Source organism: Chrysemys picta, chromosome 17 (assembly GCF_011386835.1).
Source record: "Chrysemys picta bellii isolate R12L10 chromosome 17, ASM1138683v2, whole genome shotgun sequence".
NCBI lineage: Eukaryota > Metazoa > Chordata > Testudines > Emydidae > Chrysemys > Chrysemys picta.
This window is the reverse complement of record NC_088807.1, coordinates 11794390-11866478: the sequence shown is the minus strand read 5'-3', so window position 1 is coordinate 11866478 and position 72089 is coordinate 11794390. Positions and strand designations below refer to the sequence as shown.

The following is a 72089-nucleotide window of genomic DNA, read 5'->3' as shown; positions in this document are numbered from 1 at the left end:
ATTGACAAACATATATAAGCTTGCAGCGTCTAGCGGGCATAACCGCACACTGCAAGACAGAGGTTCCTAGGGTTGTGACTGGGACCGTAGATATTGGCTAGTGTCATTTGGTTGCACAATCCAAGGAGCAGCTTACATGCTAGAGCAGGGGTTCTCAAACTGGGGGTCGGGACCCATCAGGGGGTTGCGAGGTTATTACAGGGGGGGTCGCGAGCTGTCAGCCTCCACCCCACTTTGCATCCAGCATTTACAATGGTGTTAAATAAATTAAAAACAGTTTTTAATATATACATTAAGGGGGGATGCACTCAGAGGCTTGCTATGTGAAAGGGGTCACCAGTACAAAAGTTTGAGAATCACTGTGCTAGAGGCTGTGGGAGAACAATCTGGGAGTGGGGGTTCTCACAGCAGAGCAGGGTAACGCTGGCTCCCAAAGTCAATGATTGGAGTGACCTAGCAGATCACTGGTCCAGATAACACTAGGAGAACATCACAGCATTATTATCCCCTTTTGTGTGGAAACTGAGGCACAGAATGAGAACGTGATTTGCCCAGTGCCACTAAGCGGGTCAGCAGCACACTGAGAAACAGAGCCCAGGCCTCCTGAATTTTAACCCAGTGTTCCATCTGCTAGGTCAGATAAACACTGGAAATTTATTTCTTACCACAAAAGGAGTGAAAAAAACTATACCCATCTCATTAACTAGGCAGCCTCTTTACTGATTCTACAGTCACTAACCCCAATGTGCACTCACCTGAAATCAGGACTCTGGACTCACTTGCTGCCTTTAGCATGTTTGGTGATTATTTCATCTGATCCTGGTTCTATGTTAATGGAACTTACAATAATGTAGATTCCAGCAGGTGTCTTTGTGTTGATGGTGGTCGGCTTTTCTTTTCTGTTTTTTCCTTTACTATCTAGCCAGAGCACCTGGGGCTCAGGAAACCATCCCTCCGACTTCCAGGTGAGGACAATCCCCTGGCTTGTATAGTCCTCCAGGAAAATGGAAGACTCACCACCCCTAGCTACAAAAACAGAGTTAAAAAAATAAAACTTTTCATGCATTTCACAAACAGCCCAGAGTCAGGGGGAATTGCCCCACAGACAGCACCTTGTGTACAAAAGCAGCTTGTGAGGTCCATCAGAATTTGGGAACTAAACTTTTCATTAGAGGAAAATTCCCAGTCTCTCTTTCCCACTGAGCTTTTTTACAGGTTTATTCCCTCATGTTGATCTGAGGAACTTTCATCATCAAGTTGTGCTTCAAAGTGCACTGCAGTCAGTAGTACCTCAAGAAAACTTATTTTCCTTGAGATCCTTTCAGAATCTATAAGAGAAGTGAAATCCTGTGTGGACACACTCTCTCCTCTACTCACTTGTGGCTAAGAGGTTAAGAGACCCAAATTGCTCAGTGAGTGGGTTCACTAGTCAATCTTACTAATAAGCATCTGAGGCCAAGTCTATAGTTTTTAAGGCCAGAAGAGATCATTATGTCTGACCCCCTGTATAATGCAGGACCTAGATTTCACCTGATTGTTTCTGGGTTGAGGCCAGAAGCTTGTGGTGGTATCTTTTGGAAAGATATCCAATTTTGATGTAAAAGGAATGGAGAATTGATCAAATACCTTGGTAATCTGTTCCAAAAGTTAATTACCCTCACTGTTAAACACTTGAATCATATTTCCAATTTGAACTTTGCTGACCTTAAATTTAAGGCACTGGATCTTGTTTTGCCTTTGTCTGTGTGATGAAAAAGCCTTCTAATATCTGACATCTCTTCCCCATGAAGGTAATTATAAACTGTGATCAACCTGCCTCTTAAACTTCTCTTTGTTAAATGAAATAGATTGAGCTTCTTTAGTCTCTCACTGTGAGGCAGGCTTTCTAGAGCATCAATATTTTTGTGTCTGTTCTCTGAAACCACAAATCATTCTCACAGCTCTTCTCATTCCTGGTGTAATTCTGTGGACTGAAAAAGAGCTGCAGAAAGACTTAATTGAGCTCCTTCTCCCTTTCCCCAAAAACCAAAATATCTGGTGTGGAGGTGGAGAAAGGGATAAAGGGAATTTGAATGCAGACATCTTAGTTACTAGGAATAGAGCAAGAGTCAGGCTAACACTAACTTTAATAACGTGAGCTTTTAAGGCAGGGCCTGGGCAAGTGGGAAAACTGTAAGAGATATTGTTTTGACCTTGTGTTAGATAAGAATGGAATGCAGACAGTAGCAGGAACTGCTGAGAAAAGTAAGATATCAGGAAGTAATATGTATAAACTAGATGTGGTTGTTGATCATTATTGTATGCAACAAAAGGTATAAATGCTTGCCCTAATTGTTTATCTGTGGGGGACCTGCCTAGGAAGGGGGAATCCCTGTCCATGTGCACTCTCCCCCTTTCAATTGCTCATAATAAAACTGTCTCTGGCTTGTTGCTAAGAAACGCAGAGTGAGGACTTTGTTTTCTTCCACAATTTGGTGCCATGACTCGGATGGCAATGCCTGGCTGGGACAACGGCAATTACTACAGACCGTTTACCTTTGAACCCCAAGGCACCAGACAAGAGGTAAGAGCCTTTTGAAATCTCTAGTGGGGTATCAGAGGAGGATTGCCTGTGGGGCTGTCTGTCTCTTTGGGGCTTATGCCATCTGAACTTATTGATTTTGCAACAAGATCAGATGCAGAGCGGTGCTGAGGAATTGTTGCTGCCCTCAAGTAAGGTTAGTTACTGTGGTTCTGAGGAATTGTTGCTGCCCTCAAGGAAGGTTAGTTAATGCGGTTCTGAGGAATTGTTTTGCTGGCCTCAATAAGGTTAATGCATCGGTGCTGAGAGGTTTTTGCTGCCTCAAATAAGGGAAAGGTTGTATTAAGTCTGGACATAAAGAATTAAGGTTATTGTTAAATGAGATGCATCTAGATATGGGGAATGAATGTGTGTATGAATGTATGAAAGGGGGGGTATGAGCCGCTGACCAGGTCTAAGGCTTAAGCTGACTCCAGCCACCCCAGAGCTACCCAATGTGGGAGTTCTGAAAGCAAGGTGGGTCAGCCGAACCTTGTGACCCAGTGGAGAGGTTTCCCCTTATTCACGAGCCGCTGACCAGGTCTGGATTTAAGCTGCTGGTTGGTGAAATCCATGATCCAGTGGACCCTTTTCCTAGGATGTGAGAGAGTGAGAATTTTCTCTAGCTTATGAGTCGCTGACCTAGCAGACAGGGTGCCCTCCCTGGAGTGTGCAGAAATCTTCCCTTCCTCATGAGCCATTGAGTGGACAGGGTACTCCCCTGTGTGATAGGAAAATGAGTGGGGGACAGTCTAAGGATTCCCCCACACCATCGAAGGGCACCCCTGCATACTATATATACGTGCATTATGGTCCTAGGACCTGCAGGTATTTAGAAAATTGGAATTTTTACACGCATGATAATCCATCTAAATAATTCCCACTAGAAGGTACCTGCAATCTAGATAAAATCATATACCTCAGAGGAACCCTTACATCACCAAAAGCCTCTGATATGCAGTGGGAACAATTTGTCTATTGGTGGGAGGAAGGGTGGTTGGATGCTTGTTGCACCCCCATAGCGGCCCTCATTAAGACTGAGGAGAGATCCAGTGGGTGAAGGTCATATGTACGTCACCTCCCCCCCCAACTACAAGGAAAGCACCCCGTGGGGTGATTACAAAAAGGAAAGGGACCACGATGGGTGGGGGCTAATTAAGGATCCTACCCTCCTTGCTAAATTGGTAGTAGAACAAAGTCTGTGCCCCCATGGAAAGGGACCGTACAGTAAGGAAAAAAGGATCAGGCCCAGACAAGCAGGCAGACAACAGATAAAGAAATTGGAAAACAGCTTTGAGGGCATAGTGGCAGGAGTGAAAAAAAGAAAAGCAAAAGGAATAAGTGCAGACATGGGGAATTTAAATCCCTGAAAAAGTACTTGAAATGGTAAAATCTGAGTTAATTAAGGTGTCATTTTGAGAGATAAGCAAGTGATTTAAGGAAAGAAAGTGAGAAGTTAATTCTGCAGAGACTGGAGGGAAAAAGCAGTGGAACATTGTAAAAGAGTTCCTTGGTTTCTTTGCAGCTATTTTCAAGGAAAATGGGACCTTTTCCAAAAGAATGTCTGTAAATAATGTGGGCAAAAAGGTTATCTAAGTTAAATCATTTTACTATGAACAAGTTAGTCAAATTTGCTAAAAGAACACTCCTGGTGTGTATAATCTCTGTGTTGTAGGTTTAAGAGAAATTGGTGTTTGTGTTAAATAATACCGCTAAAATCCATTTGAATCTTCCATTCAAAGTTGCAACACTGAAAAACACTTTTGCAGACACAGGTAACTAGTGTTGTTTAATTTTGGTATTCAGCATTTAACCCTTACGGTAACTCAATGTTTTACAAAATTCAAAATGTTTTTAAATAAAGACCAAAGTCGTGGCTGCAGCAGGGCAGTCAAAGCCAGGAGAATATATATATATATATATATATATATATATATATATATATATAAAAAAAAAAGAGCTGTAGTAAAAGAGAGAAAGACCGTGCCCCACACTGAGCCTTTAGGTGACTCTGTGTAATCAAACTGTCACTTTGCCGAAGGGAGCCACAAAAGGTTGTGTCTTCCTTTTCAAATCACTATGTGTTTTGGAAGCAGGGGTTAAAAGTTAGAAGTAATCAAAACTCGGGTAAAAGTTGATTGTGTCCTTTGTAAGACAGTCTCTAAGCTGCTGATAGCTTTAAATCCAAACGCAAGCTAGAACGCATCTGTGTTAATGCAAATTACCTAACTGATAAAGGTAAAAGCCATTGAGATCTGGCCTGCCTATAGAACAAACACAGGCCAATCCTAAAAATAAACGTCCCCTAATTGATTTTATTCAAATGTCTAAATGTTGCAATTATGAGTATGTGTTCATTTTAGTTGAAGTATTTTCAAACTGGGTTGAAGACTTCCCTTGCAGAAGGGCAGATGCCAAGACTGATGTGAAACTTTTGCTTAAGGATCTTGTACCAAGATTTGGCATATCTGTGAGTATCAACAGTGATCATGGAACTCAGTTTACTGGACAGATTGTAAAGGAGTTATGTGCAGCTTTGCAGATCCAACACAACCTCTACTGCCCCCACCACCCACAGTCTGCCGGGACAGTGGAACATAAAAATGGGATTTTGAAAAATAAACTGGCCAAGATCTGTGCTGAAACAAATTAAAGAGGCCACTCCCAATTGAAAGACTGGACTCAGCCCTTATGAGATTCTGACAGGATGCCCGCTGCAGCTTCCAGCAGCACCTCCGCTGACCCTTGCCCAGATGGACATTCATTTAATGGATGACACAATGCTTAATTATTGTCAGGCACTAATGAAATGTGTCAGGTCTCTTTATACACAGGTGAAAGAAGCACTACCCAAGGATCCTGAGCAACCTTGCCACTCGCTGGAACCAGGAGACTGGGTCTACATAAAGGTCCATCAGCGAAAGACCACCCTGACCCCGCGCTGGAAAGGCCCTTACAAAGTCCTGTTAATGACCAACACCGCTGTGACGTGCCAAGGACTGATTCCCTGGACCCATGCTTCTCACTGCAAAAAGGCCCCTCCACCTCGAGATGACTCTCCAACTGATGATCGGTCTATCTCTCCTTCTGGTGCTGCTGTTCCTTCTGGACAGCAGGAGAAAAGGACAAGGTGAAGTGCAAGTAACCTCTCCCTTGTCCACTGATAGAACTATCATGCATTTGGATTTCGCTAGAAGAACCAAACCATTACAGGGTGATGTGCTAGTAACCTTTCCCCTGTATAATGCTAAACTACGACTCTTCCAAGAGAGAAGAAGGAACACTTGCTCTGCTGAACCCACCAAGGTCCAGGAATTCCTGACTACAAAAGACATTAAGCATTGGCCCTGGTGGAGAAGAGGGAGTATCGTAAATTGGCAGGGAGGGACTTGCGGGGACCGCACTTGGGAATGTGGGGTTGAGTGGTGGTTTGGGTTTCTTCTGGGGGCTGGGATCTGTGCTTACGGACAAGTACCATCAAAATGCATCACTCTCCCTAATTGGATTCTGGGTGATGAATACCAAAGGCGCCTTGTTGCCACGAGCACTGCCCCCACCAGCTTCTCCACCACCACTGACACCCCTGTAATTTACCCAAATATCAACAACATCACATATTCTGATGAAACCCAATGGCCAAAACCTTCACACCTGAGTGATTTATTTAAATATTGTTTGGAAAACTTATTTTTTAAGGTTCAGAATATCTTATACAAGCAAATGATTGAGTGGAAAACAGATGGATCAGTAGAGATAGAAGTGCATGAGATCACTACAAATAAGTTTCAAGAATCCGTCATTGAGATTAGTGGGTTTCATAGTGAGGTGACATGATGGCCATTCCCAGAGCCTGCAATATGTTGGAAGGAAGGGGTCCTTACTGTTATTGGGTTACCCAATTAGTCAATAATCGAATTCATATCAAAGACAGATGTGCTAGGGTATCAATGGACAATAGTTAATGCCACTCTAGGGATTGTAAAATTCACACTGCCATTATCTAATTTTCAGGTTACCTCTTTATACCCAAATTGCTCAAAGGGGGCTGCCATTCGGTTAGCAGAGCATAGGGCATGGGTCTTCTCTGGAAGGAAAAAGGGACTCGAGTGAATGCCTATGGACGGTGCCAATAGCGCAGCAGCAATTTGGAATATTTACAAGAGCCAACAACATGAGGAAAAAACTAGGGCAGCTGAAAAAAGCCACAGGTCTTATTACTGGAGCACAGTTAACCCAGGTACAGGCTAGAGTTGGTGAATTGTGTTATCTCCGCCCTTAGTTCTATGACCCAGAAACTTCTGGCAACAATGGTGCTAAATATCACTGAGGCTGGGAAGGCACTGCAGTGGGATATGGCTTGTTCAGAAATTTAGGATTTCCTGAATGACCAGCTTATGGCCATTCAGAGTGATCTTGAGCATCAGGCTTGGCCCACTGCCCTTACAGACACTTCAGGAGTGTCATCTGATCTGTGGCCGTAAAGACATACTTAGAGGTTTCAGGGTGAAAATGCAGATGTTCACAGTGCTCCTTCCAAGCATATGGGCTGGTTGGAGGGGTGTGGGCTCCCACATACTGAATCCTGCCAGTTCTTTGGGGAGGATGCATGTGGGATTTGATAATTCACCGAGACATTTGGGAAATTAAACTACCTGCTATGCCTAACTGATTTATAGTCAGTGCTCCTGGAATAACACCGGATATTTGGATACGGATAGGGAGTCAATGGACACTCTGGCCATTAGAACCCCCACAGCTTCAGTGACTACGTAAACTGAAGCCCGGGGAAGTTGTCACTGTTCATGACAACGTTTGTTGGGAGGGTATGGGACAAGGAAGTACCCTGACAGGATACCTGCTTTTCCAAGCTAATGACAGCTATGTGTATGTTAAGGCCATCACTTTGGAAGACATACATTTTAATCTTACCACTGCTGCAGGCAATAATTTCATTTATTGGCCAGCGGATAGAATTCTACAATCAGCCCTTAGGTTTCAGATATCCTTTAACTGGACTGCCTTAGCACCTGATCGATTCCAAAATTTGCTTTCACTTCTACCAGATGTAGGGATGCATAGCTCCCGAATCGTCAGCCCACAGGCGCAGCAAACTGCTCCCATGGCTACGAGGCAGGAGTGACCTTCAATCCAGCGTTTGTGTTTGGGAAACTTATTTGGCTGATTTGATTGTACCCTCGCAGCTGGTGTTCACGCGCTCAAGAGATGGGTTCGTTATCTTATGTGCATGTATACTGCCTGGCTTTTCTATGCGCAAGATTTGTACCAATGAGAAGCGTTGTAAGCAGGGAAGTGTAAAGAATAAAAGCCCCAGGAAAAGTTCCTGGAGGTAGAGGGGCTTTTCGGCTACCACAGACCTGGTGTTCTGTTTCCTTTCCTGCGTTGTCACCACAGCTGGTGACCCCGACGTGACGACCCCATACTCACCGGCTGGATATGCCGAGCGCGCCCGCGGCTGTTTGCCGCCCCTTATTCGTGAGTATGGGGGTCGAACTTTCCAGTGCCCAGAAGGAGCACACAAGAGAGTTCAAGATTACACGGCAGCGATCATGCATCGTTGTCCCGGTCGCTCATATTGAGGACCCCCTAAGGGAAATAGACCGCCAGTGCCCCTGGTATCCGGACTGCAGGTCGGTATGGCTTCTTGACTGGAAAACAGGTTGGAAACTTTGAGGGCATAGAGGAAGGAAAGGAGTAAGTAATTATAGGCATGGGGATTTCAAATCCCCAGGATGATAACTGGAACGGTAAAATGTGTATGAGACAGAGTTTTTGTACCAAGATGCAAAAATTATATGTTAAGTAAATGGCCTTTACCCGGTGTTTAAAAAGAAATAGTTACACCTTGTGTAGAAATTTATGTGGCTAGTGTTGTGGAAATTGAATTGTGGAAAACACGTGCAGTATATATTGTAGTAGAGGTATAAGAAATGCAAACCTACCAATATAGGTTGTGTTGTCTTGTTCAGATCACTGTAAAGAAGTAAAAGGCAATCAAAAGTCCGGGAAAGTTAATTGTGTCCCTTTTTAAGTAAGAATCTTTAAGCCGTGGATAGCTTTGGATCTGGAAGCAAGCCAGAAAGCATCTGTATTAATGCAATTTTCTAACTAATAAGGTAGTAGCCACTGAAACCTGGGCTGCATATGAAACAAATACAAGGAAATATGTGGTGATTTCTCTGTTTTGCCTAAAATCAACAAGAGTATGTGTATATAAAGGAAATATTTTAAGTAATGACTGACTGCCCAGAAGGGGTAGACCTCGGTTCTTTTGTCTTTCAGATCATCAGAGAAAACGGATGCCAGCTAAATAGCATTCGATGTACCATGCATTTACTGGTACAATAGGAATTATTTTTGTGTTCTTTGTCCTGTCTTGTGATGTTTGTCTTGTGGCCAGAATTGTTGGATTTAATATTTTCATAGGACAGTCTAGCTCAAATTTAAATAGAAGGGTTAAATCAAAAAGCAGATACTTGTTTTATTCATCTTGGAATACAAAGTGTTTGGATAAATCAAGAAAATGTGATATACTAAAGTCTAATATATTTGCTTAAGTAAGAAAAAGAAACTTCATTGGCCAGATTTTTAATTGCAAAATTGTTGTTAAAATTTGCATACCAACAGTCTTTGGAAACAAGGACATGGAAGGTTAACCCACTCCCCATATTGCCCATGGGATCCTTCTGGCTACTTCAGATTTCTAGCCAGAGGGCTGGGGAGGGAGGAAAGCGATTAGACACCTGAGGTTGTACCGAGTAAACCCCTCAAAAGTGGGTGTGCTTGTCCCGGTTTGTTGCTCCAAAGCTCTGTAATAAAGTTATTTTACTGGAAGAGTGAAGGTTTCCTTTGTAGGTTAAAAGAAGCCGAAAAAGGGAGAAGAGGAAAAAGCACAGAATAAGTTAACTGAGAGGAAAATACAGCTTGCAGGCTCATCCAAGGCCACAGCCAAAACTTGGCTGACCACCAAGACAAAGGGGGGGCTTAAATGTGCCCGAGCAACAATGAAATTTGCAAAACACTGCCAGGCATTAATGAAATGTGTTAGGTTTCTTTTCTCACAGGTAAAAGAAGTGCTACCCAAAGACCCTAGCAGCCCTGCCGTTTATTGAAACAAGGAAACGGAGTCTATGTAAAGTCCATCAACGAAAGACTGCTTTGGCTCCACACTGGAAAGGCCCTTTCCAAGTCCTGTTAACCACCAACACTGCTGTGAAGTGCCAAGGACTGCCCACCTGGACCCATGCTTCTCACTGCAAAAAGACCCCTCCACCTGGAGAGGATTCTCCAGCTGCTAATCAGCCTATTTCGTCTTCTAGCTCTGCTGTGCCTCCTGGACAGCAGGGAAAGAGAACAAGGTGAAGTGCTAGTAACCTCTCCCTTGTCCACTGACAGACCTACTGTTGCTTTGAATTTTTTTAGAAGAAGCAAAACCATTACAGGGTGATGTGCTAGTAACCTCTCCCCTACATGATGCTAAACCACACTGTTTCAGGAAAAGAGAAGAAGGAACACTTGCTTAATTGAAACCATAAAGTCCAGGAATTCCTGACTACAAAAGACATTAAGAACTGGCCCTGGTGAAGAAACAAAGAATTATACCCTAGCAGAAAGAAACTTGTGGGACCCATGCTTGGGAACGTGGTATTGATTAGATTTTAAGGTTTATTTTACAGGCTGCGCCCTGTGTTTTGGATAAGTCCTTCAGCATGTATTGCCCTCCCTAAATGGATTTTAAATGATAAGTACCAAAGGCACCTTGTTGCCATTGCCCCTGCCATCTCCTCTATTACACTATTACCCCTGTAACACATCCAAATACAGACAATGACCCAGAAGTTGCTGACAGAGATGGTATTGAATATCACTGAGGCTGGGAAGGCATTGCAGTGGGATCTAGCATGTTCAGAAATTCAGGATTTCCTGAATGACTAGCTAATGGTCATTCGGAATGATCTAGAGCATCAGGCTTGGCCCACTGCCCTTACAGACACATCAGGAGTACCATCTGATCTGTGGCATGAAGACATACTTGGAGACTTTCTGGGTGGAAGTGCAGACGTTCTCAGTGCTCCTTCCAAGCATATGGACCGGTTGAGGGGGTGTGGGCTCCCACATACCGAATCCTGCCGGGTCCATAGGGAGGATGCATGTGGGATTGGGTAATTCACCAAGACATCTGGGAAATTAGACTACCTGGTATGCCCAATTGATTTTAGTAAGTGCTCCGGAGATTACATCTGACATTTGGATGGGATTAGGGAGTCAATGGACATTTTGGCCGTTAGAACCCCCACAGCTTCAGTGTATATGTAAACTGAAGCCAGGAGAAGTTGTCACTGTTTATGACTACGTTTGCTGGAAGGGTAGTGGACAAGGAACTACCCTGACAGGACACTTACTCTTTTAAGCTAATGATAGCTGTGTGTATGTTAAAGCCTCCACATTGCAAGACATACATTTTAATCTCATTACCACTGCAGGCAATCATATTATTTACTGGCCTGCAGATAGAGTTTTTCAAGTAGCCCTTAGGTTCCAGATACCCTTTAATTGGACTAGTTTAGTATCTGATTTCAGAATTTGTTTTCACTGTTACCAGAGATTCTGAAAATCTCTGAAGTACAAGGGCAAATTCACATGCTTTATAATATATATTAAGTTGAAAAGTATGCTTTCCAGACAGCTTATAGAGTATCCATTTTATGTACTAAGTAGGATGTATTGTGCTTTATGATTAAGATTGTACAACAGCCCCATTATATTATTGTTATGGGAATGTTATTGCTTGTGTTGCTATTAGTTAGCTTAGGATTATGTTATCATTGTTGTAAAAGACGTAATAATAGTAATACCTTTCATATTTATGCTAATCATGCATTGTCATTATATCCAATCAGAACCCCTAAGATTGAAGCATCTGATGTAGAATTTGAAGTCCAGGGCTTAATGCAAATAGAGATTTAAGAATGTTTGTTGTACTAGAAGTAAAAAAAAAAAAGGGGGGGGGGGTCGTGGAAGCAGAGAAAGAACTGTCAGAAAAGAACTGCTATGCATGACAGTTTGTTAGTAAGAGTCAGGCTAACTGTAACCCTGATAACGCGAGATTTGTAGAAGCGAGGATTGTGTGAGGCGGGTGAGAAAGTACTGTGTGAGAAGTTATTGTGACCTTGTGTAGATAAGGTCTAGAAAATATTGTATGTTGGCAAGAGTCAAAACAAGTAAGGAATTAAGATATCAAGATGGCCTATGTATAACAAAATGCAGCTGTCCCTCATTATTTCTGTAATGAAAAGTATAAATGCAAGGTCTGTTAAGTACCTGCCTTGTTCCTGTTTGCAAACCACTCAATTTGCAATAATAGAGTATTGATTAGGTATAGCTTTATACCCCCTTTGTAGCAAATTATGCCAATAATACTTGTGCCAAAGTAGTTAATTGTTTTACTTACAAACCCCGTGGGGGGTGTTTGGCAATTGGTCAAGCCTTATGGGATTGGCGTTTTGCTTTGCTGTTTTGCTTAGTGTATACTTAATCTAGTGACATTGTGCATGCTACCCTGCGAAGGTGCTTTGTTTAAACACCGCATCTATAAAATAGGGGGGGATGTAGGGATGCATAGCTCCCGAATCGTCAGCCCACAGGCGCAGCAAACTGCTCCCATGGCTACGAGGCAGGAGTGACCTTCAATCCAGCGTTTGTGTTTGGGAAACTTATTTGGCTGATTTGATTGTACCCTCGCAGCTGGTGTTCACGCGCTCAAGAGATGGGTTCGTTATCTTATGTGCATGTATACTGCCTGGCTTTTCTATGCGCAAGATTTGTACCAATGAGAAGCGTTGTAAGCAGGGAAGTGTAAAGAATAAAAGCCCCAGGAAAAGTTCCTGGAGGTAGAGGGGCTTTTCGGCTACCACAGACCTGGTGTTCTGTTTCCTTTCCTGCGTCGTCACCACAACCAGAGGTCCAGAAAATCTCTGAATTACAAGGGAAAATTCATATGCTTCAAAATATATATCAAATTGAGAAGTATGCCTTTCGTACAGTCTATGGAGTGTCTACTTTATATACTAATTATGATGTATCATGTTTTGTGACTAAGGCTATACAACAACCCCATTATATTATTAAAAGGGGAATGTTAATGCTTTTATTGTTGTTGTTTAGTTTAGGATTATGTTGTTGTTGTTGTAAAGGATGTGATAATACTAGCACCTTCTATGTTCATACTAACCATGCATTGTCATTGCATTCAAACAGAACCCAGAAGGCTGAACCATTTGATCTAGAATCAGAAATTCAAGATTTAATGAAAATGGAGGTTTAAGATTGATAGTTGTGCTGGAAGCACAAAAGAGGGGAGTGTGAAAGTAGAGAAAGGGATAAAGGGAATTGAATGCAGACATCTTAGTTACTAGGAATAGAGCAAGAGTCAGGCTAACACTAACTCTAATAACTCAAGACGTTAAGGCCGGGCCTGGGCAATTGGGAAGCGAGTAGGAAAACTGTAAGAGATACTGTTTTGACCTTGTGTTAGATAAGAATGGAATGCAGACTATAGCAGGAACTGTTAAGAAAAGTAAAAGTAATATGTATAAACAAGACACAGTTGTTGATTATTGTAAGGTATAAATGCTTGCCCTAATTGTTTATCGGTGGGAGACCTGCCTAGGAAGGGGGAATCCCTGTCCGTGTGCACTCTCCCACTTGCAATTGCTTGTAATAAAACTGTCTCTGGCTTGTTACTAACAAACGCAGAGTGAGGACTTTGTTTTCTTTCACACTGGTAATAAACGATTCAATATTACCTTTGCTGACCTGTCACATGCAGTTCAATCACCACCTCATCATACCAATTCTCAGAAACCACTTGGCACATGTAATTCCTGTGTCAGAGGCCTGGACATTCTTCCGCTTTAGAGACATGTTTCCTGAGTTCATTTCATGTTGAAAGAACTTTGTTCGATACTGGTATCTCTGATCCTGTTTCTCTTCCTTGTTTCCTCTGGAACTCACATCTATATTTTCCTGGGGTCAAACAAGTCTCCGTGGAGAGTGATGTCCCCAGGGATACTCGTGGATATCACCTGGCAAGATGGGGTAACGTCTTCTCCAAGGAATCCAATAACAGGCGATTCAGGGTGAATGATTTTTATTCACTTGTAGGGATATAGAGATATACATTTTTCTCTATTTCAGATAATTAGTAAATCAATGAACTTTATGATATAGGAGCAGTCTGAGATGAAACGAGATAGTCATAAGGTTCCCACCTGGAATTTACAGTTGTATTTTCAGTTTTTAAATGTTAAATGGGATAATCTAATTGGTGCTTCAGGCTGTGATTTTTGGCACCATGTAGACTCTTATTATCCCTGCAAAGTTCACTAGAGTTCTGAGGAGCTTTATGCAGTTCTGCTGGATCAGTTACAGTTCTGCCAAGCACCCAGGATCCCACATGCTCATATGCAGGAATGGGCCTCCCTCCTCCTGTGCGGGAGCCAGCAATCCTTGCAAAGTGCCGCAGAGACGAAACAACCTCTTCAGGCACCACTGGGGGGATGCACATTCCTAGCCATGCGAGTTCCTGACAAAGCCCCTAAAGCACTCTAGTGGCTGAGAGCTTCATAAGGATATGTCAATGCTGCAATTAGACATCCACAGCTGGCCCATAACAGCTGACTTGGCTTTGCGGGTTTGGGCTAAGGAGCGGATTAATTGCAGTGTACATGTTTGGGATTGGGCTGCATTTTCTCAGGCACATACGTTTAAAAAGGTGAGTGAATATTAGTATCCCAAGTGTAGAGTGAGGAATTCAAGACAGAGAGCGATTAAGTGACTTGCTCGAAATCACAAACTGAGTCAATGGGCAAGTCAATAATAGAACCCAGGTCTTCTACCATTCAATACTGTGCCATAACTAATAAACCAGATCCCTCAGAAATGGGACTTACAACCTTCAGCCCCTAATCTCTGAAATAATTTCTCATTGATCAGATGTTTCACTGCAACAGCCATGTTGGCCAGAGCATGATAGATACAGATGAATCTTACTTTTTTATTAGGCAGCATGGTTCTTGCCTAATGGCAAATAAACTGCTTTGCCTCTGAATACACTTATAAGTTTCATAGAGTGATGGGGGATGGGAAGCAGCCCATGAATGGTATTGCATATGGCATTAGAGTCGAGCCATTTCTCTTCACATTGGGGTGAACAAACAAGTGAGCTGCATTGCACTGTGAAATGAAAATGTTAAATTATTAAAAAAATAATGAAACCTTAGATTGTCTGTGCCTGTAAATTTTCTCATACCCTGGCAATAATTAATTACTTCATTAAAATAAATTTATCAAAGAACTCTTATCAAATAGGGTGTCTGTAGAAAAATCAGTATTTGAATAGCTGTCATCCACTGGAGTAAGGAACCATTGCTGGGAAGACATTCAAAACACCAGTACATCAACAAACTTCTCTAAAAGCAACATGCTGGGGGAGGTGTTATTAGGCTTTCCCAGGCTCTTGAAATGAAAGCACTATATGTTTCAGTGTTATTGCTGTACAAGAAAGAGCAATACATTAGCAAGCAATGTTGTAATCCATATTCCTATTGACTGACCTTTCTGGTCGTTACTCTAAACCCATCCAATTCACAGTTTGCTTAAGAGGTTCAGAGTTCTGTCCAGGTGCTGAACAAAGCAAAAAATAGTTGTTAAGGAAATGTAGTAACATTACATGGGTCAGATCCTTAACTTGGATCAATGGGGCCCCATCAGTTTACACCAACTGAGGATCTGGCCTGAAATGGTAAGAAGCTGGAATATGTCCCTTTCACTATGTTCAAATCCATTTCTGCAAAAGGATAGAGAGGCTGGATACTTTTATACATGTTCTGAGCATTACAATCACAAAATAATAAGCCCATTCCATTACGTATATGAACTTGGGGATCCAAAGGTGGAGGAGGCCTGGAATTACTTCAAGTCAAAATTGCAGAAACTATCAGAAGGCTGCATCCCAAGAAAGGGGAAAAAATTCATAGGCAGGAGTTTTAGACCAAGCTGGATGATCTCAGAGAGGTGATTAAGAAAAAGCAGAAAGTTTACAAGGAATGGAAGATGGCAGTGATCAGCAAAGGAAGGTACCTTATTCAGGTCAGAACATGTAGGGATAAAGTTAGAAAGGCCAAAAGCCATGTAGAGTTGGACCTTGCAAAGGGAATTAAAACCAAGAGTAAAAGGTTCTATAGCCATATAAATAAGAAGAAAACAAAGAAAGAAGAAGTGGGACCATTAAACACTGAGGATGGAGTGGAGGTTAAGGATAATCTAGGTGTGGCCCAATATCTAAACTAATACTTTGCCTCAGTCGTTAATGAGGCTAATGAGGAGCTTAAAGATAATGGTAGGATGACAAATAGGAATGAGGATATGGAGGTAGATATTACCACATCTGAGGTAGAAGCCAAACTCAAACAGCTTAATGGGACAAAATCAGGGGGCCCAGATAATCTTCATCCAAGAATATTAAAGGAACTGGCACATGAAATTGCAAGGCCATTAGCAAGAATTTTTACTGAATCTATAAATTCAGGGGTTATACCGTATGACTGGAGAATTGCTAACATAGTTCCTATCTTTAAGAAAGGGGGGAAAAAAAGTGATCCGGGCAACTACAGGCCTGTCAGTTTGACATCTGTAGTATGCAAGGTCTTGGAAAAAAATTTGAAGGAAAAAGTAGTTAAGGACATTGAGGTCAATGGTAATTGGGACAAAATACAACACGGTTTAACAAAAGGTAGATTGTGCCAAACCAACCTGATCTCCTTCTTTGAGAAGGTAACAGATTTTTTAGACAAAGGAAATGCAGTGGATCTAATTTACCTCGATTTCAGTAAGGCATTTGATACAGTTCCACATGAGGAATTATTAGCTAAATTGGAAAAGATTGGGATCAATATGAAAATTGAAAGGTGGATAAGGAACTGGTTAAACGGGAGACTACAATGGGTCATACTGAAAGGTGAATTGTCAGGCTGGAGGGAGGTTACTAGTAGAGTTCCTCAGGGATCAGTTTTGGGACCAATCTTATTTAATCTTTTTATTACTGACCTTGGCACAAAAAGTGGGAATGTGCTAATAAAGTTTGCAGATGACACAAAGCTGGGAGGTATTGCCAATACAGAGAAGGACCGGGATATCATACAGGAAGATCTGGATGACCTTGTAAACTGGAGTAATAGTAATAGGATGAAATGTAATAGTGAAAAGTGCAAGGTCATGCATATAGGGATTAATGACAAGAACTATTGTTATAAGCTGGGGAGCATCAGTTGGAAGTAACAGAGGAGGAGAAGGACCTTGGAGTATTGGTTGATCACAGGATGACTATGAGCCGCCAATGTGATATGGCCGTGAAAAAAGCTAATGAGGTCTTGGGATGCATCAGGCGAGGTATTTCCAGAAGAGATAAGGAAGTGTTAGTACCATTATACAAGGCACTGGTGAGACCTCATCTGGAATACTGTGTGCAGTTCTGGTCTCCCATGTTTAAGAAGGATAAATTCAAACTGGAACAGCTTCAGAGAAGGGCTACTAGGATGAGCTGAAGAATGGAAAACCTGTCTTATGAAAGGAGACTCAAAGACCTTGGCTTGTTTAGCCTAACCAAAAGAAGGCTGAGGGGAGATATGATTGCTCTCTATAAATATATCAGAGGAATAAATACCAGGGAGGGAGAGGAATTATTTAGGCTCAGTACCAATGTGGACACAAGGTCAAATGGATATAAACTGGCTAGCAGGAAGTTTAGACTTGAAATTAGATGAAGGTTTCTAACCATCAGAGGAGTGAAGTTCTGGAACAGCCTTCCAAGGGGAGTAGTGGGGGCAAAAGACATATCTAGCTTCAAGACTGAGCTTGATAAATTTATGGAGGGGATGGTATAATGGGATAGCCTAATTTTGGCAATTAATTAGTCTTTGACTATTAGCGGTAAATATGCCCAATGGCCTGTGATGGGATGTTAGATGGGGTGGGATCTGAGTTACTACAGAGAATTCTTTCCTGGGTGTCTGGCTGGTGAGTCTTGCCCACATGCTCAGGGTTTAGCTGATTGCCATATTTGGGGTTGGGAAGGAATTTTCCTCCAGAGCAGATTAGCAGAAGCCCTGGGGGGGTTTCGCCTTCCTCTGCAGGGTGGGGCATGGGTCACTTGCTGGAAGATTCTCTGCACCTTGAAGTCTTTAAACCATGATTTGGGGACACAGGTTTGATACAGGAGTGGGTGGGTGAGATTCTGTGGCCTGCATTGTGCAGGAGGACAGACTAGATGATCATAATGGTCCCTTCTGACCTTAAAGTCTATGAATGTAACTTACATATATAAAACTATCAAAAACACCCTTGTCTTGAAACAACTTCCTTATAACCAACCTGCTTAAACCTCTCCAGTAGAGAGGAATGTCTGAAATTCTGTGGCATGTAAACATATAACTGTCCAAAGCAAGTTCATAGGTATCTGAAAATGGCAGTGAATTATCCTCCAGGCTGTTTCAGACCAAGAATCTGATTGTAATCTCCCAATTACATGAGAGAACTAGACTTGCAATAATCTATCTACGATCAGTTTTTCTAAACTGTGATTTCTTACCTACATATCTGGATTTCATGCACTGCTACGTACTGTACATGGATTGTGGCTTTGAGGACTCTTTTAGTCTTCACATCTGTTGTTCATTGCAGTTGAAGTTTGTACTTTCAATTTATACTTTTATGTAGCTATTTATTAACCAAATAGAATAGTAAAAATGAATGCAATTTTCCTTCAAAAAGAAGCAGGCAGCCGAACTCAAATGTGAACTGACTGTGTTAGCCCTGACTGCACACACAAAAAACAGTTATGTAACTAAGTCGCTATTTTGGACATCTAAAACCTGGTTTCAGCATGACTCTGATTTACTGCACCCCTTTCCCCCCACACCACCAAATCCCGCAGACGCCTAAACTCACATGGCTCTTACGTTTCTACAGGAAAAGTTCCTTCTGTGTCTATGTTCCTTCCTCTGTACACTGTTCCTTCCTCTGTCACTTTAGATGCTGATCTCTGGCCTAAATCCCAGAGTGATTCACATACCAGGGGAAGATAGGCAGTTTAGGATGAGTGCAGGGCTCAGTTGGGTAAGTGTGCTCAGAGGCTGCCTATTATATTGGGTCCCTCAGGTGAGCTCACACAAAATTGCCGCTGGGGTAGAAGGAGGACAACCCTCAAAACACTTATCCCAGTAATTAGGGTACCCACTTGAGTTATAGGAAACCCCTGGTAGATGTCCACCCTCCACCTGCAAGGGAGAAGGGACTTGAGCTGGGATCTTCCACCTTGCTGTACCCACTGGGCTATGGGGCAATCTGGCATGAGGCTCCCTCAATCTCTCTTTTTGAAGCTGTTGCACTGATAGTCAGTAATTATAGAGTAATTGGAGCAGGGAGGCTGGATCCTGCATCTTTCACATAGCATATGAGTGGTTTCATCACCAGGTTACAGAGCCATTCTCATAGAATCATAGAATCATAGAATATCAGGGTTGGAAGGGACCTCAGGAGGTCATCTAGTCCAATCCTCTGCTCAAAGCAGGACCAACACCGACTAAAACATCCCAGTGAGGGCTTTGTCAAGCCAGACTTTAAAAACCTCTAAGGAAGGAGATTCCACCACCTTCCTAGATAACCCATTCCAGTGCTTCACCACCCTCTTAGTGAAATAGTGTTTCTTAATATTCAACCTAGACTTCTCTCCCACTGCAACTTGAGACCATTGCTTCTTGTTCTGTTATCTGCCACCACGGAGAACAGTCTAGATCCATCCTCTTTGGAAACCCCCCTTCAGGTAGTTGAAGGCTGCTATCAAATCTCCCCTCACTCTTCTCTTCTGCAGACTAAATAACCCCAGTTCCCTCAGCCTCTCCTCGTAAGACATGTCCCCCAGCCCCCTAATCATTTTTCTTGCCCTCTGGTGGACTCTCTCCAAGTTGTCCACGTCCTTTTTGTAGTAGGGGGGGACCAAAACTGGACAAAATATTCCAGATGTGGCCTCACCAGTGCCGAAGAGAGGGGTATGATCACTTCCCTCAATCTGCTAGCAATACTTCTACTAATGCAGCCCAATATGTCATTAGCCTTCTTGGCAACAAGGGCAAGATGCTGACTCATATGCAGCTTCTCATCCAGTGTAATCCCCAGGTCCTTTTCTGCAGAACTGCTCCTTAGCCAGTCGGTCCCCAGCCTGTAGCGGTGCATGGGATTCTTCTGTCCTAAGTGCAGGACTCTGCACTTGTCCTTGTTGAACCTCATCAGATTTCTTTTGGCCCAAACCTCACATTTGTCTAGGTCATCCTGGAACCTATCCCTACCATCCAGCGTATCTACCTCTCCCCGCAGCTTAGTGTCATCTGCGAACTTGCTGAGAGTGCAGTCCATGCCATCCTCCAGATCATTAATGAAGATATTGAACAAAACCGTCCCCAGGACCGACCCTTGGGGCGCTTGATACCGGCTACCAACTAGACACTTTTTACAGATTCAATAATAAAAACAATGTATAGTTGTCTATATTCGTTACTGGACCTATGATTCTTTGATTCTATGAATCTGCCACTTTCCCAAAAGTCTTTTCAGAGTACCCTGATTGTCTCTGGGGATCTCTGCTTTGCATCTGGTAAACTTCCCTGTAAGAGTCCAAACAGTCCAGAGATAAAGGATCTCTCTCTGAATCCATATGTATATCTTCTTCTCATAGAAGACAAGTTGACAGTCTGTCTACCCACATGGATTTTTCCTTTGAGGAGGATGAGTGATGAATATATTTAGCCTTTTGTCCTCCAACCACCAAGCATAATGGCTGCTCTATCTGAAATTAACATTTTCTGTTAAAGCCCTTAAGTGTTTCATTAGCATTTCATAAGCTTTCTTTGATGGGTTATTTTGTCAGAGGAGTATACACAATTAAAGTGTTTGCTATTACATTATAACACAAGCAGACAAGTAAAACAATAGAGGTAACATTTCACTAGTTTTCATGAAGTTTAAACATCTGAATACACTCTTACATTTGCGCTCATCTTGATCTATATTAACAAGTGAATTGGCCTGAATACAGCCTAACATGACCTGGTCTGCCAGCATCACCACACCCCATACCTAGGGAAATACTGGGGGTTGGACTAGATGACCTCCTGAGGTCCCTTCCAACCCTGATATTCTATGATTCTTTGAGTGATGTGAAAGATGCAGATTCAAGTCCCTCCTGTGAATGAGATGAAAAAGGGACTTAAACCTGGGTTTTCTACATGCCAGGTGAGTGCGCTGTTTAGGGGCGGCTGGGTTTCTTCCTCTAGTATGTCTCTTTGTCTCTGGCTTTTGGGAATAAAATGAGAGATCTCAATTTCACCCCAATGTGGGTCAGGACATTGTTTTGAAATTTCCAATATTTTTGCAGGAAAGGAAATCTGTTTCCTGCCAAGCTATGGTGGTGCTTGTGATTTCATGAGAGCCCTGACTTGCAGGTGTGGGAGGGGGTGACCCCTCATATGGACTCTGAGGAGAGTGACCCTCACTTTTAGGGGATGACTCCTGTTGTGGAAAATTGACCACACGGTTAATTTTAGATCAGACAGCCTGAGGCTCCTTTATTGATCAATCAAACATGCATGCATGGGGGAGTCAGCCAAGGCAGCCGAACCCCCCCGACAGATAAAATGAGAGAGATTACATAGGATAAAACCACAAAAATTACATATACTTCCTTAAAGTTTTACATCCATATAAGGAATAAAGCAAAACAAGTTTTCCTGTTTTTCTTAGTTTTGCCCTTTGCGGTTTCTTGCTCTGTCACCTGACATCTATTAATCATAGTCTGTTACAAAGGTTAATTTTACTTTTATAATGTCTACAGTTAGTTCTGCTTTTATGATTTCTGTCTACCCTTCTCCTTTTACTCCCCCCCTCCTTTTTTCCTTCCTTCAGGCCACACATACAGTTCACCTGACCCTACATACAGTTCACTTGACCAAAGTTTAGGCCTTAGACTATTTTTCCTCCACACTCCTTAATAAGGGCAGGCCCCAGGAACCCATCTAAATGATACTGTTCCCCTTCCCCTTCCTGCTCTCTCTGCATCCCCCAGGGCATTCAGATGTCACTCTGCTCAGGCAGGGCTTTTGCACTGTCAGTGTGTTGCCCTGGCAACTGGATCCTGAGGCAGCTCTAGGCTCTGCAGGGGCCAGGCTCAGAAGGGATGCAGCTCCTTCCCAACTGGGCCTCCTAATAATGAGGGCCCCATATCGCCCAACTGGTGGCCCAACCCAGCCAGCCAGCAGGGTGTATAGGCCTGGCCAGAACCCCCAAAAGATGCACCAGAGAAGAGGGGCTGATTAACATTATCTACTTCCAAGATGAACTGCTCCCCCACAATCTTTCACCCTGGCAGACTTGTATCCTATAACCTCTGTGCCGGGGGGAATTACACTTCATAATGTGTTTTTGGTTGAAATGTTCCCCTAATCTACTCTACACTCCATAATCTATCCTTTAGGAGGGACTGCACCCCATAATATCTTTATCGGGAATTAGCCCTCCAAATTTGCCCTTCTAGGGCACTTACATTGCATAATTTGTTTCTGAGAAACCTGCACCTCAGGAAATCTGCCTCCTCAAAATACCTCTGCTCCTTGACCCACACAGTCTGAAGAGCAACATATATCCTTAAAGATGGATTTTACTCACGACAGTTTATCTGGCTACACCAAAGAACAGAAGGAAGTTGGTATACAGGTCTGTCACATCTTATGCGCATTTAACTATTTCAGCTTTACGCGGTCAGCAAATACAAAAAAACAAAAACCAAAAAAAAAAGAGAAAAATAACAATTTTAATACTGTACCTGTAGTGCGGGCAATTCCGCCCGCCATTGAACTCAATGGAATTTTGACTATACGCGGTTTTCGCTTTACGCGCTAACTGCGGAACAGAACCCCTGCGTAAGATGAGACAGACCTGTAATTGAAAACCCAGGGTGCAGGAATCTAAATGATAAGCACATACAGCTAGCATGATGCTGCATTATCCAAATGGATTATTTCAGGTTGTATTTGTTGGACAGGTGATGTTCAAAATGATTTTAAAGCACCAGGTATTTTTGAATTGTTTTAGTTGTGTTGAAATAAGCAGCTTTGGATTCTTTTTAGAGGAAGACTAATGCATAAAAATAAAACCTCACAAAATAAATAGAATAAAAAAGGAAAAGAACATTGATTTGGTGTTTAGAGTAATAATAACACCTGGCTTTTATACAGCACTTTTCATCAGTAGATCTCAAAGTGTTCTACAAAGGACGTCAGTTTCCTTATCCCCATTGTACAGTTGGGGAAACTGAGGCACAGAGGGACTGTGACTGGGCCAATGTCACCCAGAAGAGCAGCAGAATTGAGAACAGAAACCAGGTTTCATGAATCCCACTCCAGAGATTGATTATCTAGGTCACACTGCCTCCCTCTTGGAATCTGGTTTATATAAAATATTTATTTTATCATTAGAGAGAGAGAGTCCAATTATAAGGAGAAGTATTAAAATCTACTCTCTTTTGTCCTCCATCTGTAGAATAGTTTTGTTTTTGATTATTTGAGATGAACTGGGCAGGTGTTTTGGAGACACAAGGGGGCTTTGCTTCTTGAGAAAGTCCCTAACACTTCGTGACTCATCTTAATTCCTAACCTGCTTGAGCTAGTGTGGGAAAAGTAGAATATGAAGCCCAGGAGTCATGTATAAAGTAACTACTTCAAGGTTTCTGAGGAACATAATGAATGTTGTGCTGCTTAAGCTAAATTAGTGACTCAGAAGTACCTACAGATTTATATAATGTATTAACAAAACTACTATATGTACTGGGATCAATGGAGCCATAGTTAGGGAATTATCCCCACCAGTGAAGTACACCCAGAGGCAGGTTCCATGTTTACTGAAATAAGGACAGTTTAATTAAAAAAAACATCATAATGACAACACCACTCTTTGAGGTCTAACCATTTAAAAAGGCAGCAGAAAACATCCGAGGACTTCCAAGAAGGCAAAAAGTTAGACTCTATTCTTAACCTTAATTTTTTTAATTTTCTGTATTGCATAATCAAATTCTCTCTTCATAGTATTGCTTTAGATGTCATGGGGGAGAGCTAATATGCTTTTTGAGATACAGGGTTTGTATTTTATTTCATTTTTCTTCATAACCATTCCTCTATAATTCCTAACCAGCAATTGAATAATTGCAAGTATTTATCCTCTTCTCTGTGGGTAGCCAACCATAATGGTGACTTTTCTAACTATTGCTACATTGCTGGCAATATCACACTTACATTTCCCCTCCATCTCAACACATCCCCCCAAGACTTTGTCATTAAAGTATTTTCCTATTTTAAAAAAATGAAACAGAAAGTTAAATAAAAATATTTCTATGAAGACAAGTCTCATTCCTTTCAGAATTTATTGATTTCGATTTCTGAGTCAACAAGCCTATGAGAAGCATTTTTGTCTCTTTTTCTTCTGTTTTATGTATTTTATTTTATCTTCAATTTCTACTTTGCTTATTTTACTGTTTCTGGTGTTTCACATGTTTACATTCCCTTCTCCCCTCTGTTTTGAATTTTTCTTCTCTAAAGTAACTAGATCTAATTTTTCCTTTCTCAGATGCTTTAAAGAAATATGGATTCTGATGGGGTGGATTGCTAGTGGTTTCTGCTAGCCTGTGTTGTTCCTGGGACTGAGGAATGGGTAATACACATTTTTATTACTAAACTCTGCAGGGATAGTTGTGATGAGGCACATATATCGTGCCGCATAAAATGAGATTCTTCCCTCTTCCTGATCCAGAAATACACCAATCACTTTACATGTCATATCCTTCTTTTCAATCTTATCATTTTTTATGCTTGAAAAAATGTCTCCCTGGGATCTCTTCAGAGACCAATATCCCTCCTCAGGGAGTTTCTCTGCCTTCTCTCTTTTCACTCTGTCCCTCGCCGACTGACTAAGCACCCCCAGCTCCCAGTCCACTTTCTCCCCCACCTCCACCTCCCAATACTGCCTCCCAGCCATAAACCCCTCCTTCCCCACTACGAGCAGGGCCCCGGAGGCTGCATCCAGCTCAGGAGATGCAGGTTCTAGCCAGACTCTTTTCTGATCCTCTGACAGTTTGAGTTTTGGGTGTTTGCAATCCGGATCCAGAGTGATGGGAACTGGGAAGAGAAACCGGAATGGTCCCTGATTAGTAAGGAGTGAATCAGGGCCACTCAGTGCAAAGAAAAGTGACAGAGAAAAAAACAGGGGAGAAATGAATTTTAAAATGACAAATTCATATAAACATCAGCATAATGGGTACAGTATGACAGTAATTTACACACTCTGCAGGCAAAGTCCAGCCCTGGGGCAGGGAGAGGGCACGGGGAGCTCTTCCTGTTCTTACACTCCAGTACTGGAGTAAGGCAGCAGGGGAGCTGGTTAGGGTCCCTGCTGTTGTGTCTTTGCTCCAAGGGAACGACATCTGCTGGCTTTGGGCCAGGAGGAAGCAATTTCTGGAATTGAGATACAAGCTGTTCCTTTGTGAGCAGCAGTAAGGAGTAATAAGGAGCATATTGTAAACACATCGCTCTGACCCATCCTGCCCTGCTGTGGCTGGATGGCTGCTGGACGTGCTATTCAGATGCTCCCACCCCTTTAGTAAAGAGAAAAAGGATACTTCCTATGTGTTGCTATAGAAAAACCATTATGAAATATACTAGAATCATAGAATCATAGAATATCAGAGTTGGAAGGGACCTCAAGAGGTCATCTAGTCCAACCCCCTGCTCAAAGCAGGACCAATTCCCAGCTAAATCATCCCAGTCAGGGCTTTGTCAAGCCGGGCCTTAAAAACCTCCAGGGAAGGAGACTCCACCACCTCCCTAGGTAACGCATTCCAGTGTTTCACCACCCTCCTAGTGAAATAGTTTTTCCTGATATCCAACCTGGACCTCCCCCACTGCAACTTGAGACCATTGCTCCTAGGGGTCTGATCCTGAAATGTGCTGAGCTCTGTAGCCCAGCCAAGCACATCAGAACATGAGTAGCTCAATTGACTGCAACTGTTTCATTGGAACAGGTCAGAGTGCTCAGTGCCTTGCAGGACCAAATCCTATGTTCTGTATAACGAACAGACACACACACCCCTAAAGCCAAGAATCACACAATGCTCTGCCACGTCGTAAGGCCACCACAACTGACCAGTGGAATGTGAAATTCTAGTGTTATGTTACAAACCACAAGTGCTTTAAAAACTGGACTGAAAGGGTGAATTAATCCTGGAGTGAAGCTCTATTCTGGAATTGCTTTATTTGTCTTTAAATAAGAGGCTTATTTCAGGCTTGATCTTCCAGACACATGGTCCATCCCAGAGCTCCCAGCATGAAGGGGAGTGTCAAGCAGCACACTTAAGATGGTGCAGTCAGGTCCCCTGCTCTGCCTGGAGAGCTCTGGGAATGCTCACATCAGCATCTGTCTGTCCTGCTGTCAGCTTAAACGCCATATGGCAAACACTGAACTCAGTCTTCTTCCCAAAACCTTCACTCGCCTTCCTTTCTCCACTGCTGGTGACAGCTCTGTCTTAACCCTGGGACACAGACTCACAACCTTGGTGTTATCTTCACCTCATCTCCCTGGTGACAAACCTTATCTGTTTTTTCTTCACAACATCTCAACAATCCACCTCTCCCTGCCTATCCCTATGGCTAAACTGCTTCTCCAGTACTTGGTCATCTCAAGCGTCCACATTTCCCACAACCTCCTCCTCTCTCACCTCCCCAGGTTGCACCTCATGTCCCAACTTTCATTTAAACCAGAAGAGGTCAATTCAGGCTCCTCACCTGCTCTGTGTCCCACCGCCTCACCTGTCAGTCACCTTCTTTAATCTCTCCATTGTCTTCCTCTGCCCCTGCAAATCAGGATCATGCTTTTCATTCACATCTTCAAGGCTCTCCACCTTCATCTTTCACTATTCCCTCTTTCACTCCGCCAGACTCTCACCCCAACTTTCCCTGTTTATTCTTCTCCCACTCAGCTTTATGCCTTTTCCCACGCTCCTCTTATTCCTGGCGACCCCTGTTCTCTTAGTATGCAAGGCACACATCCTCTCTACACTGACGTTTCTTCTTAGGTAAAACACCACTAACATTAATCCACAACAGCAAAATGCTGTTGCAGAAACACAGATACACACAAAATCATGTTATAAGACATAAGTACCATTTAGGTTTATCCATAACATACAGTGTGTGAATATTCTTTATTTATTAGGCACCAATAATGGGGCTTGTCGAAGAAAGAGAGAACCTGAGACATAAGGCCTGGAATAAAGGGCCTGGTATGAGGCCTAAGGCCTGAACTAAAGTCAGGCCCTGCTGCTATAAAGGAAAGTTAGCAAAAGTCAGGCTATGAGCAAAAGTCACGCCCTGTTACAAAGCAGATGCCTGCTTGCAAGTTCACTATCCAATACATGAACTTGGCAAGGACAGGGCTGGCATTGCAAAAACACAAACACTCCTAGACACAAAGTATTCACATAAACACATTCCAGATGGGTAGTATCGGAACACCCCAGTACAAGGTTACAGTGTAAATACACTCCCCAAAGATAGTACCGGGACACACTGACCCTTCCTAAAGATAGGGTCAGGATGACAGTGTGATGGATAGAGATGTTTTGTTCGAACCAATAGGTACGAGGTAAAGGGTGGTAACTAACCATGTCAGAGGGACAATATGTAATGTGTTTGTATCAGTGTATAAAAGAGGGGTCACAGAGAGGGTGTCTGTCCAGACTAGAGGGGAGCTGAGAGTCCTGCTGCTCACTGAGCCGAGTCCACTGTAACGGGCATACATGTCTTAATATCCCCTAGAGTCTGCCAGGTGCTATTACAATACTTCATTGACTATAAACTTGGCTAAGTATCTTCACTACTGAACCAAGTCTGAGGTCTTATTGAGCAGTTCGATCAAGGTCTGCTGTGTCAGCGATCTGCGCAGAGATGGCATAGCACACAGGGAGAACACACATATAGCCAACAGCTGACAATAGGGCTATTCATGTTTAGGGTCATGCTCGTGTTTAAATACTGTGCTGGACTGGGGCATTCAACTGTAAACTGTTCTTGACAGGGACCGGACCTTCCATGTGCTTCTACAGCACTGAGCTCGTCATTAGTGCTTAACAGATAATTACTGCTGTTGGGAAACAGGTCAATACAATAGAATTTAAGGTACAGATGGACTGGGAGATATAACATATGTTTATATCATCTGTAAATATATCCAGTCAATGCACAAGGAATGATTTTCAATTCAAATATTAATTTGTCAAAGAAAATATCTCATAATTTATAGATAACAGGTTTACTGTATGCACTGGAGCTTAACTGCATAGCTCTGAGCTCTTCTGAATTCTACAGAGGGAAAAAACAATTACTGCCTTGACAATCTATGGCAGAGTGAAATACAATGGAGTTTAAAATATCTTCTGTCTGCCTACCCATGTGTTTATAGCACACATCTCCACACTGTTTTAATCTAATTAATCATAGAATATCAGGGTTGGAAGGGACCTCAGGAGGTCATCTACTCCATCCCCAGCTCAAAGCAGGATCAATCCCCAGACAGATTTTTGCCCCAGATCCCTAAATGGCCCCCTAAAGGATTGAACTCACAACCCTGGGTTTAGCAAGCCAATGCTCAAACCACTGAGCTATCCCTCCCCAAGCTAGCCCATGACTATGGCTGGGGTGATGGAACATGCCGCTGTGTCTGCCGAGTCCAGTGAGACTGCAAGGCTGTTAGAACGAGAAGATGGCCCTCCGAAATGGTCACCCTGAATTGTTCCTTCTTTTCTTCAGGCAGAAACTCAATAAAATCCAATAATATTGAGTAGTCTGTATAATTGTACTTGGCCATTAACGCCTCATAGTTGGTGATCCTAAATTGTAGGGTTGCCAATCAATAGGCCTTACAACCAAAAAGGTCTAGTCTCTTCCAGTCCCTGTAGTACGGGGTGGTTCTGGAATGGTGTTTTCTTCCCCATTCATTCACTGCTTCCACCATCAGGGAGTTTGGTGTGTGGTGTGAAAAAAGCAATTCCATTCCCTTAGACAGGACATAATACTTTTTATCTGCCCTTTTGCACGTCGATGGGACTGTTGATGGGGTCTGCCAGACGGTTTCGGCTGGGTCCATGAGGAAGTCATTGATTGGTATGGAGATTCTGGAGGAAGTTGATGTGTATAGTATGCCCAGCAGCTTATGCTAGGAGTCAGGCACCTCCTCTAGTGGAATGTCCAAGGAATCTGCCACTCTCTTAAAGAGCTCCTGAAATTGTTTAAAATCATCTCACATGGTACATGAGCAATAATTATAATTTTCATTTAAATAATAAGCAGATAATTTAAAACCAATCAACTTACCCAGCTCTACTGAGAGTCGATCTGAAATTAAAGGAAACTCTAGTCACTGACCCTAAGTAGTTCTTTTCTGATACTGCTTTTAAAATTCTGAGAACAATGTACAAACAATGCTTAGACAATGGGGCTCAGTCATGCAATTTTTTTGTGTGCTAGTAGTTCTTTAACACGGTAACAGTCCTATTACAGTTAATGGAACTACTCACCTAAGTAAGAACTGAGCTTTTAGTTTTAGAGCTTCTTTACGGGAAGAGGGGCAATCGCTTGGCCACTGAGGCTGAGATTTATGAGAGCTGGGCACCTATTTTCCTTAAGCTCCCTTGAAAATCCTAGGCATAAATGTTATTGACAATGATATGTTACAATCTCTTTGCTGTGACTATCAAAGACACAAAGCAGAGAGAAATGTTGGCTCATTCCATTATATAAATACTTCCCCAACATCTTTATATTCAATTGTCTGCAGTGCAGTCCCCCATTAACTCAGCCATTCAAAGTGCCTCTAGCCAAAAGTGACTACCAGGGTCTGTTTTTGTAGTTGTAGCCTCATAAATCTTACGTAAATGATTGTACCTGTATCATACAATCAGGCACCAGAAATAAACGTTTTCAGTTCTTATCTTAAACATCATTATTTACCAGTGCTGTTGAGTCCTGCCTCACAATTTTTGTGTGATACTGAAGCACAGTGTAGAATGTGTTAGCTCATATGATTGTTCTCTCCCTAATAGCAGTGTTGCAAAAACTAAATGAGCCAAATTCATCCCTATTGCAGTTCCAATGACTGCCGTGGTTTTAAAACAAAGATAATTTCTTTAAAAAAAACAACCTCAGAAGCATTAATATTGATAATCTCAACTCTATGGTTAGTGCACATACTATCATTATATATCTGAATCTGTGTAAGTATAAAGATGTCATTACCCTTAGCATCTAGGCTATAATCCTAAGGTTGACAGGGCCACAACATTTTAATGATTTTGAAAGTGTGCGTGTATCAAAAATGCCTTCTGCTGGATGCAATCAGAACTGTTCAACTGTTCACAAGCCCTACACATCTTACAGTTATTGAAGACATTTGTTTAGCTGAAACAGTAGGTGTTATAGAAATAGGAGAGATCTGGGTTCCATCTGTGCTGTTGTCATGGACGTCCAAGTGGCCATGAGATTGTAATCCCCTTGAGGCAAGGGCTGTCTTTTTGTTCTGTGTTTGTACAGCACCTAGAACAATAGGGTCCTGCTCCATGACTGGCGTTCATAGGCACTACCATAATACACCTACTAAATAACGTACAGCACAGAACACTATACGCTCTCGGGTTATGCCTGAGCATACTAAGTGCTACTGTAACTCACCTAACAAATAATACACACCACCTAGCAAGTGCCATGACTGGTATCATAGATGCTACTGTAATTCATCTAATACATGTTGTACAGCTCCTAGCACAGTGGAGTTTGGCTAGGTGTTATGGCAATAAATAAATAAATAAATAAATAAATAAATAAATAACAATTGATTTGTGCCCACAGTTTTGTTACAATGTATTAAGCAAGATAGACTCATAATCAAAGGAGAATGTTTCTCAATCCCAAAACAGTGGGGATAACGGGCCACATGCTTTGCTTTCAAAATACAAAAGGCAGGGGTCACACCATAAAATTAATAGGCAGGTTCAATACAACAAGAGGAAGTACTGTTTTCACCCAACACCCAGTCAACCTGGTATGTTGTGATGGCCAATTAATAAATGGGTTCAAAAAAGGACTAGATATATTTATGGAGACAGGTCTATCAACGGGTATTAGCCAAGATGGTCGGGGATGCAACCTCTTGCTGGAGGTGACCCTAAATCTCTGATAGCCAGAAGACAGGAGGGGAAGCTTAGGATGGATCTCCTCAGAATTGGCTGCTCTGTACCCTCCCGCTGAAGCTCTGGTACTGGCCACTGTAGGAGACAGGATAGCGGGCTAGATGGACCTTTGCTATGACCCAGTAGGGCAGATCTTATGTTCCTGAAGTAGAAGCAGAGTCTCACAGGTTGGTATTTGACCACATTTATTGGGCTTCACCTTCAAGATGCCCTAGACAGACTCACCAGAACATTCACCTCTTTTATTCTAAGACAAGTAACAAAATAGACAAGTTTTCTTACCAATATGTTCTTGTATGTCTTGAATTGCTGCAAAATAGTAATTAAAATTAGTGCAATGAACAGCAGAGAGAGAGAAAAAGAACTGAGAGAGTAAGCAAAGAGTTAGTGATCCATGGAAAATGTTGTGAAAACTATTCATAGAGAATTCCGCTATTACACATGCATAGCAGGGATCCTGCTAAATTCTCACTCAATATTTATTAGCCATCTGTTTTTACAATTCAGTCTGTGTGCCATTTATTTCAAACAATAGAGTGGAAAACACTTGAAGAGGCTTTGAGTGATCTCTGTCATTATTTTTATTATTTGTAGCATGCCTACAGCATGCTACATGCTGTAAGACATTTAACTCAACAAGGCTCCTGCTACTAAGAGCATGCAATGTACATTGACAATTTCCTGTAGAGACGAAGGATGCTATGCAAAAAGAGTGATTGACAGAGATGTTTAGCAGAGTCCTCTTAGCAAGTTCCACAATTAATCTTTAAATGCATGTATGTTTGTTTAATATTTATTTTATCTCATTATATGATGGAGCAGATCAGGATTTTTTTTGTTTATTTCAGAACTGTGAAGAAATTATAAATGGAAAAAGGGGAAAATTGGAAAAAAAATGTTTGTGAAAATTGTTTCCATTTTTTCAAGCAGCCCTACTTTGTGGAGCTCGGGTTTACAGGCATTAGAAGTGAAATGTGTTTCAATAAGAGACTTGCAGTTATATAGTGTGGAGGCACTTTGGATCATCATTGGTCTGTGAGGTTTAAAGCACAGGGAACACATGGGAAGAAATCCTGGGAGAAAAATGGAATGAAAGTTGCAGTTGCAGGTGGAGCAAAGAAGGTGCTGGAGGAGAAAAGAGAAACTATTTTGGAGAAATCAGACAGGAGATGAATTTTAGGACAACAATCTCATCTTTGTTGTAGATTGCAAGGCAAAGCCAGTGAAAGAATATTAAGAGAATGGTGGACTTAGATCAGAGATTAGGTGACTAGTCAAGCAGAATTTGAGTCAATGGAAAGTGGGAGGGGATGCGGTGAGGGTCTAGCAGGTTGTAAAGGTGGACGTTGTGGTGGTCAAGCTGAAAGCTGGAGAAGATTTTTGGTAATGGAAATTGAGTAGAATGAACCAATGTCATTGTGGAAGAACACAAAATAGTCAAATCCTGCCCACTCCATCAACCTATGGGAAAACGGAGAGAGAGGGGAAGGAAATGATGACAAAGCTGCATTCCAAGGGTGATACAGAAGGGAGGAAGAGATCAGGGATTTTGAGGAAAATAAATTCATTTTGCGGTTGCTAGTGGCAAGACATCCTGGGAGTGGTATCTGAAAGGCCGTCAGAGATGTGTGACTGAATGGAGAGAAGAGAGAAGAGGTGAAGAAGATGATCTATGAGTCTTTGTTTTAGAAGAGCTAGTATAAGCTGTGTGTTCAAATTATGTCCCACAGGGAGAGAGCATAGGAGAGGGTCAAAGGCATAGAGACACCAGTGGAGATCTCCATCCAGTCCCTAGTATGGGAGCAATGATTATGATGTCGGTAAGTAGGCAGCTATGTATGATCACCTTTTCTAGCATTCAGCCCCATTTATTAATAATCTCTGACAGTGATTGAAAATAAAATACATATAATACTCATTCAAATAAAAAATATGCTGCTGTTCAGTTTTATAAAGCAGCTTATTTTCATTTATGGCAAAGCTCTGTCTACACTGGCTGTATTTTAAAGAATCCTTATTGCGGTTGCAGGAACAAACCATCCCGATGCGTAGAAAGAATAGTAAATATGGCAGGCGACCAGCTTGGCTAAACAGTGAAATCCTTGCTGACCTTAAATGCAAAAAAGAAGCTTACAAGAAGTGGAAGATCACCAGGACAAATGACCAGGAAGGAGTATAAAAATATCACTCAGGCATGCAAGAGTGAAATCAGGAAGGCCAAATCGCACTTGGAGTTGCAGCTAGCAAGAGATGTTAAGAGTAACAAGAAGGGTTTCTTCAGGTATGTTAGCAACAAGAAGAAAGTCAAGGAAAGTGTGGGACCCTTACTGAATGAGGGAGGCAACCTAGTGACAGAGGATGTGGAAAAAGCTAATGTACTCAATGCTTTTTTTGCCTCTGTTTTCACAAACAAGGTCAGCTCCCAGACTGCTGGACTGGACAGCACAGTATGGGGAGGAGGTGACCAGCCCTCTGTGGAGAAAGAAGTGGTTCGGGACTATTTAGAAAAACTGGATGAGCACAAATCCATGGGGCCGGATGCGCTGCATCTGAGGGTGCTAAAGGAGTTGGTGGATGTGATCGCGGAGCCATTGGCCATCATCTTTGAAAACTCATGGCGATCGGGGGAGGTCCCGGATGACTGGAAAAAGGCTAATATAGTGCCCATCTTTAAAAAAGGGAAGAAGGAGGATCCGGGGAACTACAGGCCAGTCAGCCTCACCTGCGTCCCTGGAAAAATCATGGAGCAGGTCCTCAAGGAATCAATTATGAAACACTTAGAGGAGAGGAAAGTGATCAGGAAGAGTCAGCATGGATTCACGAAGGGGAAGTCATGCCTGACTAACCTAATTGTCTTCTATGATGAGATAGCTGGCTCTGTGGATGAGGGGAAAGCAGTGGATGTGTTATTCCTTGACTTTAGCAAAGCTTTTGATATGGTCTCCCACAGTATTCTTGCCGCCAAGTTAAAGAAGTATGGGCTGGATGAATGGACTGTAAGGTGGATAGAAAGCTGGTTAGATCGTCGGGCTCAATGGGTAGTGATCAATGGCTCCATGTCTAGTTGGCAGCCGGTTTCAATCGGAGTGCCCCAAGGGTCGGTCCTGGGGCCAGTTTTGTTTAATTTCTTTATTAATGATCTGGAGGATGGTGTGGACTGCACTCTCAGCAAGTTTGCAGATGACACTAAACTGGGAGGCGTGGTAGATACGCTGGAGGGTAGGGATCAGATACAGAGGGACCTAGACAAGTTAGAGGATTGGGCCAAAAAAAAAAACCTGATGTGGTTCAACAAGGACAAGTGCAGAGTCCTGCACTTAGGCCGGAAGAAACTTATGCACTGCTACAGACTAGGGACCAAATGGCTAGGTAGCAGTTCTTCAGAAAAGGACCTAGGGGTCACAGTGGATGAGAAGCTGGATATGAGTCAACAGTGTGCTCTTGTTGCCAAGAAGGCTAATGGCATTTTGGGCTGTATAAGTAGGGGCATTGCCAGCAGATCGAGGAACGTGATCATTCCCCTTTATTCGACATTGGTGAGGCCTCATCTGGAGTACTGTGTCCAGTTTTGGGCCCCACACTACAAGAAGGATGTGGAAATATTGGAAAGAGTCCAGCAGAGGGCAACAAAAATGATTAGGGGTCTGGAGCACATGACTTATGAGGAGAGGCGGAGGGAACTGGGATTGTTTAGTCTCCAGAAAAGAAGAATGAGGGGGGATTTGATAGCTGCTTTCAACTACCTGAGGGGGGGTTCCAAAGAGGATGGAGCTTGGCTGTTCTCAGTGGTGGAAGATGACAGAACAAGGAGCAATGGTCTCAAGTTGCAGTGGGGGAGGTCTAGGTTGGATATTAGGAAACACTATTTCACTAGGAGGTTGGTGAAGCACTGGAATGCTTTACCTAGGGAGGTGGTGGAATCTCCTTCCTTGGAGGTTTTTAAGGCCCGGCTTGACAAAGCCCTGGCTAGGATGATTTAGTTGGGAATTGGTCCTGCTTTGAGCAGGGGGTTGGACTAGATGACCTCCTGAGGTCCCTTCCAACCCTGATATTCTATGATTCTATGATTTTAATAAAATGAGACTTACCTATTTGATCTGTCCTTTTGTTTGTCTCTAAAAGAGTAAATGAATGAAAAACATGTTACTGGGGTAGTGATTGGCTTTAATTGAGAGAGTTCATGGATTCCAAGGGTAGAGGAGCCATTGTGATCACCTAGCCTGACCTCCTTTATAATATAGGCCAGAAAACTGCCCCCAAATAATCCCTGGTGTCCTGGGTGAAAAGCTGTGAGGTGGGCTGTGACACTTTATTCCATATTATTCCATTGTTAAACCAGATTCAAGTCTTTGCAAATTGGATATGAAAACAATTTCTAAAATAATAAATAACCCATGAAATTTAAAAAAAATCTAAATGTCTGCACACACATCCAAGAAAGAGCATTTCACTTGGAAATGATCTGCATTCAATTATCCATATTTAATGGATCTAAACTCATAAGAACTTGACTGGGCCTGTTAACCAGACAAAAATACTTGGGGATTGTGGTCTTTCTTCTATACGTGCACATGAACACACATAAGAGAAATGACGAAACACAAGAGCATTTGCATTCTCACCTAGTGTGGAGAGCAGACGTTCTTTTTCTGAAAGAAATTTAAATATCATTGTAAGATAGTAGGCAAATGTCGTTTAGTCTATTTTATGGCATTTATGAAATATACATTACATTTCACACCTATATCTATAATTTATTTTAAAATGCAATCATTCATACTGTATAGGTCAAATTCTGCTCTCAGTTACACTGGTGCAAATCCAGTGTAAACTCACTGATTTAATCCATGAGCATATCAGAATGTCTTTTACTTTATTTGAATATTTGTATAGTTCACTACATTTGTAGGTGTAACTGAAAATGGGACTTTTTTGTCAAAAACACAAAATTTTAAAATCTGCATGCAAGAACCAAACGTTTAAAATGTTCAGGCAAAAACCAAAAGTTTTTGTTTTAGAAATGTGCAGTGTTTGTATGAATACTGTACGTTTTCCACAGAACATAAACACTTTTTGGAAGAAGAAATAGCGACCCCCTGCCTCCCAAATTTTGAGCAGGCCAAACTTTGGACCTTGTTGAAAAATGCAGTATTCCCGTGATTTGATATATCTCTCACATACAGCCTTAGACATTAGAATATATTTCATTGACAGAGGAGTACTGCCTTGGACAAACAGTTTATCTCAGCCAACATAATATATTAACATAATCTGCTCATGTATATCTCAATGAAACTAAATAACCAAACAGATCCCCATAATTCATGAATCAAAATCTATTAATACTTTTTTGAAGTAAATTACATAATAAATTTTCATGCTCAGATCGTACTTACATATGAATGTTTTCTGGTGTTATATGACAGTCTAAAGATTAGTCTTGTTTAATCTATCATATACAGTTATTCAGTCATTACATATATTGTACTTAGTTTAAATTATACTTTGAGTGATTTACTCTTGGTTCCTTTCTTTCTTATTTTTTTGTAGTGGATTAAGATTCAGTTTTTAAGTTTTTCATAGTAGTTCATATCCACTTTTGATTGATTTTACTTTGGTTGTTTGTGGTAACATATAGAAGCTGATTTTAATTTTGATTTGATAGGAGATTAGCACCTGAGTTAAGAGTTCAGTGAGACTACTTGGGTATTTAAAATTGAGCAAATGTTTAAGTATTATGTTGGATTTCAGCCTAGGCTTCTTTCACTTAAATGCATCAGTGATCTTATAATGTTCCTGTAGTTTGAAGTTTCTTTTGAGAGTACCTGCGGAACTGAAATATGGGAAATGACTTTACTGTAATTTCTTCTTTCCTTTCTTTCCCCTCCCTCCCCCCCCCCCCCCAGTATGAAATTTTATTTTAAATTTTCTTACCTTCTGAAAGACAGTGCAGCAGCAGGTCTAGGTTTACTCATAATTACCCATACTTAGTGGCTTTCTAATTATTATGTGTGCTACATTCCCTATGGAGAGAAGTTGGCATGCTTGATAGCAAAGCTGACTCACAGCAAAATTCTCCCGGTGCAGAATAAACATCTTAATTCCTATTTAAGAGTTCAGACTAAAATGTAAGAGAGACGTAACTCATGCACAAGACTAGTGTTGGCTCTCTAAGGCTGTGGCTACACTAGAGAGCTTACAGTGATGCAGCTGGATCGGTGCAGCTAAGTTCTCTAGTGTAGCCATTCTAAGCTGATGGGAGAGAGCTCTCCAGTGGATTTAATTAATCCTCATACATCAAGTGGCTGTAACTTTATCAGTAGGAGAAGGTCTCCCACTGACATAGTGCTGTCCACACCAGCACTTAGGTCGGTGTAACTTATGTTACTTAGGTATACTTAGGAGCTTATTCAAACCCCTGAGTGACATAACTTGTTGATTTAGTTGGGGTTGGTCCTGCTTTGAGCAGGGGGTTGGACTAGATGACCTCCTGAGTTCTCTTCCAACCCTAATCTTCTATGATTCAATGATAACTTACCGACCTAAGCAGTAGTGTGTACATAGCCTAAATGTCACATAAGCCTTATTTTGAGAGCATAAGTAAGTCTTTAGTGGTGAATAGCCCTGGTGTAATCCCTTAGTGACAGATAGATTCAGAGATTCTTATATTAACAAAAGTCCTAGTCCAAAGTGATTCCTTTACCTGGGTAAGGACTGATACCTTTGTGGTTAATGTCTTGGAAAATTTCAGCATTCTATGTAATACTATGTCCATGAATCTGACTCATGGAAATACTCCTAACACCTTATGTTATATCAAATCAAAAATATATTTACCTTCTTCCAGTGTTTTCTTCTCAGTTACTGCAAATAAATGGAATCACATTGCAATGTTAATTACTCTTATAAGTTTCCCAAAGCCTTATTTCAACCACAAAACAGCTTTAAAATACAGGACCAGATTCTCTCCATTTAGGGAAAACCTGCTTTAGGAGACAGGAACTGATTGTTTCACTTGAAGATTATCTCCTCATTCACTGTAGTGGAAGATGGTTTCTTCCTGTTCACTGATTATGCAGAGAATCTGACTACATAAAGCAACGGATGGCCTGTCATCTGTGAAAATGTCAGGATGCTTATAGAGACCCCTTGCCTCAGTACACCCCCCCCAAACCACATCCTCTGACTTTACAGGACAGCTTCTGAGTGAGCCAGACAAAGCCATCAATGAACAGGATCAGATATTAGCTGGTACAATGATTGGGGTGGGAAAAGAGGGGCATCAGAGTGAAGTTTTGGGAGAGCTGAAAAATTAAGGAAGGAGTCCAAAACAATTAAGTATCGGTGAAGTGAAATAAATAGAACCAATCTGCTGAAGAAGTGAAACTTTAATTGAGGAAGAATTTTTTTTACCAGAGAAATATTATGGGATGCTGAAATTTCTAGAATACCCCACGAACACCCACAAGGGAAATGAGTGATCAGAGGAGCTAGATGCTCACCCAGCTTTTTAAATAAGTCCAGGGCTTGCCCTAGTCCTGAATGAATCTTGTGGACCAAGAGCAAATCCACTATGGCCAAACATTATTCCCAGGCAGAAAAACAGCAGGAGGCAATCACTCGAATCCAGTGCCTATGTTATAAAAGGCCTTGAATTTTATACTTTACCCAGTCTATATTGGAGGATATAAGTGATTTCTTCATGTACACAAGCAACCCTTTTCTACAACTGTTAATGATTTTGGAATAATGTCCACATAAGGATGAATGGCAGAAGGCTAGCCTGAATGTGATCTATTTTAATAAGAAGATCTGTTTATAACAGAAGGAAACAAACTTTCCTAATGAGCCACTAATGGCAATAGTCGCTGTTGCTCATTCCTGAATATAAACCCCAACTCCTATGGGATCATTGGATGCATACTGCAAACGTTAAAAGCACACAACAGCTGTTGACCACAATTAAAACAGAACAAACCCACCCATCTCCTGTAATTTATAAACAGCTTCTCAGATCAGAACAGCAACTGCTACGTTAAACTTTTGTTCTAAAATCAGAGAAATGTAGGGGCTGAAAGGGACCTTGAGAAATCATCCAGTCCCACCCTCTGTGCTGAGGCAAGACCAAGTAAACCTAGACCATCTCTGAGAAGTGATGGTCGAACCTGTTCTAAAACCTCTCCAGTGATGCATCTGAAGAAGTGGGCTGTAGTCCACGAAAGCTTATGCTCTAATAAATTTGTTAGTCTCTAAGGTGCCACAAGTACTCCTGTTCTTCTTTCTCCAGTGATGGGGATTCTACAGGCTCCCTGGGACTGTGTCAAAATCAAGATATAAAATATGTTCATATTAATTTGCATTCACCTGCTTAGTTACTTACCTGAGCGAGATGTTGTGTCATTATTCTCTGAAAAAAATTAAAATGCCTTTTGAAAATGAGACATTTTTCATAGCATCCTACAGTAGTTTTGATTGAAACAGTCACTGTCATGAACCCTAAGTCTGGTGTCTATTCTGGCCTTGAATGTATTTATATGCGAGGAATTTAAAAATTGTCTTTCAGAACAAGGGACATATCTGGTAAGGAATTATAATGTACAGACCCTTATATTTAATTTTCTGAATCTGCCCCTGGAAAACTCATTTTAGTTTTTGTTTGGCTTTAGTATAGTTTAAGAATTCCATATCATCTGTTTAAATATTTCTCATATTTATTGAAAAAAAAAAACACACAAAGAAATACTTACTTTTCAATTTATACCCTACAGCAGCAATAAGGGCTATGCTAGGAAATAAAATGACCAGGAAAGCAGCCATCCAAGGGGAGGTGGTTGGGAAGAAAACATCTGAAAAATAGGTGAAAATGTCAGTTACATTCCAATAATTCTTACGAAACATCATGAAAATTATAAGGCCAACCAAACGGAGTCTGTCTGAGGAGCTGGTGAAATCAGATTTACATTAAAAGATTCTACGCATCTTCAAGGAAGGATATCATGGAGAACAGAGCTGTGGGCTCCTCCAATGTGTTCTGGAAAAGCACACACCTTCAGCCACACCCAGCTCACCTTACTCAGGCAGATAGAAACAACTCAACATTGTCATGTCTCACATGAGTAAGGTTCACAGGATTTACCTCAAATACCCTTGCAGCGCTAGTATTCATACTGAAATTGTATGCATATTTAATAACAGGTTTAAATCTGCACATATTTAAATTATAACTTGTTCTCCATCAGTCCATGAAATGGTGAAAGTCATACCCACGCTACCTCACGAGCACAAGCCCTGCTGCTTACTAGGGAAAATGCACGATGCATCTCTTTGCTATAGCATTCCCACCAGAAATAATATAAAATAAAAAAAAAAGGCAGAAAGCTCCTCTACTGAGTAAGGGAGGTAGAGAACCTAAAAGAAGTATCCTTGGTGGAGTTACTCAGGTTAATGATATAAACCATTTCTCTGTATGAACTAAAATTAATTAACCCTGTCAACAGCCATGTGAAGTAGGTGGGATAAATATTTTTACCTCCCTATTGAGATGGGGAAAGTGAGAGAAGTTAAGCAACTTCTGAGGCCATAAAGCAAGTCAGTAACAGGGCTTGAACTCAGTACAGAATCCCTGTACTCAACAGATACAAACGGGACAACTCACCTGGGTGAGTTCTTCAAAGTATGAGTAAGAGCTATGGAATCTGCCCAATAACCATTAAATAACAATGAAAACTTAAAGTAATCTTAATGTTGAAAAATTAAGCACAGAAGAATCAGGAGAGGCCAAAATGAAGGTCATACACACCACCTTAACTTTACCCTCTTTTTCAATGATGCACCAGTACATTGAATGAAACAGTTTTCGGTATCTTTTAGTAATATTGAAAATGCCATGCAACTTTGTTACATATTCACGTGCAATGAAAGCTATTAGAACACTGGATAGTTATGTAGAAAGAAAATACTTAACGTACTTTGCGAATTATGATTTTGTAAAGTTTTAATACAGCTTTATCTAAATGGATTTTTGTTGGAAAATGACAGGTAAGTATTTAAAAGGAGATAGAAGAGATAGGAGTTATCAAGCATTTCAATGCTAGATCTCAAAACATTGTAGAAAGCAGGTGAGTATAGTTGTCCCCTTTTATGGGGAAACTGAGGCACAGAACAGGTAATTTATATGTCCAGTGTCACTGAATGGGTGAGCAGCACATTGAGGAATAGAACTCAGTCACCCTAAATCCTAGCCCAGTGCTCCATCCGCTAGGTCAGACAAACTGGGCATTTATTTCTTATCAAAAAGGAGAGAGAAAAACGGGACCCATCTCATTAACCAAGCAGCCTCTTTATTGCTCCTTAAAGTCACTGATCCCAACGTGCACTCACCTGAAATCAGGATTCTGGACTCGCTCGCTGTCTTTAGCATGTTGTTGATTATTTTGCAGGAGACTTCATTGTCTGATTCTGGTTCTATGTTAATGGAACTTTCAATAATGTAGGTTCCAGCAGGTGTCTTTGTGTTGATGGTGATTGGCTTTTCTGTTCGGTTATGTCCTTTACTGTCTAGCCAGAGCACTTCGGGCTCAGGGAACCATCCTTCCAACTTGCAGGTGAGGATGATACCCTGGCCTGCATAATCGTCCAGGAAAATGGAAGACTCACCACCCCTAGCTACAAAAACGGAGTAAAAACTATATTTAAACTTTTCATGCCTTTCACAAACAGACCAGAGCCTGGGGAAATTGCCGCAAAGACAGCACCTTGTGTACAGAAGCAGCCTTTGAGGTCCATCAGAATTTGGGAACTGAACTTTTCATTAAAGGGAAATTCCCAGCCTCTCTTTCCCACTGAGCTTTTGTACAGTTTCTCCCCTCATGTAAATCTGAGGAGCTTTCATCATCAAGTTCAAACAAAGATGTTGTGCTTCAAAGTGCACTGCAGTCAGTAGTATCTCAAGAAAACTTATTTTCCTTGATATTATTTCAGAATCTATAAGAGAAGTGAAATCCTGTGTGGACACACTCTCTCTCTTACTCACTTGCGGCAAAGAGGTTAAGAGAACCAAGTTGCTAAGTGAGTTGGTTCACTAGACAATCTTGCTAATAAGCATTTGAGGCCAGAAGGGACCATTATGTCAGACTTCTTTTACAATGCAAGGCATAGATTTCACCTGATTGTTTCTGGGTTGAAACCAGTAGCTTGTGATGCTATCTTTTGGAAAGATATCTAATCCTGATATAAAAGGGGTGGAGAATTGACCAAATACCTTTGTAATCTGTTCCAAAGGTTAATTAGCCTCATTTTTAAAAAATTAAATCATATTTCCAATTTAAACTTTGCTGACCTTAAATTTAAGGCACTGGATCTTGTTTTGCATTTTTCTGTGCGACTAAAAATCCTTCCAATATCTGAAATCTCTTCCCCATTCAGGTAATTATAAACGGTGATCAAACTGCCTCTTAAACTTCTCTTTGTTAAACTAAATAGATTGAGCTTCTTTAGTCTCTCACTGTGAGGCAGGCTTTCTAGGACTTCAATATTTTTGAGTCTGTTCACTGAAACCACAAATCGTTCTCACAGCTCTTCTCATTCCTGGCGTAATTCTGTGGACTAAAAAAGAGCTACAGAAAGTCTTAATTGAGCTCCTTCTCTCTTTCTCTCAATAACAAAATATCTGGTAATAAGTGGTTCAATATTACCTTCACTGACCTGTCACCTGCAGATCAATCATCACCTCATCATACCAGTTCTCAGAAACCACTCGACACATGTAATTCCCTGCATCAGAGGCCTGGACATTCTTCAGCTTTAGAGACATGTTTCCTGTGTTCATTTCACGGTGAAAGAACTCTGTTCGATCCTGGTATTGCTGATCCTGTTTTTCTTCTTTGTTTCCTATGCTATAAGAACTCACATCTATATTTTTCTGGGGTCGAACCAGACTCCAGTGGAGAGTGATGTCCCCAGGGATACTCGTGGCCATCACTTTGCAAGGGAGGGGTAACGTCTCCTCCAAGGAATCCAATAACAGGCGATTCAGGGTGAATGATTTTATATTCCCCTGTAGGGATACACAGATATACATTTTCTCTGTTTCAGATAATTAATCAATGAATTAACTTTATGATGTAGAAGCAGCCTGAGGTGAAATGAGAGGGTAATAAGGTTCCTGCCCTGAATTTAATAGTTGTATTTTCAGTTTTTAAAAGTTGAATGGGATAATGAAATTGGTGCTGGAGGCTGTGATTTTAGGCACCACATGGACTCTTATTATCCCTGTGAAGTTCACTCGAGTTTTGAAGAACTTTACCCAGTTCAGCTGAATCCAGCTACAGTTCTGCCAAGCACCCATGATGCCACATTGCCATATGCAGAAATGGGCCTTCCTCCTGCCATGCAGGAGCCAGCAATCCTTGCAAAGTGCCCCAGAGGTGAAACAGCCTCTTCAGGCACTCCTGGGTGATGCACATTTCTAGCCACAGAGGTTACTGACAAGGCCCCTAAAGCACTCCTGTGGCTGAGAGCTTCCTAAGGGCACTCTTAGGAGTGCTAGTGCCAGTGTAGGATCCAGGCCTGTATTTTTGCTTTAGATAGTATTTTGAGTTTTGCTTGCCTGTTTGAATTTTTGATACACATACATTCTTACTAGTAAATGTGAATAAAGGACAAAGACACTGTGTATGTTGCTTCTGCCTAGCCAGATGGGTTTGTTAGTATAATGGGAACAGATAAGAGAAGTGAAAGTGTTACTGGGCATGGTGGGAATATGATATATGAGCACACACTTGAAGACTGCCTCAACTCCTATCTCAAGGCAAGGTCAAGCAACCTGTCAGGAGGGGCAAGGTTGAGATTGGGGGGAAGGTAAAATACTAAAAGGCTAGAGAAATGCCTGCCCCTGACCATAGCACAACCCCACTTCTTACCACTCTCATAGGGTACAAAATGGTAGGATGAAGACCCAGACCCACGACCCCCCAAAACGGAACATGACCATAACTTGTAAGGGGTTGGACTGTGGGCGTGCATTTCAGGTATAATGATGCCTGCTTAGGAGGCGGGAGTCGGGGCACTGGGAAACAAGGCTTTGCGGTGCCAGAGTTATGGTACACATGCTTGCTGGAAACTAACACCAATAAACATCACATTGCCTGCACTTCAGACTTCTGGTCTTCTGCTTTCTGTCTGTGTGACAAGAACCAGGGGAGAGGGTGAAGGGGAAGCCCTCTAACAGGCACATCTACACTGCAGTTAGGCACCCGTGGCTGGTCTGCTCCAGCTGACTTGTGCTTGCAGGGTTTGGGCTAAGGCGCAGTTTAATTGTACAGCTCAGGAACCCAAGGCAGAGAAAGATGAAGTGACCTGCACAAAGTCACTAAGGGAGTCAATAGACAAGACAAGAATAGAACCCAGGTCTTCTAACACTCAATATTGTGCCCTAACTAATAAACCAGATTAATCAGAAATGGGACTTACAACTTCTGAAATAATTTCTCATTGATCAGTGAACAGATGTTACACCGCAAAACCCATGTGGACCAGTGTATGATAGATAGAGATGAATCTTACATTTATATTGGGCAGCCTGTTGCTTGGCTGATGGCAAATAAACGTCTATGCCTCTGAATAGACTTAGGAGTTTCATAGTGTGATGGGGGATTGGTAGCATCCCGTGAATGACATTGTTCAGTGAATAGTCTGTGTTGGAATTGCATATGGGAGTAGAGTTGAGCCATCCCTCTGCACATTGGGGTGAACAAAGAAGTGAGCTGCATTGCACTGACAAATGAAAATGTTAGATACTATTAAAAAATAATGAAACCTGGGATTGTTGATGCCTGTGGCTTTTTCCTCACCCTGGCAATGATTAATTACTTCATTAAAATAAATTCAACAAAGAACTTTGGTTACCTTTTATCAAGTAGGGTGTCTGTAGAAAAGTCAGTATGTGAATAGCTGTCATCCACAGGAATAAGGAATCCATTGTTGGGCAGAAATTCAAAACACTAGTATGTCAACAAACTCCTCAAAAGGCAGAATGCTGGGGCAGGTATTATGAGGTTCTCCCAGGCCCTTAAAAGGCAAGCACAATATGTTTCAATGTTATTGCTGTACAAGAAAGAGCAATTCATTAGTGAGCAATGCTGTAATCCTTATTGCTATTGACTGACCTTTCGTTTCGTTACTCAAAAACACATCCAAATCAAGTTTGTTACAGAGGTTCATAGTTCTGCCCATATGCTGAGCAAAGTAAAAAATAGTTCAGAAAATGTAGTAATGTTACATGGGTCAGATCCTTAACTTGGATTAATGGGGCAACATCAGTTTACACCAACTGAAGATCTGGCCTCAAATAGTAAAGAAGGTAGAACATATCTCTGTCTCATCCTTCAAATCCATTTCTCCAAAAGTAGAGAGAGGCTGGATACCTTTTTACATGTTTTGAGCAACAAAATGACAATTAAATTAATAAACCCATTCCATTAAGTGTAATAGATTGACAAAAATTCCCTTGTCTTGAAACAACTTCCTTCTAACCACCCTGCTTAAACCTTTATAGTAGAGAGCAATGTCTTAAATTCTGTGGTGTGTAAACATAAAACTGTTCAAAGTATGTTCAAAAATACCTGAAAATGGTAGTCAATTATCCTCCATGTTGTTTCAGATCAAGAATCTGACTGTAATTTCCCAATTAAATTAGGCGGCTAGACTTCCAATAATCTATCTCTCTATGATCATTTTTTACTAAACTGATTTCTTACCTACATAGCAGGGTCCTACGTGCTTTACATGGATTGTGGCTTTGAGGAATTATTCAGTCTTCACAGATATTTTTCCTTGCAGTTGAAGTTTGTACTTTCAGTTTACACATTTATGCAGTTATTTATTAAACAAATACAATTGTAAAAACAAAAGCAATTTTCCTTCAAAAAGAAGCAGGCAGCCAACCTTGAATGTGATCAGAGTATGTTAACCCAGACTGCACAAAAAAAAGTTAGGTGCCTAAATCCCTATTTTGGACACATAAGTCCTGGTTTCAGCACCTCTGTGATGTACTGTGCCCCTTTCCCTCCCCACCACGAAACCATGCAGGTGCCTAAATTCATTCGGCTCTTAAGTTTCTACAGAAAAAGTTCCCTCTGCATCTATGTTCCTGCTTCTACTCATGTACACTGCAGCTTCCCTCTAGCCTGCCAGATGCTTATCTCTGGCATAAACCTGAGAGCAATTCACAAACCTGGGGAAGATAGGCAGCTGACCACCTATGTTGTGTGCAGGGCCCAAGTGGGTCGGTGTGCTCAGAGGCTGCCTATTAGATTGGGCCACTCACACAAAATAGTCACTGGGGTAGAAGGAGGACAACTCTCACAACTTTTAGCCCACTGGTTAGGGTACCCACCTGGGTTATAGGAAACCACTGCTTGAGGCCCCCTCTTCACCTGCAGGGCAGAAGGGATTTAAGCTGGGATCTGCCATCTCTCAAGTAACTGCTGTACCCAATGTGGTATGGGACAATCTGGTGTGAGATTTCCCTAAGTCTCTCCTTTTGAAGCTGTTCCACTGATGGTCAGGGAGGCTGGATCCTGCATCTCCCACATATCACATGAGTGGTTTAATCACTGGGCTACAGAGTCATTCTTACATTTGCTTTTTGTCTCTCTGTGGCCCAAAAGGCTCTTTAAGATATGAATGATGGAGAGCAAGAAAAAGAAAGCATGGAAAATTGATAATAACTCGGTAGTCTGCTGGTTAGCTCACTCTGGCAGGATGTGGGAGACTCAGGAACCAGCTCTCCTGCTCCAATGACTCATTATTTATCTACAGTGGAACAGCTTCAACGGGAGAGATAGACTATCCTGTAGCCCAGTGATTAGAGCATTCCCTGAAAGGCAGCAGAGCACTACTCAAATCATTTTTACTTATCAGAAGAAGGGGTACCCTAAACCAGGGATCTCCCTGCTCATCAGGCTGGCTTTTGTGAATCTCATTTTAGGGCTCCTATAACTCTTCATTCAGTGTATAGGAGATTAGGTGCTGAGCTCCAAGTCTGTGTATTACAATGATTTTCCAGGGTGCCTAGAAGTTAGGTATTGTGATGCTGAACATCACATCACCTAACTCCTTTTGTGCATTCAGGCCTCACTCACTGGGATGTTTAAGAAGCAAATACAGAAACTGGGATCCACTTCTAAATGAAAATGTGGCTCTCAGTGCTAGACACTGTTCATTATTAGAAGCAATAGGTTCCTTTTTCAACTGCTCTGACTGATTTGTAAAACTCCATTCTGGAGTCCCCTTCTGACATCTTTTCCCCCAGGCTTCTTCACTTTTCCCAAGGATAACACAGCTCAGGGAGCAGCCCTCCATCTACATGCCTTCCTCCTGAAATTCAGCTACAAAGAAAGTCATTCCCCTGAGTAGAAAGAGAAAACCTCCTGTTTGTTCATACATCATGGGAATCTTAAAAACCCCTCTGCAAAACCCATTATTGAGTGTTGGTTATTTGAGCTGGCTGGGAATTCATGAACAAAATGTTTTTTGGGCTTGTTGAAAAAATGCCATTTTCTCAAAAATGAAACTGTGTATAGGAAAAGCTAGATTGTGATTAAACTTTTGCTGGGTAGGTTGCTGAAGTCCAGGATGGAATTTCTGTTAAAAACAAATGAATGATAAATACCCATCATAAATTAGGTACTAGCCTCATGTCACGCTCTCTTGAGTGGCTCACAACTGTGAGTGCCTATCTCAGGGCAGACAGTCAGAAAACAAAGGCACATACCCCAAACTGATGGTAGGTTCTATAATTAGTTTTCATCAAGCCATTAACAAATGTGAACTCCTGGATCACTATACCAGTCTTACAATGGAGACACAGACAGTCCCCATAGCCTCTCCAGACTATCTTGCCACCCAGACAAACTGAACTTTGTGATAAAAGGTTACTTAAACCTAAAATCACACTACATCAGATTTCACTCAGTCCCAAGAGACCAATCACTTACGCCAGACTAATTGATACTCCAGATCTTAGACCAAAGACAAAACTGGTAGCCAATTCTATAGTAAACTAAGCAAAGTTTTATTAGATAAGAAAAGGAAGTGAGAGATATTGAGAGGTTAAAGCAGTTCAAATATAACAGGTGTGTCACAGTCTATAATACTAAGTCATAGGAGAGATGTAGTAATCTGCCAGTTTCCCAAAAGTCTTTTCACAGTTCCCAGATTGTCTCTGGGGATCTCTGCTTTGCATCTGGTACACTCCCTGTAAGAGTCCAAACAGTATAGAGATAAAGGATCTTTCTTTGAATCCATATTTATAGAAGACAAGCTGACTGTCTGTCTGTCTACTCACCTGGGTTTTCCCTTTGATGATGATGAGTGAGGAATACACTTCGTGTTTTGTCTTCTGACCAACATGCATAATGGCCACTTGCTTTGAAATTAGCACTTTCTGTTAAAGACTTTAACTCATAGAATCATAGAAGATTAGGGTTGAAAGAGACATAAGGAGGTCATCTAGTCCAACCCCCTGCTCAAAATATGACCAACACCAACTAAATCATCCCAGTCAGGGCTTTCTCAAGCTGGGCCTTAAAAACCTCTAAGGATGGAGATTCCACCACCTCCCTAGGTAACCCATTCCAGTGCTTCACCACACTCCTAGTGAAATAATTTTTTCAAAATATCCAACCTAGACTTCCCCAACTGCAACTTCAGACCATTGCTCCTTGTTCTGTCATCTGTCACCACTGAGAACAGCTGAGCTCCATCCTCTTTGGAACCCCCTTCAGGTAGTTGAAGGCTGCTATCAAATCCCCCCCTACTCCTCTTCTGCAGACTAAATAAGCCCAGTTTCCTCAGCTTCTCCTCATAAGTCATTGGCCCCAGCCCCCTAATCATTTTTGTTGCCATGCACTGGATTCTCTCTAGTTTGTCCACATCATTTCCGTGGTGGGCGGCCCAAAACTGGACGCAAGTCCTTTGTTAGCATTTCACAGGATTTCTTTGATGGATTATTTAGTCAGAGGAGTATACACAATGTAAGTGTTTGCTATTACATTATAACAGCAACAGACAAGTAAAAACAATAGAGGTAACATTCCACTAGTTTTCATGAAGTTTAAACATCTGAATACACTCTTACATTTGCGCTCATTTTGATCTACACTAATGCACAAGTGTATTGACTTGAATACACTCTGACATGACCTGATCTGCCAGCATCACACCCCCATAGCTGGGGAACTACTCAATGATGTGAATGATGCAGGTTCAAGTTGCTCCTCTAAATAAGATGAAGAAGGGACTTGAACATGGGTTTTGTTACATCCCAGGTAATTGCATTATTTAATGGTGGCTGAGTTTCTCCCTCTGGTATCTCTCGATCTCTGGCTTTTGCGGAAAAATGGACAGATCTCAATTTCACCCCAATGTGGGTCAGGACATTGTTTTGAAATCTCCACCATTTTTGCAGGAAGGGAAATCTGTTTCCTGCCAAGCTATGGTGGTGCTAGTGATTTCATGACAGCCCTGACTTGCAGGTGATGGGGCTAAGGCTGTGGGAGGGGGTGACCCCTCATATGGACTCTGAGGAGATTTTCCCTCACATTTAGGGGATGACTCCTCAGTAAGGGCAGGCCCCAGGAACCCATCTTAATGATACTGTGCCCCCCTCCCCTTCCTGTTCTCTCCACATTCCCCAGGGCATTCAGATGTCACTTTGCTCAGGCAGGGCTTTTGCTCTGTCAGTGCATTGCCCCTGAGGGCAGCTACAGGCTCTGCAGGGGCCTGGCTCAGAGGGCGAGCAGATCCTGCCCAGTGTGGGCCACCCAATAATGAGTGTCCCATATCACCCGACTAGTGGCTCAGCCCAGCAAGCTGCTGGCAGCAAGGGCAATAGGCGTGGCCAGAGCCCCCAAAAGATGTACAAGAGAAGAGGGTTCTAATATCATTATCTACCCTCAAAAGGAACTTTCCCCCATCATAACTATAAAGGGAAGGGTAACAGCCCTCCTGTGTACGATACTATAAAATCCCTCCTGGCCAGAGACTCCAAAATCCTTTTACCTGTAAAGGGTTAAGAAGCTCAGGTAACCTGGCTGACATCTGATCCAAAGGACCAATAAGGGGACAAGATACTTTCAAATCTTGGTGGGGGGGGGAAGGCTTTTGTTTGTGCTCTTTGTTTTGGGTGTTGTTCGCTCTTGGGACTGAGAGGGACCAGACATCAATCCAGATTCTCCAAATCTTTCTCAACAAGTCTCTCATATTTCCAACTTGTAAATAAACAGCCAGGCAAGGCGTCTTAGTTTTTATCTTTGTTTTCTCAACTTGTAAATGTACCTTTTTGCTAGAGTGTTTATCTCTGTTTGCTGTAACTTTGAACCTAAGGCTAGAGGGGATTCCTCTGGGCTCTTTAAGTTTGATTACCCTGTAAAGTTAGTTTCCATCCTGATTTTACAGAGATGATTTTTACCTTTTTCTTTAATTAAAAGCCTTCTTTTTAAGAACCTGATTGATTTTTCCTTGTTCTTAGATCCAAGGGGTTTGGATCTGTATTCACCAGGGAATTGGTGAAGAGTCTCTCAAGGCTACCCAGGGAAGGGAATTAGCACATTTGGGAGTGGTGGAAGTGGACCAGATCTAAGCTGGTAGTTAATCTTAGAAGTTTCAAGCAGGCCCCCACATTTGTACCCTAAAGTTCAGAGTGGGGAAGCAGCCTTGACACCCCCAATCTTTCACCCTGGGGGACTTGTACTCCATAATCTCTCCCCAGGCGGGAATTACATTTAATAATGTATTCCTGGTTGAAATGTCCCCATAATCTACTCTCCAGAGGTATTACACTCCATAATCTGCTTGTGCTTTGGTATATTTGGTTGATTATTTAGAGAAAAAGGTTGAAAGAATAGAGTGAGAAAACAAAGAAAAATAAAGATTTTTGTTTTTAAAGTTAGTTTGAAAGAATAGAGGTAAATTATTACAGAAAAGAAAGATTTTTGTTTAGGTTTAGTAAGAAGAGATGTTTTTAAAGGGTTAGTTTTATGTTATTAAAGAATAAAAAAACAGATAAATTTAAAAGGTGCATTAAATATAACTGTAGGTTAAGAAAAGAGCATTTAAAAAGAGTTAAATAAAAGAGAAAAATATAAAGATAGGTTAAAAATACATATGGCAAAAAAAAAAAGGGAATTTTCTAATGCAAAGACTGTTTAGTAAGCACATAGTAAAAATAAAGTTTGGTTAATAAAGAAACATTTAAAATATTAAATATAAGTGTAGGTTAAGAAAAGAATATTTAAAAACATTGAATAAAAGAGAAACATATAAAGATAGGTTAAAAGAGAGAACATGGCAGGACCAGGGAAAAGAAAGCCCCTTTGCAAAGGGCTAAGATAGAGAGCATATGGCTGAGTCACAAAGAGAGATCTTACCTTTGCAACTGTTCCTGGGGAAAGAGGGAGCTCCAAGGCTCACAACCCCTCAGGCTAGTTATCTCCACCTTTGAATCGGACCAATCAAATACTGTTCTACAGCTGTGTCATAGAATACATTTTCCTGAACCAATCCTATAGTCCCAAGATTTTTAAACAAGAGCCATCTCCCTCCCCTTCCCTCCCCTCACTACCCCCTCCCCCCTTTAACTGCCTTATTTAAAAAAAAAACAGTCTCCATGCATCTTTCCCACCATGTAGCACTTTTACATAGGTGCTTTAATAAAGGTTAAAATCATAAGCCCTTAGTAACAAGCAGTTTTTAAAAGTTTTTCTCTATGCTTTTGGTGAGGACAATTTGAAACTGCAGCAAAAGCAGCTTTGTTAGCCAGTGAAGTAGAGATAAAGAAGGCTGTTAGATGTCCAGAACGTAAAGATAAGAAGTTTGTTTCTTTTTAAACTTTTGAAAAAAAGCAAGTAACAGTTATATTAAATTTTGTAAAGAAATGAAGCTCTATTTTATAATCACTTGAAAAGACAAGCCTATTTGAAGAAACAGCCCTTTATTTATAGATGTTTTAATAAAAAAAAAAAGAGCATGCAGAAACACCCTAAGGGTAAAACCACAGACAACCAGTTTATCAAAGTAATTAATAGTAACAAAAAAGAGTTTTCCCCTATGTTTTTGCTAACATTGGTTATTTTTAGTGAGGACAATTTGAAGTAGCCTTTCTAAATTAGTGGATTAGAAAAGAAGAAAGCCATTTTGAAAGACAAGACTATCTGAAGAAACATCCCTTCATTTAGCACTTTTACATATGTGTTTCAATAAAAAGTTAGCATGCAGAAACATCCCAGGGTTAAAACACAGGGAACCTATTTATAAAAGTAATTTATAGTGATAAAACATTTTCCCTCCTATGTTTTAGACTAACATTGGTCATATTTAGTAAGGACAATTTGAAGCAGCATGCTTTTGCAGCAAAGTCACTGTTAGCAAAAACAGCCTTTGTAAGCCAGTGGATCAGAGATAGGAAGGCTGTTTCTTCCCCCACCTTTTTAACAAATACCAGTGAAAGTTATATTAAGATTTGTAAAGGAATAAATACTTTAAAAGACAAGCCTATTTGAAGACACATCCCTTTATTTAACATATTTACAGGTGTGTTTCAATAAAATAGAGCATGCAAAAACACGACAGGCTTAATCCACAGGACCTTAGTAACAGCCAGTTTATATTCCCCTTATTCTGTAAACCAGTGGATCAAAGAGAAGAAGTTTGTTTCTCCCACCACTTTTTAACAAATACAAGTGAAAGTTATATTAACCTTTGTAAAGGAATAAACACTTTAAAAGACAAACCTATTTGAAAAAACAACCCTTCATTTAGCACTTTTACATGTGTGTTTCAATACAAAAAAATGAGCATGGAGAAACACCCCAGAGTTAAAACCACAGGACCTTAGTAACAACTAGTTTATATTCCCCTTATTCTGTAAGCCAGTGGATCAGAGAAAAATTTGTTTTCCTCCCCACTTTTTAACAAATCCATGTGAAAGTTATATTAAGCTTCCATTTTCTTAGGACTTTCAGATTTAAATATGAATTTTTCTGTTGGATTAACAGAATGTCTTTGTTTTTAAATGTTTGCAACCCATGTGCTGAGACACAGGTACAAGCTCCTGTGTTTGTTTTGGGTCAATAGATTTTATTAAAATAATACATCACAGGCTGGAGCTGTGGCCTTCTCTACATTTTAAAAACAGATAAGACTAATTAGGCTAGCCAGTGATCCATGCACTATAGTCTGCCTTAGCAATGCTCTAGGGGTCACCCCTTCAGTTTTTTTCCCCCACAGACTTCTTTCCTAACTTTTTAAACGCTGTTAAAGTTTTAACAAATGGTCAGATTGCATTGAAAGACAGTTTGTGAAAGTTATAACAATTATTTTATTCCACTTACTGATTGTAAAAGATAAAAACCATCACTTTGTGAGTGCATGAAGCTCAGGGATAGCCTATCTGAAGAACACCCCACCCCTCGACTTTTCCCCTGTACTTTTAACACTTGCTAAACATGCAGTGTTTCATTATATAAAGGTTTTTTTTAACATTTAACATGAAAATACAGCATTGACTGAGATGTAACATAACATGACCTTTTTAAAGGATATTCTGTATGCAGTGAGTCCTATTTGAAACATTATGTTTTTTTTTTTTTTTTTTAAGTTTAACGTGAAAAAGCAATATTGACTGAGCTGTAACAAAACAAGGCCACTCTTAGGGATATTTGTAGAAGTTTGGTGAACTAAAAAGGCTTAAGATACTAGCCTATCCTTTTAAAAATGCTGTTTTTAAAGTACCAACACAGCAACTGGGTAAGAATATGAAAACTGGACATTGTGGGGAGTTTACATAAAAAAATGACAAATTAAAAAAAAAAATAAACTAAACAAGATTGCGTTTTAAAGTTTGGATTTATACAAAAAACAGAAGAAAAAAAGTTTATGTATAAAAGGTTAGTTGTTCTTCTATAGGAGAATCTGCCTTGTGTACAACATCCCTATAGACCCCTATACCCCTATACCCTGCCTTGGGCTAGGTCTACACTACGGGGGGGAGGGGGTCGACCTAAGATACACAACTTCAGCTACGTGAATAGCGTATTTTAGGTCGACTTACCTGGCTGTGAGGACGGCGGCAAGTCGACCTCTGAAACGCCGCCATCAACTCCGCTTCCGCCTCTTGCCTTGGTGGATTTCCAGAGTCAACGGCAGAGCCATCGGGGATTGATTTTATCGTGTCTTCACTAGACGCGATAAGTCGATCCCCAATAGATCAATTGCTACCCGCCGATCCGGCAGGTAGTGAAGACGTGCCCTTAGGTACAACACCCCTATAGACCAGTATATAGTGAAGCTGAGGCCACATCTCAGTGGTGGCTTAGCAGAGGTGGCAGCTGAAATGCCTAAAGAACACATGAACAAGTATGAACTTTTTTAACAAAAGGCCAGAATTAGGATGGGGTTAACACCCGAGCATGCCGTCGGTGGTTCAGAGCTCTAAGGTGGAAACCAGATGTGGCATTTCCTGATATGCCTAACACTTTGTAAAAAATTGGGATGCCTGGATATCAGGAGCAAATGTTAAATCTCAGGAAGACCTGTCTCTCCTATTGCAAATGGAGCAGTTCTTAGAGGGTGTTCCTGAGGAAATAGAAAGGTACATCCTAGATGGGAATCCCAAAACTGTAATTGAGGTGTGGGAGATCGGAACCAAATGGGTGGAAGGAGCGGAGAAGAAGAAAGCTAGTAGCAGTTGGAGCGGATACCAGAAGGGGCAACCCAAGATGACACCCCACTGTAGTTAGATGAGGCCTGAAACATAAACCCTTATATCAAAGGCCCGGTATGAGGCCTAAGGCCTGAACTAAAGTAATGGTCAAGACTTTGCTAACATAAAGCAAATTTAAGCTGTGAGCCAGAGGCAGGTCCTACTCACAGAAGCTGGCAAGGAAAGGGCTGATGCTGCAAAAAGATACATACCTAAAAGGCACTGGACACTAGATATCAGAACATTTGAATACTTGCACATTCCACACAGATAACAAGGAACAAGCTGACCCATCCTAAAGACAGGGTCAAAAGGGTAATATGATGGATAGAGTTCTTTTGTTCGAACCAACATGTACAAGGTGGGAGGCGGCACCTTACTGTGTAGAAGGGTTGTACCTTACTACTTACGGGGGTTGCACCTCAATATGTCAGGAGTGATGTCTAACTTGTTTGTAGCTGTATATAAGAATGCATCCCTGGTGTGGTGTCTTTGCCTGGCCTAGGGGGCAGTGGAAAGTCCCACCACTGACTGAGCCGGTCCATTGTCAGGGAGCGCATATCTACTAGCAGAACTGTAGATATCTGATCCGGGGAGCTAGAGATTGTGTTTCATTTGGCAATAAACCTGGCCAAGTGCCTTCATACCTTACAAGAGTCTGTGGTCACTGGGGGTTCTCTCGGGGGTCTGCTGTGTCAGCTATCTGCGCAGAGCCGGGGCAGCAACCGGGGGACACATGCATGCAGCCGACTGTTATCAACATTGAACAGAGCAGAGCACCACACCGGTAGCATCTGACGGGGTCAGCCCAAAGCCCCACCTTGCAAGTGAGAACAGAACCAGGGAGCCCCCAGATGCCCTCTGGCCCCACCATTCCACTCTCCAACTACCCACCTTGCCCCAGCCCACAGTCAACTGGGTGATGCTTTAAATGTAATGAGCTGGGGCATGTGAAGGCCAACTGCCCCAAGAGCATCAGCCAACTACAACTCATCACCCCGGAGTCCCACCAAGAGCCTTCAGGCCCAGATGGCTCGGAAATAACCCCGAGCAAAGGGAAACTGTGAGTGTGGGCGGGAAGAAGATTACTGCATGGAGAGACACTGGAGCACAGGTGTCAGCTATCCACCAAAACCTGGTGGACCCCAAATTCATTGACCCAGAAGCCCAAGTGACGGTGCAACCCTTTAAGGCCAACTCATTTAACTTGCCTACAGTCAAGTTGCCTGTCCAATACAAGGGCTGGTCAGGAATATTGACTTTTGCAGTCTATGACCATTCCCATGCTGCTGGGAGAAGACAGCCAACCATATGCGGCTAACAGAAAGGTTGGGGATGGTCACCTGCAGCCAGGCTAACCAGGCCTCCACACCTAACTCCATTCCTGAGCCTCCTTCAGGAACCCAGCCAGAGGTGGTGGAACCTAACCCCAAACCTGGCAGCAGTTGTAGATCCAGTTCCTGAAACTCAGCCAGAACCAGCCAAAAAAATCAAAACTGGCAGAGCAGTCAGCACCAGAGCCTATGCTTGCAACCCCACCAGAGTCAGGGGAGCCAGCACCAAAGGGCGCCACAGAGCCTGCACCTACAGCAGCAGCTAAACCGGTGCAAGAGGCTCAACTGGAGCCAGAAATACCACCTAGTGCACCAACCCCATCACCTGCATCGCTTCCAGTGGGACCAAGCCCAAGTTCACAACCCAGAGAGCAGATGAGACTCAAGGGAGCTTGGATGGTGGCATGGAGTGACCCACCACCTCTTAGCTCTTCTAATAGGTCCAGGTTTGTGATAGAAGGAGGACTCTTATACAAGGAGACCCTTTCTGGTGGGCACAAGGAGGACTGACATCCTCAGAGACAGTTGGTAGTTCCAACTAAGTATAGGGAAAAGGTCTTGAGCTTAGCCCACAATCACCCTAGTGGCCATGCTGGGGTGAACAGGACCAAGGACTATTTGGGGAAGTCATTCCACTGGGAGGGAATGGGCAAGGACGTTTCTATCTATGTACGGTCTTGTGAGGTGTGCCAGAGGGTGGGAAAGCCCCAAGACCAGGTCAAGGCTCCTCTCCAGCCACTCCCCATCATTGAGGTTCCATTTCAGCATGTAACTGTGGATATTGTGGGTCCTTTCCCTAAGAAGTCACCCAGAGGAAAGCAGTACATACTGACTGTCATGGATTTTGCCACCCAATGGCCGGAAGCAGTAGCTCTAAGTAAGACCAGGACTAAAAGCATGAACCAGGCACTGACAGACATTTTTGCCAGGGTAGGTTGGCCCTCCAACATCCTTACAGATTCAGGAACTAACTTCCTGGCAGGGACCATGAACCATCTTTGAGAAGCTCATGGGGTGAACCACTTGGTTGCCACCCCTTGCCATCATCAAACAAATGGCCTAGTGGAGAAGTTAAATGGGACTTTGGGGACCATGATATGTAAATTCGTGAATGAGCACTTCAATGATTGGGACCTAGTGTTGCAGCAGTTGCTCTTTGCCTACACGGCTGTACCGCATCCCACTTGGGGATTTTCACCCTTTGAACTCATTTATGGCCATGAAGTTAAGGGGCCATTACAGTTGGTAAAGCAGCAATGGGTGGGGGTTACATCTTCTCCAGGAACTAACATTTTGGACTTTGTAACCAACCTGCAAAACATCTTCAAAGACTCTCTAGCCCTTGTTCGAGAAAACCTAAAGGATGCTCAACAAGACAAAGGGCCTGGCATGATAAACATGCCAGAGAGCGTTCCTTCAGAGTAGGTGACCAAGTCATGGTCCTGAAAGCGCTCCAGGCCAATAAGATGGAAGCATCATGGGAGGGGCTATTTATGGTCCGAGAGTGCCTGGGAGCTGTTAATTACCTCATAGCGTTCCCAGACTCTGTGGCGACGACAGAGGAAAGGAAACAGAACGCCAGGTCTGTGGTAGCCAGAAAGCCTTAAAAACCTCAAGCCGAAAAAACCTCCCAGGAAAATTTTCCTGGGGTTTTTATTCTTTCTACCTCTCTGCTTACAACCCTTCTAACTGGTTACATTCTTGCGCATAGGGAAAGCATACAGTGTACAACAACATGAGATAGCAAACCCATATCTTGTGCACGTGAAAGCCAGCTGTGAGGGAGACAAACAGGCAAGCCAAGAAGTTTCCCAAATCACAGATGCTGGGGTGAAGGCCACTCCTGCCTTGTAGCCATGGAAACAGTGTGCCGTAACCATGGGCTGGCAATTTGGGAGCTATGCATTCCTACATCCCCCCCTTTTCTATTTTAGATGCGGTGTTTAAACGGAGCACCCTCACAGGGTAGCATGCACAATGCCACTAGATTGGGTATACACTGAACAAAGCAGCAAAATAAAACACTAAGGACTAAAACTAAAACCCCATACTATAAGAGGGTTTTTATCTACCCTAAGGGTAGCCATAACTAAATGTAATCCCACTAAGGAGGGGAAATGTCTTGGCGGATGGCTTGAGCATAACATCTCAGCATATCAATTTGCTGTTGTATGGCAGATTTATCAATGATGTTATTAAGGCCCAACTGCGTATTCACCGGTATGTTGCTAGGTGGCTTGCAGACAAGAACAAGGCAGGTACTTAACAGACCTTGCATATCCGGGGCCACGGCCAGGCAGAAATCAGATTGATTCAATACTTGTGCCAGGCGGACCCAGATGTTAAACTGCAGCCGCTGCTCTATCTGGGGTTCGCTTTGGTAACCAGGGGCCAACAGGAAACCTCCCAATACACACAAAATAAGAAGTGAGTTAGCATTAAGGCAAGCTAACAATGTCACAAGGTAATTTTCTGCGGTAGGTTCCAGCTGCTGCTGCACTCGCAACTGCTCGGCCTGCAATGAGAGGGCTTTAACCTGTCCCCAGGTCATGCGCTGCGGGGGCTCCTGCGGGGGGCGCTGGCGAGGACGCTCAGGATCCTGTAGATGTAGGTTGAACTGCGGAATGTGGTTCGACAGTCCCTGGTGCCAGGCCATCGCCGTGCCACGGGAGGACGTTACGCGCCGGGACCCACAACGGACCTGTAGGAAGAGAAACGGCAGCATGCCCCCGTCCCCACATTATAAGGGGCGCTGGGCCATGCCACTGAGGATCCGGGGCCTTGTGATATTTAACGAGGGGGCGGGGCAAGGCCTGGTGGCTGCGAAAATGACGTTCTGCCGCAGTGTAATTGTCAGTCAAATTCAAATGATTCAGGGTAAAAAGCACTGCAGCCAGCCATTCCTGGCGGGGAGGAAGACCTACTGAAATCCCCCCTTTTTGTTTTTGGCGGGCCAGGGCCTGTTTGAGCGCACAGTTGGCCCGTTCCACAATGGCCTGGCCTGTGGGGTTATACGGGATACCAAACGTGTGGACAACGTCCCACGTGGTACAGAAGGAGGCAAAGGCCGAGCTACAGTAGGCGGGGCCGTTGTCAGTCTTAAGATGGGACGGGTGACCCATGATTGCCATGGCGCGAATCATGTGATTAATGGCATGATGAGAGGCCTCACCCTTCTGGGGGGTGACTCACACATAATGGGAAAAGGTATCTACACACACGTGAAGATACTGCCAGGGGGCAAAAGGAGGAAACTGTGTAACATCCATTTGCCAAAGCTGATTGGCCGAAGTGCCGCGAGGGTTAACCCCCACCTCCGGGCTATTGGAGAGAAAAGCGCAAAGGTCACACTGGCGAACAATGGCCTGCGCCTGATGTAATGGGAGAGTGAACTGCTTGGCAAGGGGCTTGGCGGACTGATGAAAAAAGGCATGGCTTTCGATTGGGGAGGAAAAAATCGAGGCCACCGATTTGACCGCCTGGTCGGCCACCACGTTACCCTCTGTCAATAGGCCCAGTAATGTGGTGTGACTGCGAATATGTGCCACAAACAGTGGGCTAGAGCGGGAGGAAAGGAGTTGTTGCAGGGTAAGAAAAAGGGCCAACAGATTGTCATCACAGGAGGGCGACACATAGGAACCTGGAAGAGACTTAAGAACATTAGTAACATAAAGACTATCAGTAATAAGATTAAAAGGGTCATCCTGGAAGCATCGGCAGGCCAGGATGACAGCGGCCAATTCTGCGCACTGGGGAGAACACTGAGGTAGGGTAAAGCGGACTTGCCAAGTGCCCTGCTTGTAGCTGAGTAACAGCCGTGTTAGTCTGTATCCGCAAAAAGAAGAACAGGAGTACTTGTGGCACCTTAGAGACTAACAAATTTATTAGAGCATAAGCTTTCGTGGACTACAGCCCACTTCTTCGGATGCATATAGAATGGAACATATATTGAGGAGATATATATACACACATACAGAGAGCATAAACAGGTGGGAGTTGTCTTACCAACTCTGAGAGGCCAATTAATTAAGAGAAAAAAAAAACTTTTGAAGTGATAATCAAGCTAGCCCAGTACAGACAGTTTGATAATAAGTGTGAGAGTACTTACAAGGGGAGATAGAGTCAATGTTTGTAATGGCTCAGCCATTCCCAGTCCTTATTCAAACCAGAGTTGATTGTGTCTAGCTAGAATTGATATCACCTGGCAAGGGAGGGTAATGTCTTCTCAAACAAATCCAATAACAGGTGATTCAGGGTGAATCATTTTTATTCACCTTTAGGGATATATACATTTTCTCTGTTTCAGATAATTAATCAATGAATTAACTTTATGATGTAGAAGCAGCCTGATATGAAACAAGATAGTCATAGGGTTCCTGCCCTGAATTTTACAGTTGTATTTTCAGTTTTTAAATTTTGAATGGGATAATGAAATTGGTGCTGGAGGCTGTGATTTTAGGCACCACATGGACTCTTATTATTCATCCGAAGTTCACTCAAGTTCTGAAGAACTTTACCAAGTTCAGCTGGATCATCTACAGTTCTGCCAAACACCCAGGATCCCACATTCCAATATGCAGAAATGGGCCTCCCTGCTGTGCAGGAGCCAGCAATCTTTGCAAAGTACTGCAGAGACGAAACATCCTCTTCAGGAACTCCTGGAGTGATGCACATTCCTAGCCATGCGAGTTGCTGACAAGGCCCCTAAAGCACTCCTGCGGCTGAGAGCTGCAGTGGAGGATGAGTGAGGAATACATTTAGCCTTTTGTCCTCCAACCACCAAGCATAATGGCAACTCTATTTGAAATTATCATTTTCTGTTAAAGCCCTTAAGTGTTTCATTAGCATTTCACAAGCTTTCTTTGATGGGTTATTTTGTCAGAGGAGTATACACAGTGGAAGTGTTTGCTATTACATTATAAAACAAGCAGACAAGTAAAAACAATAGAGGTAACATTGCACTAGTTTTCATGAAGTTTAAACATCTGAATACACTTTTACATTTGCACTCATTTTGATCTATATTAATACACAAGTGAATTGACCTGAATACAGTCTGATATGACCTAGTCTGTCAGCATCACCCCTCCCCCCATACCTAGGGAAATATTGGGTAATGTGAAAGATGCAGATTCAAGTCCCTCCTGTGAATGAGATGAAGAAGGGACTTAAACCTGGGTTTTCTACATGCCAGGTGAGTGCACTGCTTAGGGGCGGCTGGATTGCTTCCTCTGGCATGTCTCTGGCTTTTGGGAAAAAAATGAGAGATCTCAATTTCTCCCCAATGGGGGTCAGGAGATTGATTTGAAATATCCACCATTTTTGCAGGAAGGGAAATCTGTTTCCTGCTAAGGTATGGTGGTGCTAGTGATTTCATGAGAGCCATGACTTGCAGGTGATGGGGCTGAGGCTGTGGGAGTGGATGACCCCTCATACGGACTCTGAGGAGAGTGACTCTCACTTTTAAGGGATGACTCCTCAATAAGGGCGGGCCCCAGGAACCCATATTAATGATACTGTGCCCCATTCCCCTTCCTGCTCTCTCTGCATCCCCTAGGGCATTCAGATGTCACTCCTCTCAGGCAGGGCTTTTGCTCTGTCAGTGTGTTGCCCCTGAGGGCAGCTACAGGCTCTGAAGGGGCCTGGCTCAGAGGGCGAGCAGCTCTTGCCCAGCGTGGGCCACCCAATAATGAGGGTCCCATATCACCCCAGTAGTGGCTGAGCCGAGCAAGCTGCTGGCAGCAGGGGCGATAGGCCTGGCCAGAGCCCCCAAAAGATGGACTAGAGAAGAGGGTTCTAATAACATTATCTATCCTCAAAATGAACTTCCCCTCAATCTTTCACCCTGGGGGACTTGTACCCCATAATCTCTCCCAGGCGGGAATTACACTTCATAATGTATTCCTGGTTGAAATGTCTACATAATCTACTCCCCAGAGATATTACACTCCATAGTCTGTCCCTTAGGAGAGATTGCACCCCATAATATACTGATAGGGAATTATCCCTCCAAATCTGCTTACATTCCACAATTTGTTCCTGACACAACTGCACCTCTGTAAATCTGCCTCCTTAAAATATTTCTGCCCCTTGACCCACCCAGTCTGAATACAAGAGCAACAAATATCCTTTAAGATGGATTTTACTCAGGACAGTTTATTTGGATACACCAAAGAACGGAAGGAAGTTGGTATAATTGAAAAGCCAGGGTGCAGGAATCTAAATGGTAACCATATACAGCTACCATGATGCCGTATTATCCAAATGGATTATTTCAGGTTGTATCTGTTGGACAGGCGATGTTCAAATTGATTTTAAAGCACCAGGTATTTTTGAATTGTTTCAGTTGCATTTAAATAAGCAGCTTTGGATTCTTCTTAGAGGAAAAATAATGCATGAAAATAAAACCACACAAAATAAGTAGAATAAAAAAGGAAAAGAACATGTATTTGGTGTTTAGAGTAATAACAACACCTGGTTTTTATACTGCGCTTTTCATCAGTAGATCTCACAGTGTTCTACAAAGGACGTCAGTTTCCTTTTCCCCATTGTACAGTTGGGGAAACTGAGGCATAGAGAGACTGTGACTGGGCCAATGTCACCCAGAAGAGCAACAGAACTGAGAACAGAAACCAGGTCTCATGAACCCCCACTCCAGAGATTTGTTAAGGAGGTCATAGTGACTCCTTGGTATCTGGTTTATATAAAATATGTTTTATCATGTGTGAGAGAGAGAGAGAGAGAGAGAGAGAGAGAGAGAGGAGTCCAATTATACGGAGAAGTATTAAAATCTACTCTTTACTTGTTTCCTCCATCTGTAGAATAGTTTTGGTTTTGTTTATTTGAGATGAACTGGGCAGGTGTTTTGGAGACACAAGGGGGCTTTATTTCTTGAGAAAGTTCCTAACACTTAGTGACTCATCTTCATTCCTAACCTGCTTGAGCTAGTGTGGGAAAAGTAGAATATGAAGCCCAGGAGTCATGTATAAAGTAACTACTTCAAGGTTTCTGAGGAACATAATGAATGTTGTGCTGCTTAAGCTAAATTAGTGACTCAGAAGTACCTACAGATTTATATAATGTATTAACAAAACTACTATACGTACTGGGATCAATGGAGCCATAGTTAGGGAATTATCCCCACCAGTGAAGTACACCCAGAGGCAGGTTCCATGTTTACTGAAATAAGGACAGTTTAATTAAAAAAAACATCATAATGACAACACCACTCTTTGAGGTCTAACCATTTAAAAAGGCAGCAGAAAACATCTGAGGACTTCCAATAGGGCATAAAGTTAGACTCTATGCATAACCTTAATTTCATTAATTTTCTCTATTGCAAAATCAAACTCTCTCTTCCTAGTATTGCTTTAGATGTCACAGGGGAGAGCTAATTAGGGAGGGCAATACATGCTGAAGGACTTATTCAAAACACAGGGCGCAGCCTGTAGAATAAACCCCAAAATCCAATCAAAACCACATTCCCAAGCATGGGTCCCACAAGTTTCTTCCTGCCAGTGTATAATTCTTTGTTTCTTCACCAGGGTCAGTTCTTAATGTTTTTTTGTAGTCAGGAATTCCTGGACTTTGGTGGTTTCAATGGAGCGAGTGTTCCTTCTTCTCTTTTTCTGAAACAGTGTGGTTCAGCATCATACAGGGGAGAGGTTACTAGCACATCACCCTGTAATGGGTTTTGTTTCTTTTAGAAAAAAATCCAAAGGCACAGTAGGTCTGTCAGTGGAAAAGGGAGAGGTTACTAGCACTTCACCTTGTCTTTTTTTTCTTTTTCTTTGCTGTTCAGAAGGCACAGCAGAGTTAGAAGGAGGAATAGGCTGATCATCAGTCGGAGAGTCCTCCCGAGGTGGAGGGGTCTTTTTGCAGTGAGAAGCATGAGTCCAGGTAGGCAGTCCTTGGCACTTCACAGCAATGTTGGTGGTTAACAGGACTTGGAAAGGGCCTTTCCAGCATGGAGTCAAAGCAGTCTTTCGTTGATGGACTTTATGTAGACTCAGTCTCCTGGTTTCAATGAATGGCAAGACTGCTACGGTCTTTAGGTAGTGCTTTTTCACCTGTGAAAAAAACCTAACACATTTCATTAATACCTGGCAGTGTTTTGCAGATTTTACAGCTGCTTGGGCACATTCAGGCCCCCCTTTTCTTGGCTGTCAGCCAAGTCTTAGCTGTGGGCAGTGCCCTTGGATGGGCCAGCATCTTATCTTTAGACTGAGCTTGCTAGCTATTTTTTTTTCAGTTAACTCGTTCTGTTCTTTTTTTCTTCCTTTCTTGGCTTCTTTTAACCTACAAAGGAAACTTCCACTCTTCACTCATACACCTTTTCCCAACAATGAACACATACACATTGCCATTATACAGTACATTAGTCTTATTATTCAATGTATGCCATATACACCCTTTCAGTAAAATAACTTCTATACAGAGCTTTGGAGCAACAAACCGGGACAAGCACACCCACCTTTGAGGAGTCCACTCGGTACAACCTCTTGTGTCCAATAGCTTTCCTCCCTCCCCAGCCCTCTGGCTAGAAATCTGAGGTAGCCAGAAGGATCCCATGTGCAATATGGGGAGTGGGTTAACCTTCCATGTCCTTGCTTCCAAAGACTGTTGATATGCAAATTTTAACATTTTTTTTAATTAAAAGATTTGACCAATGAATCTTTTTTTTTTTTACTTAAGCAAATGTATTAGATTTTAGTATATCACATTTTTCCTGATTTATTTAAACACTTTGTATTCTAAGTTGAATAAAACAAGTATCTGTTTTTTTATTTAACCCTTTTATTTAATTTTGAACTAGACTGTCTTATGAAAATATTAAACACAACAATTCTGGCCACAAGAAAAACACCACAAGACAGGACATAGAACACAAAAATAATTCCTATTGTACCAGTAAATGCATGGTACGTTGAATGCTGTTCAGCTGGCATCCATTTTCTCTGATGATTTGCAAGACATTATTTACTTAAAATATTTCCTTTATATACACATACTCTTGTTGATTTTAGGCAAAACAGAGGAATTACCCCATATTTCCTTGTATTTGTTTCATAGGCAGCCCAGGTTTCAGTGGCTTCTACCTTATTAGTTAGATAATTTGCATTAATACAGATGCTTTCTGGCTTGCTTCCAGATCCAAAGCTATCCACAGCTTAAAGATTCTTACTTTAAAAAAAAGGACACAATTAACTTTCCCAGACTTTTGATTGCCTTTTACTTCTAACTCCTGCTTTTAAATGCACAGTGATCTGAAAAAGACAACACAACCTATATTGGTAGGCTTGCATTTCTTTTACCTCTACTACAATATACACTGCACATGTTCTGGGGAAAATGCACATCCTCTCCAAAATTCAATTTCCACAATGCTAGCCACATCAATTTCTACACAAGGTGTAACTGTTTCTTTTATGCTTACAAAATCTCCATGCACCCACAGCAAAGTGACAGCTCGACCACACAGAGCCAGGGGCACTGTCCTTCTCTCTCTTTACCAGATCTTTTTATCTGCTATTTTGTTACCCAAAAACAAATTTAAATCTTTTATTCTTCTGGCTTTGACTACCCTGCTGCAGCCACAACCTTTGGTCTTTATTTAAAACATTTTAAATCTTGTAGCATTAAGTCACTTTAAGGATTAAATGCTAAATACCTTAAACAACACTAGTTTCCTGTGCCTGGCAAAAGTATTCTCGGTTTTGCAACTTTAAACAATACCAATTTATCTTAAACTTATAAAATACAGATTGTACACAGCAGGAGTGTTCTTCAGCAAATTAGACTAACGTATTCATAGTCGAATAATTCCACTTAAATAACTTTTTGCCTGGATTACTTACAGAAATTTTTACCAAGTTTTACTGCTTAATTCCCTCTAGCAACTATAGAGTTAACTTCTTACTTTTGGGAGGGCTGTACTTTTACACCCTGGGGTCTCCTGCGGTGTCTCTTTCAGAGATTCCAGTCCAGGCCGGCTGCCTGTGGCTTCTTCAGCGTACCCAAACCACACCAGCTCCAGGGTCTCAAAGGCAGACTGTTGGATCTCACTGGATAGTTAAGCTTTGCAAATGTAATCTCAGCACTGTAACTTGTACTGCCTTTGGTTTGCCTCTGTCTATATTTTTCCACAGCCAGCTGGGGCCAAAAGCAGTTTTTCTTTTGGTTTATAGATATACCATACAAATAAATAATCCATTTGTCCCGGTCTAAGATCAACCAGGATATTCCTGAGGGAATCCATCCTGTCAACAGAAAAGGTTCCGCACCTTGGCCAGTCTTTAGTCGGGGACAAATGAGTAGTAAAGGAAGGCCATTGAATTTGGCATAAGTTTCTCATTTAGATTTAGTCAAACCGGTTGTTCCAGAGATTTCCTTCCAATCCCTAAATACCAGAGACAACGGGGCGTCCCCCGGGCATTTAATGCCAACTTGTCCCATTTAGCCTGTAGGGCCTCAAACCCTATCCCGGGGCCTCAAACCCCTATCTGGGGCCTCAAACCCCAACCCGGGGCCTCAAACCCCTTTATGGTGATCGCTTACCTTATTCAGGGACTCGAACCCCGAAGACCAGACCTCCCGAGGGACTCGAACCCCAAAGACCTGGATCCTACTCAACGGGTAGGTGGACGTTGCTGGGTTTCTACGGGCTTCAGCTGGTTCACAGAACTCGCCTTATCGCCGACGCAGGGATCAGGTTACCGGGCAAGGCTCCTCGAAGCCAGAGGAGTCAGACGAATCCCGGCAGAGTCGCCAAATTTGTCGGGGACTCGAACCCAGACGGCACGGTTCATTGTCTGACCGCAGAGAGACAGGCAACACCAGCAAGGTCCAAACACAAGCTCTTTATTGAAGAGTGCACACAACAATAGAGAGCAGCTCGTCTCCAGAGAGAACCAGCCACGATTACAATAACTAGTGAGATTATATAGACAGTTCCGTCACGTCATAGTTAAAGCAACCCAATCCCCCCCTTTACTAGTTAAAAGCTTCTAATATTCATGCATATCTATGTTCTTTGACAGTACAAACAGTTCATGATGCCTCAGCAGCTTCTTATCAGCTTTTTCGTCATGCACCAGAAACTAGGAGAAAGGAGGGAGTTAAGAACAGAAACAGGGAGTGGAGACTGCAAGTCTCCCTATGTCCAAACAAACCGTTCCTAGTACATTTGGTACAAGAATACGCCCCCCCCCCCGCCTTTATCTCATTCTTTGAAGCCCAAGCAAGCATGTCCTCATGTTTCACAGAGAGACAGGAATGGCCCAGCAACTACAGTTAGCCTAACTTTGGCTAAGCTGGCCAAACAACCTGTTCTATACTCCATTTTCCTTGGACCTAACATGTAGAATAGTTTTGTTTTTGTTTATTTAAGAACATTTGAGATGAACTGGGAAAGTGTTTTGGAGACAAAAGGGGGCTTTGCTTCTTGAGAAAGTTCCTAACACTTTGTGACTCATCTTCATTCCTAAAATTCCTAAGCTAGTGTGGGAAAAGTAAACTATGAAGCCCAGGAGTCATGTATAAAGTAACTACTTCAAGGTTTCTGAGGATTATAATGAATTTTGTGTTGCTTAAGCTACATTAGTGACTCAGGAGTACCTAGAGATTTATATAATGTATTAACAAAGCTACTATATGTACTGGGATTAATAGAGCCAAAATTAGGGAATTATCCTCATCAGGGAAATATACCCAGAGCCAGGTTCAATGTTTGCTGAAATATGGACAATTTAATAAAAAATACGTCATAATGACAACGCCACACTTTGAGGTCTAACCACATAAAAAAGGGAGTGGAAAACATCTGAGGACTTCCAAGACGTCATTAAGTTAAACTCTATTCATAACCTTAATTTTTCAATTTTCTATATTGCATAATCAAACTGTCTCTTTGTATTATTGCTTTAGATGTCACGGGGAGAGCTAATATGCTTTTTAGGATAAAGGGTTTGTATTAGAAATTTCATTTTTCTTCATAACCATTCCTGTATAACTCCTAACCAGCAACTGAATAATTGCAAGATTTTATTCTCTGCTTTTGGGTAGCCATCCATAATGGTGCCTTTTCTAACTATTGCTACATTGCTTGGGAAAATCACACTTTCATTTCCCCTCCATCTCAACACATCCCCCCAAGATTTTGTCATTAAAGTATTTTCCTATTTTAAAAAAATGCAACAGAAAGTTAAATAAAAATATTTCTATGAAGACAAGTCTAATTCCTTTCAGAATTTATTGATTCTGACTTCTGAGTCAACAAGCCTATGACAAGCATTTTTGTCCTTTTTCTTCTGTTTTATGTGCTTTATTTTATCATCAGTTTCTACTTTCCTTATTTTACTGTTTCTGGTGTTTCACATGTTTACATTCCCTTCTCCCCTCTGTTTTGAATTTTACTTCTCCAGAGTAACTAGATCTCATTTTTCCTTTCTCAGAGGCTTTAAAGGAATAGGGACTTGGATGGGGTGGATTGCTAGTGGTTTCTGCTCGCCTGTGTTGTTCCTGGGACTGAGGAATGGGTAATTCAAAATTTTATTAGTAAACTCTGCAGGGATAGTTGTGATGAGGAACGTATGTCCTGCATCGTAAAATGAGATTCTTCCCTCTTCCTGATCCAGAAATACACCAATCACTTTATATGGCCTGTCCTTCTTTTCAATCTTATCATTTTTTATGCTTGAAAAAAAGTCTCCCTGGGATCTCTTCAGAGACCAATATCCCTCCTCAGAGAGTTTCTCTGCCTTCTCTTTTATCACTCTGTCCCTCACTGACTGACTAAGCACTCCCAGCTCCCACTCCAGTTTCTCCCCCACCTCCACTTATAGACTCATAGACTCATAGACTTCAAGGTCAGAAGGGACCATTATGATCATCTAGTCTGACCCCCTGCATGCTGCAGGCCGCAAGACCCTTCCCTGGACTCTGCCGTTGAAGTCCCCAATCCTGTGTTTTGGTGACTTCAATCGGCTGAGACCCTCCTGCTAGTGATCCCTGCCCCATGCTGCGGAGGAAGGCGAAAAACCTCCAGAGGCTCAGCCAATCTACTCTGGAGGAAAATTCCTTCCCGACCCCAAATATGGCGATCAGTAATACCCCGAGCATATAGGCAAGAGTCTCTAGCCTGACCCTTGTTGGCCGTTATGCTATTTACGTACCATTGCTTAGTTTTCCTTGGCTACTATGTTTTACTTCCCAGTACTGCCTCCCAGCCTCAAACCCCTCCTTCCCCACCACGAGCAGGGCCCCGGAGGCTGCATCCAGCACAGGAGATGCAGGTTCTTGCCAGACTCTTTTCTGATCCTCTGACAGTTTGAGTTCTGGGTGTTTGCAATCCGGATCCAGAGTGATGGGAACTGGGGAGAGAAACCGGAATGGTCCCCTGGTTAGTAAGGAGTGAATCAGGGACACTCAGTGTAAAGTGCTTCCTTGGAACAGGTCAGAATGCTCAGTGTCTTGCAGCACCAAATCCTATGTTCTGTATAACATACACACAGATACACACACCCTGAAGCCAAGCATCACACAATGCTCTGCCACGTTGTAAGGCCACCACAACTGACCACTGGAATGTGAAATTCTAGTGTTATGTTACAAACCACAAGTGCTTTAGACCATTGCTTCTTGTTCTGTCATCTGTCACCACTGAGAACAGCTGAGCTCCATCCTCTTTGGAACCCCCTTCAGGTAGTTGAAGGCTGCTATCAAATCTCCCCTCACCCTTCTCTTCTATAGACTAAATAGCCCCAGTTATTTCACTCAAAGGGTGAATTAATCCTGGAGTGAAGCTCTATTCTGGAATTGCTTTATTTGTCTTTAAATAAGAGGCTTATTTCAGGCTTGAACTTCCAGACACATGGTCCATCCCAGAGCTCCCAGCATGAAGGGGAGCGTCAATCAGCACACTTAAGATGGTGCAGTTGGGGCCCTGCTCTACCTGGAGAGCTCTGGGAATGCTCAAAGCAGACACTCTATTCTGCTGCCAGCTTAAACACCATATTGCTAAAACTGAACTCAGTCTTCTCCCCAAGACCTTCACTCTCCTGCCTTTCTCCACTGCTGGGGACAGCTCTCTTAACCCTGGGGCACAGACTCACAACCTTGGTGTTATCTTCACCTTGTCTCCCTGCTGACAAACCTTGTCTGTTTTTTCTTCACAACATCTCAACAATCCACCTCTCCCTGCCCATCCCTATGAGTAAAATGCTTCTCCAGTCCTTGGTCATCTCATGCATCCACATTTCCCACAACCTCCTCCTGTCTCACCTCCCCAGCTTGCACCTCACATCTCAACTTTCATTTAAACCAGAAGAGGTCAAGTCAGGCTCCTCACCTGCCTCACCTGTCAGTCACCTTCTTTAATCCCTCCATTGTCTTCCTCTTACCCTGCACATCAGGACCATGCTTTTCATCCACATCTTCAAGGCTCTGCATAGGGAACCTGCCTCTCCACCTTCATCTCTCACTATTCCCTCTTTCACTCCACCAGACTCTCACCCCAACTTTCCCTGTTTATTCTTCTCCCCCTCATCTTTATGCCTTTTCCCATGCTCCCTCTTATTCCTGGCGACCCCTCTTCTCTTAGTATGAAAGGCACACATCCTCTCTACACTGATGTTTCTTCTTAGGTAAAACACTACTAATATTAACCCACAACAGCAAAATGCTGTTGCAGAAACACACATACACACAAAATCTTGTTATAAGACATAAGTACCATTTAGGTTTATCCATAACATGTAGTGTGTGAATATTTTTCTCTATTTATTAGGCACCAATAATGGGGCTTGTCGAAGCAAGAGAGAACCTGAGACATAAGGCCTGGAATAAAAGGCCTGGTATGAGGCCTAAGGCCTCAACTAAAGTCAGGCCCTGCTACTATAAAGGAAAGTTAGCAAAAGTCAGGCTATGATCAAAAGTCATGCCCTGTTACAAAGTAGATGCCTGCTTGCAAGTTCACTATCCAATACATGAACTTGGCAAGGACAGGGCTGGCATTGCAAAAACACAAACACTCCTAGACACAAAGTATTCACGAAAAAACATTCCAGATGGTTAGTATCAGAACACCCCAGTACAAGGTTACAGAGTAAATACACTCCCCAAAGATAGTACCAGGACACACTGACCCCTCCTAAAGATAAGGTCAGGATGACAGTGTGATGGATAGAGATGTTTTGAGTGAACCAATAGGTACGAGGTAAAGGGTGGTAACTAACCATGCCAGAGGGGTGATACATAATATGTTGTATCAGTGTATAAAAGAGGGGTCACAGAGGGGGTGTCTGGACTAGGGAGGAGAGGAGAGTCCTGCTGCTCACTGAGCTGAGTCCATTGCAATGGGCATACATGTCTTAATATCCCCATAGAGTCTGCTGGGTGCTATTACCGTACTTCATTGACAATAAACCTGGCCAAGAGTCTTCACTACTGAACCAAGTCTGTGGTCTTACTGAACAGCTCGATTGAGGTCTGCTGTGTCAGCAATCTGTGCAGTGACGACGTAGCACACAGGGAGAACACAGATATAGACCATACAGAGAGAACACATACATAGCCAACAACTATGAGAGTCATGCTCATGTTTAAACACTGTGCTGGACTGGGGTCTTCAGCTGTACACTGTTCTTGACAGGGACCGGAACTTCCACATGCTTCTACAGCACTGAGCTCGTCATTAGTGCTTAACAGATAATTATTACTGTTGGGAAACAGGTCAATACAATAGAATTTAAGGTACTGATGGACTGAGAGTTACATGTTTATATCATCTGTAAATATATCTAGTCAATGTGCAAGGAATGATAGATAACAGGTGTACTGTATGCACTGGAGCTTACCTGCATAGCTCTGAGCTCTTCTGAATTCTACAGAGGGAAAAAGCAATTACTGCCTTGACAATCTATGGCATTGTGAAATACAATGGAGTTTAAAATATCTTCTGTCTGCCTACCCATGTGTTTATAGCACCCTCATCTCCATGCTGTTTTAATCTAGTTAATACATGAG

The 72089-nt window shown here is 42.2% G+C and overlaps 1 protein-coding gene and 1 long non-coding RNA gene across 9 annotated transcripts in view; both read right to left on the bottom strand.

The window, feature by feature from the left end:
* Positions 1-21228: 21228 nt before the first annotated feature.
* LOC135972198 (butyrophilin subfamily 3 member A1-like) lies at positions 21229-51421 on the bottom strand. 7 transcript variants are annotated; one of them, XM_065571457.1, is made up of 13 exons: positions 45593-51421; positions 44877-45038; positions 42675-43026; positions 41352-41636; positions 39719-39817; positions 39352-39378; positions 37809-37835; positions 35594-35620; positions 35060-35086; positions 31254-31280; positions 29101-29121; positions 28066-28089; positions 21229-24855 (listed from the first exon to the last, which is right to left on the bottom strand). In XM_065571457.1, exons 3-13 carry the CDS (start codon positions 42946-42948, stop codon positions 24356-24358), a joined length of 1338 nt encoding a protein of 445 aa, XP_065427529.1. In that variant the 5' UTR covers positions 42949-43026; positions 44877-45038; positions 45593-51421; the 3' UTR covers positions 21229-24355. The 7 variants fall into 7 exon arrangements, with proteins under 7 accessions (XP_065427529.1, XP_065427530.1, XP_065427528.1 ...); XM_065571458.1 differs by having other exon boundaries at positions 45728-51421; XM_065571456.1 differs by having other exon boundaries at positions 44877-48228; positions 48319-51421.
* An 11071-nt stretch (positions 51422-62492) lies between these two features.
* Positions 62493-72089, bottom strand: part of LOC135976327 (uncharacterized) — a 10064-nt gene continuing 467 nt past the window's right edge. Inside the window, exons 2-4 of one of the 2 annotated variants that reach the window (XR_010593483.1) lie at positions 71921-71947; positions 66624-69436; positions 62493-64148 (exon numbers count right to left, since the gene is read on the bottom strand). This is a non-coding gene — a long non-coding RNA (uncharacterized LOC135976327). Of the gene's footprint in view, positions 69437-71920; positions 71948-72089 lie in introns of both variants that reach the window. The other variant, XR_010593482.1, reaches the window with a different exon arrangement.

What these genes read in the sequence shown, in the direction of transcription:
- LOC135972198 (XM_065571451.1), bottom strand. Translation starts at nt 43,050, where the DNA reads ATGTATATCTGTGTATCCCTACAGGGGAATATAAAATCATTCACCCTG. An exon ending in AGACATACAAGAACATATTG is followed by an intron (nt 29,122 to 31,253) that starts GTAAGAAAACTT and finishes CTTTAATTTCAG; the next exon opens with ATCGACTCTCAGTAGAGCTG. An exon ending in TCGACTCTCAGTAGAGCTGG is followed by an intron (nt 28,090 to 29,100) that starts GTAAGTTGATTG and finishes TTCCCTCTGTAG; the next exon opens with AATTCAGAAGAGCTCAGAGC.